General features: G+C 36.5%; 1 long non-coding RNA gene across 1 annotated transcript; it reads right to left on the bottom strand.

Moving 5' to 3' along the window:
• Positions 1-59,567: 59,567 nt before the first annotated feature.
• Positions 59,568-69,483, bottom strand: LOC141568572 (uncharacterized). The gene is made up of 3 exons (XR_012491733.1): positions 69,234-69,483; positions 64,673-64,740; positions 59,568-60,258 (listed from the first exon to the last, which is right to left on the bottom strand). It is a non-coding gene; the product is annotated as an uncharacterized LOC141568572 (long non-coding RNA).
• Between the last annotated feature and the right edge of the window lie 2,606 nt (positions 69,484-72,089).

Genomic DNA, 72,089 nt, shown 5'->3' with positions numbered 1-72,089 from the left:
TAAATTTAATAACATAAGCACTGAAGGTAGAATTGATAAAGACTAATTTTTCTAACTATTAAAGTAAGATTTTCTTCTCTCTAAAAATGAATTTACTAACAATGTTATAAGACAAGAGTATCACTTTCTCAAAAATAAATCCTACAAACTGCCCACATGAAATATATACTCAAAAGTATATCTCCAAATCATATTACTTCACTTGGAAAATTTGGAATTAATAATTCAAGTATTGATATTAATTTATTTCTTGACTGTATAATAGATGAATTCCTCAGATTAATTCTGTCTGATCCTTTTAGAGACAGAAATAATAATTTTATTCAGGAATCAATCATTATACTTTCAATCAATATATATCAGGACCAAAGCATAAAATACTGTCCGTGCCCTAAATAGTTTTGTCTAAAATTCCGTAATTCTAATTAGTTACAAAAATACTCACTAAACACGTGGTTTGCTTCCAGATATTTAGTATAGTAGTAAGTTAGCCCACTTTTATGTAAGGTGAAACAGTTTTTAAGTTTAGGTTTCAAATCTTGCTCAGTTCACTAATCAGAGTTATTTTTATGTCACTTCCCCATTAAGAACTTTCAGTGACCTCCACCCCCTCCACCCCCCACTGCACTCAAAGTAAAACCAGATTTCTTTAGCTTAATATCAAGGGCCTCACTAATCTACCCCATCTTCTTTTTTAGCCTAATTCTTATTCTTCTTGAGCTTTCCAGTCTAAAGCCACCACATCAGAACGTTTACTGTTCACGAGGCTACCTGAACTCTACACCTCCAAGATGTCTGTCTGTGCACCATGAAGGGGACACAGAACGTTCTCCTTTCTCACCACTAACTCCTCCTATTCCTGAAGGCTACACCAAGCCCTCTGTGTCACAAAATGTTCCCCTCTCTCCCTTACCTGTCCACTCACTTCACAATTTGTACTTCTTTGCCACCTTTTATTAGCGTTTCTTAAAAATCTGTCTGCCTTGCTTGCCAAGGCTGTGAGACTGTGATGAGGAGGGCTCTTGTCTTATTCATATGTACGACTAGCATATAAATAGATAAGTACCCCATTAATAGCTATGAGTTGAATTTACTAAACTGAATTGAAATGAACTAAATTTAATTGAATCAAATTTAATTGAAACTGGGAGCCAAGGTAGTAGTGGGGATGGGAATATGATATCAGGCCAAGTTCTCCATTGCAGCCACAAATCAATTAGCAATTACATTTCTGGGCCCAACTGAGATCTGAGATCTCCATTACTCACTGTAGGAAGTACATAAAATGGAAAACATCTTCAAGAATCTTCATAATAATGCCTTAAATTATCTCATTGAAGGAAGAGGGAGGAAAGCTCAGCTCGACCAGATAATTTATATACAGCGCCATTTAATTTTCAAAACAACCATGTAAAGGGGGTATAACGTTTACAGATAAAAAACTGAGGCCCAAAGTCATACAGCAAGTGAGTAGCTGAGTAAGAGTGCAAATTCACATCTGTCAGGCCTCAGGGTTTGTGTTCTCTCAACCACATCAAATTCTTAAAATGTCATTCCAATTTTTATAATAAAAAATAAGTACATTGTGACTGCAGAATTGACCCATAATCCCAGATATAGCTAAGTAATACATATGTTTTTTGTTTTCAACCTTTTTCTATGAGAATAAATAACATTTTATATGTATGTACATATATATGTATATACATATATATTTATATTCAAAGTAAAAACTGATTTCCTTAGCTCAATATCAAGGAGCTCACTAATCTAACCCATCTTCTTCTCTCATATATATATATATATATATATATATATATATATATATATATATGTATATATATATAAAAATATATTATACATATTACATATATGTATAATATATAGTACCAAAAAATGTATACACATTTTAAGAAAGGAAAATTATATTAAAATTGTAATACTCAATATATACCGACAACAAAAGATGAATACAAGTCCCGTTTGACTTCTGCAATTACAAGAAGTGCTCAAAGTGGTTACCATCAGTGTCCAGACACTTCTGATTACAGTGAACTACTGCTTGAGCAACGTTGACCAAAGTGTCCACTTGTGTACATTTTTTTGCAGGTGTGTAGGTATGTGTATGTGTGTATATATAATTTTTTATATTACTGTCCTTAGCTCACTCGGTGTATGTCACATGGTATAACAATGTTTCACTTTATGCACTCAACATTTTCCATATTATTCCAACATTCACCTACAGTGTTTTTATGCTATTATATTCCAATAACATATTAACTGTAATTAATTCAATAAATTTTGCATTCTTAGACATTTAGGTTGTTTTCTACCATTTACCTTTATAAATAAAATTTGGTAAGCATCCTTGTGCTTAGGTATGTTTGTGCATCTCTGATGGTTTATTTGGTGTTTAAATTTCAACTTTCATGGAAAAAGGAAGCAAAGACACAGAGAACTTAAGCTGTATCTGATTTCACAGTTATGAAAAGTAGTAGACTCTAGACTTCAGTATAAATAATCTAATACAGGATTTCAACCTTAAGCACTATTAACATTTTGGACCAGAAAATTCTTTGTTGTGGGGGATTTCCCTGTACATTGTAAGAGGTTTAACAGCATCCCTGACCTTTATCCTTAGATGCCAGCAGCAACCTGTCCTTGTCCATGAACTCATGACAACCAAAAATGTCTCTAGATAACATTAAATGTCCTGGGTGGGTGTTGAGAGTGGAGTGTAACAAGTCTCCTTCATTGAAAGTCATTGCTAACTCCCATTATATCAATCAACATTTATACACACCTTAGAGGAGGAAAAATTGACATGTAAACACACCTAATTTTCAAAAACTGACAGAAGTCCATAAAAGAATGCAACAAATGTTTTCCATTTTTTATACGACCATCAAAATACTCAACTTCAAGGATATATAACAAGCATTCCTGAACACCCAAACAATACCCAAAAACGTGTAGAAAACAAATACCAGTTTTGTGCCTAGACAAAACTTCGTATATAAAAGACAGTCTTTTAATAGCCTGCAATGTAAGACACTTCTCAGTAACCAGTTGAAAAATGAAGATAACACCTTGAATAGAGACAGATTGATATGTAAAGAAAAAGAAGGAGTAGAGGTTAATGAATTATTTCTAAATCAATATAATGTAATAAAATTCTATCTTCTGTGAAAATGTGAAATTTGCATTTATGCCCTGTGAAATATAGATGAACAGTGATTGTGCTTATTACACCTGTCACAGAGAAAAAAAATCAGGGCACATTATCTACTAGTTACATTTCTTCAAAACTGATTAACCTTAATACATTTTTCCATTCAGTGATCTTACAGAGTTTACTGAATATAGCATGTCTTGATTAAAATTGCCCACATCTTAATTCAGGTCACCCCTTTCTCTAACTCATATATCTCTGATCATTTCTTTAAATTAACTGTTTAATGGGAATAGTGCAATCTCTTAGTCATGGTGTACTGAAAAACTCAAATAAGGAGTCCCCAAAATAAAATTTGCAAGAGAACTAACCTTTCGGGAAAAGAACCTAGTAAAATAATGTTTTTGCCCATCTGTATCTATTTAGGATAGAAATTCTTTGAGGGTACGATAGAAGTGTTTACAAAGACTCAGACACAAATTTTGTGGTGTTCAAAGTTGCTATGTGCTTGCAGTTTGAGACTATTCTATCCTGCTTTCTCTAACTCAGGCATTTTTGAAGTTCCATTATCTGATAGAGAATCTTTGAATGGATACTTTTGCTGTTAATTAAGTGTAGGGCTGTGTTTTTGTTATTTGCCTACTTAGCAACTGATTGTGTCTCCCTAACCGTTGATCTGATTTTAGCGTTAAGAAAACTAACACCTAATTATGCATTTGTCAGTCCACAGTGTATGAAGAAAATTGACAGCTCTGTTTCATTTGGGTCAAACCTACTATTATTGTGGCCAACCTGCACAACTGAAATATTTGGGGATTCATTTTTATTACAAATCTACAAGGTAATATGAAGAGTAGAAACATGGAGCCAACGGAGGTATTTCAAGGGCTACATGATGAGACCAGGGAATCTCTCATCAGATTAGCTCACTAGAATAGTGAGCTCTAAACACACATCTTTGCAAATGCAGCCTTTCTGATCATTAAACTTAAAACATATTTGTCTCAATTAAATTTTTTTGAAAAATGCTCCGTCAGAACTATTCTTTGCAGCTTATAAAACAAGTACTTATGCTTTTAATAAATAATCTCCTGGACCTACACTTTGTAATAATTTTACAGGGTACATTATTTGCCTGTTTGTATACACATAAAGTGTAACATAAAAATAAAACTGTCCCCCTGTCATCTTACGTGAGACTGGTTGACTCATATCCACTCTACAGTATGGACCTGTACACATAATCCTGACTCTCCACCGTGAGCTCACACCCACCCAGAGTCTAGTCCCAGGTTTAGGCTACTTTTTGCTATGGCTCTCTGAGAGGAAAGCATGTGGGACCCCTCAGAGAAGAAAAAAGTTAATAGGATGAAATATGCCTGAAGTTGTAAATATTCTGTTTGGATGAACAGACAATAATTTGTCCATGTTAGGTCTATAGAATGTAATACAACTGATTAAAGATAATATACATATACTTTTTTTAGAAGAAAACTACTTCTGCCCACTTTCTTTTAATATATAGTAAAAAGAATGCTCACTAGGTTCACACACACACACACACACACACACACACACACAACCAACAGGGCTTTAAAGCATGCCAGATATCCCCATCTTTAAAGCACACTGAGTTCGGAAAATATATTTAGAAGTTTCTTTAATTAATTTTTAACATGGAGACCGTATGGAGGAATGCACATTATAAAGTGATAAATGCCTGTGTCTGTTGTAAGAGAAATTCTACCAGGAATAAGTAAGAATAAGCACAAATCTAGTTGTTTTTAGAAGCTGCTGAGATTCAGTTCCTCTGCTGCAGATCCAAAAAAGTGTGAGACAGAATAAATGTCCTATTTTCTTTCTTGGGCCTGGAGATTATTTTAGTTGAATAGGTGACTTCATCATTTTCTCGCACTTTTCATAATTCTAGGACAATTGCCAATGACACGTTTCTCTCAACTATTCTAAGACATCAATTCAAAACTTGTTTACACAAAAATTTCCAGGAAAAATATTTAACTGAAATTTGGACACCTCTCTCTCTCTCTCTCTCTCTCTCTCTCTCTCTTTCTTCCCTCCTCCCCCACCTCTCTCTCTCTGGTCAGTGCTCCCAATCAAAAGATATTAAGATATTTTTCCTGTGGCAATTAATATGAAATTGCCAACATCCATCATTTGTAATGCACGTAATATTCAAACCCATCAGGGAAATACATGAAAGGCAAACACCCAGATTGTTTAAGGTTGGTCTCAAGGTCAATCTTAATGATCCATCAGAAACATTTACAAGCAACCAAAATTGCTTATAATTTTTCAATAATCTGTTCGAGCACTCTTCAGTAGATAAGTTGTATCTGTCATTTGAAGTGGCCAACACAAGTTTTGACCCAAAGAGACAAATGGGTTACATGACAGAGGACATATCAATGGCGAGGGAAGATCAATGGGGTCATCTCCCCCAATGCGCTATCTAGCAATACACCATGTACTTACCTATTGTTTATGGAGGAAATAAAAGCATGCTATTTGAAAAATATTTCACCTCTGAATTTTTTTTATGGAAGAGTCATGAATTGAACAAATCTCGAAGACAAATTCCAGCAAATTTCTAAATTGAATATCCATCCAATTTTACAACAGATTTTGAACATGTCGGTATGATTCTTACATGAGATGGTGATCCCTAAGTAGAGAAGCCTTGAGTAAAAACTAAAATGAAATTTGAGACCAGGACAAAATATCATCCTCTTATGAGAAAGCAGTGAAAAATGCTGACAATTTAGCAGCAAAGATATTAGAAGAAAAATAAATGGGTTTTTTTGTTTTTTTTCCTGGGGGCTCAGGCTAAAACAAAAAGGGAACCTATGGATTAAATCTCCAAAGAAGTCAATTGAAAGGAAAGGGCAGGCATCAATGCTGTCATACAATTTTTAAATAGTACCACATTAAAAGGAACCACCGGGTGTTTTCATGCTTATTTTTTCCATGAAGAAAAGTTGTATCAGCTCTGGTGGCGCAGATCAGATGATTTAGAAACCACATCCTCATTACTCAGAACCAGATTCCACCTTTCAGTACTTCAGTATTATTAGTTCTGTCCCCAATTTCTCCCCTTGAAACCACTGCATATGTTCTCTGTGGTCCAGTGACCACTACTGATGTTAATCAGGTCCCTCATTTTCATAACCATAGTGATATTTAACACGAAGTAGGTCAGGCAAAAGAGGGAATAGTTAGAACTGGGGAGTGGGTCAATGTGTGCTTGCAATAGTTAAGCGCACGTGCACACACACACACGCTAACATTTCTATTTTTAATTATTCTAAATTAGAGTTAAAATAATAGTCTGATTTCCCTTTTCTGATTATTTAATGGTACATGCCCACTATTGGTGAACACTTAGTGTTCATATACCTAGAAGTAAACACTTCTTGCCTTCTGTTTTGCTTCTGCACTCACTCCTCTCCTTGGTAGAAGCGACTTATTGAAAAGAGCTTGCATTCTACTTACACATTAATAGTTCGGGCATAATAATTAAACATATCACTCCATGGAAACAAGTACACTTCCCCTCTGCCTCTCCTGTTCCCCTCAAACATAGGATAATCTCCTTTTTTATTCATAAGATGGCCAAGTGATTTAGAGCCTCTCTGTATCTTGTTCTCCCTGAACTTAAGAGTTTGACTTGTTAATTCAGAGGGCAGTCAACAGGCTCTCCTTTGTCTATTCTAGGTTTACCAATGCATTGGTTAACTATAGCCACATAACAAATCAGCTCCCCAGAAAACACAATCATCATTTCTAATCCTTCAAAGTTTCTGTGAGTTAGAAAGTCTGACAGGGCACAGTAAGTTCAGCCCATCTCTGTTGCATGATGTCTGGGGCCTCAGATGGAACTTGAAGCTTGTGGCTCTAATCAACTCAAGGCTTCTTCACTCATGTGCCTTGCAGTTGATCCAGGCTGAGACTGTAGCTGGGCTGTTGACTAGAGCATCTACATATGGTTATTAATGGGGCCTGGGCTTTCTTGTAACATGGGGACTGGCTTCCAAAGGCAAGTGTCCTGAAACAGAGGTAGAGAGATACAGACAGAGACTGAGAGATCTAGACACACAGAAAGACAAAGAGACAGAGATGGGGAAGAGGGCTATATCCTTTTATTACCTAGCCTGTGAAGGGACATAGCATCACTTCCACTATACTCTCTTGGTCCAAAACTCACAAAAGGGAGGAACACAGACCATCTTCCAGTGGGAGGAGTGTCAACCACATTATAAGAATAGCATGTCGGATGAGATAAATGTATTGGAAGGGACGTCTTTCAAAAACATAATCTGCCACCACCATCAATAAAATGAAATTGTGTGTTTAACCTCAGTTGATTTCTGGACAAAGGATGAATTGTTAGGCCTTCTTAACCTCCAACTATTTTTAACAATTATTTTAGTTTCATGAGTATGAATTTTCTCCATATGGAGGCAATGCTAACAGATGTTACAAGAATATTTTTATACTAATATAATATAGACTCTATCTTCATAGACCTGATAATTTTTAATGTTGTACATTTCCATACTGCTTTGTTTTCCAAAACTTACACATATTAACTATCTTACTATATCCCTTAGATATTCTTATGATTGATTATATCTAATTTGTATATGAGTAAACTGAAATTAGGGAGTGTCCAGGGACTTACCCAAAATCATACAAATAACATGTAATCGAAACAAGATTTACATCACAGAGAAAACTTTCTATTATTTATTGTCTAGTGAAGGCCTTTTCTACTTTTATTCTCTCCCACTAGACATTAGAGGTATAATGTAATTCAAAAAAGTAATTTCATTACATAAAAATACTAGTTAAAATAAAACTATTCTAATGTTGTGTTTAGTACCCCTCAATACACCCTCTCCTCCCCACATTAAAATCACAAAGAAGACTAATTTGGATAATTAAGGGTAGAAACTGCCAAAGCAGAGATGGACAATAAGGACAGCTAAGTCAGATAGCTACCAGGCTTTTCTCTGTCCTTGGTTGGAATTGACTATGTACAAATCAAAGTAACAGATATTTCACTTCCCTTTATGCTTTGTAGACACACCATGAAGGATAAAGCAGATATTTTACTAGTGTAGATTTAAAGAATGCTTGAAGTATCTACATAGGCAAAAATAAAGACTCAACATGGTAATATAAATGAAAAGACATCTAATATTTGTCTGGAGTTGGTATTCATTATCTAGGATTGCTATAACAAAATACCACAGAGTGAGTGGCTTAAACAAAAAAGATTTATCGTCTCACAGTTCTAGAGGCTAAAAGTTTAAGACCAAGATATCAGTAGGGTTGGTTCCGCCTGAGACCTCTCTATTTGGCTTATTGATGGCTTATTTTACTGTGTCTTCACGTTGTCTTCCCTCTGTGTTTGTCTCTTTCTCTCACATGGCACTCTTTTTATAAGGACACTAGTCATATTGCATTAGGGTCCACCCTAATGACCTCATCTTAACTAATTATATCTGTAATGACTCTATTTCCAAATAAAGTCACATTTTTAGGTACTGGATTAGGACTTCAAAATATAAATTTGGAGGGAGGGCACATAATTTAACTCCTAACAGAATTCCATCAATTCTACCACATAAAAATAAATAGAAAAGCCTTACTAATAACATTTAAGACAGATGGTCATTCAGTGGTACACTGATTAGTATGAAGTCACGTTCCACTGTACAGAGCAGAGGAGCTAGAGAAACAAAAGGCAAGAGTGGGGCCATGACAATCCATCAGTATGCTTGGGTGTTTTGAGTTATTGTAAAGGCAGGTAGTATTTGTATTTTCATCCTGGGGCAAGAGCCAACACAGAAGCATCTTTCTATTACATTTTAGCTCATCTATCTACCACAATCTATTTACTTAGGTTGTCTCTATAACACCCTTTATGTCTGGGTCTCTATGAATGATTCCAATATAGGAAACGGCAGGATCTACTCAGAAAGCTAGTTTCATAATGGTCTTGCTGCCAAATGTGCAAGTAGAACCCAAAGATTTATGAATAAATAAAGGCAAACCTTCAGATACCTTGCCAAATGAATTCAAAAAATATTCTGAAAGCACTGAGAGAAAGGAAAATAAATTTTGATTCAAGACTAATCCCGAGACTATGGACTTAATAACAATTCAGATTTGACTTTAAAATGTTAGAAGATAACTTTAAAATTGATCTAGATTGTATCTATTTTCAGTACCTTTATCGTTTTATTGTTTAAGTCTCTTCTTATTAAAAATATAGAAGGAAAATAAGCATCCTACGACATCATTCTTTTCGTTTTTGCAAAGGCATTCAAGCGGAGAAGTAAGTACCTAAACACATTAAATTTTAACAGCAACTTGGCAAATCCCATTTTAAAATGCTTTCTTATGAAAATTTTAAAACATGAAAGATAGAATAAGATAATGAATTTATTTTATACTTCTCACAATATTCAGTAACTATCAAGAATTTGTCACGTTAACTTCATCTATTGCTGTCTCTCTCTTCCCCCCCTGTTGTCTCTTACCTTTTCTCCCCTCATTCTCTCTCCCTGAATTATTCATTGGAGCCCCAGCCATCATTTTACCCCTACGTACTTCTGAACAGAGCTCTAAAAAGCATAAACATTTTCTTACAATCCTCAGTACTGTTACCAAACTTAACAGAATAACAAGACTTCCTAAGGCCATCGCATACCCGGCACACATTCAAATTTTCCAGGTTGTCTCCAAGTGTGTTTATAGTCGTGTTGTTTAAATCAGGATCTAAATAAGGTGCTCACTTCATAGCCACGTGTTGCATTCATTAAAGTGTTTTGAAAACTGAGTCAAAGGTTTGAAGCAATGAGCTCGTGAAGTTTACGTGAGGCTTTTCCTTATTTATCCTGCTTAGAGACCTTCCCCATCCAGAATTGTCTTGACTTGGTCCCAACATACATGCTGACCCCAAGTCAGCACCTCAAGTTGCCCAACTAAGAAAATCTCAAACAACTGAAGAAGGACGGAGAGAGAGGAATCACACAGAGAGAAATCACAGCAGGACAGGAGAAGGGAAGGGATATTCTGGGGCAGGATTTATAAATTTTACTTTTGGGGAGGAATTAGAACTTTTTTTTAATTAGAATTTTTTTAAAAGCAAATAGGCAAAGAAGAGATATCGACAACTGTACCTCTACTACACCTACAAAGACTTTATTTCTGAAATCTAAGTTCAATTTGTAGCATTTATCTATTACTAGCAATCTGTTGTAGAAAATCGCTTTAAATATTTCTGTGCTCATGGAGTGCATGGGCTTATTGTAAAAGGACACGTGCTCTGTACTGAAGGCAGAGAAAAGAAAGTCTCCTTCCCAGTAAATCTGCACAGGCATGAACCATCCTATAATACTCATAAAACACGTATGTATTCTGGCAGGCAGGATTCTAAGATGGCCACGCCCTGGTGTACACACCTCGCCTCATCTTCCTCCCTTGAGTGGAGGTGGAACCTGTGTGTGTGATGTACAGTTGCTCTCTTGATTAGGTTACATTACGTAAAACTCCCTTGTCACAGCCTGGAGAGCATTGGAAATCAGAAGCATTGTTGGCCTGGAAAAAGCACACGTCCATGTTGTAAACTGTCTATGGGGGCCACAGAGTGAGGAACTGCCACATCCTCTAAGAGCTGGGAGCCATTCTGAGCTAACAGCCAGCAAGAAAGTGGGCACCTCATTACTGGACCCACAAGAAACTGAATTCTGCTAACAATTTGTATCAAGGAGGACCCTGAGTTCCAGATAAGAATTGCAGTATGGCCAACCCTTGAATGCAGCCTTGAGAGACCGTGAGCTTGACCCAGACAAGATCCAGCTTGCCTGGACTCCTGACCCATGGAAACCTGAGACAATAAATATGTGTGGTTTTCAGAAGCTAAATTTGTGGTAATTTCTTGTGCAGCAATACAACATTAATATGAGATGACTATTTATATGTGATAGCTGCATATGTTTACACATAAGAATAACAGATTCCAGTGAGTCTAAGTTCAAGAGGTAATTGCAGTATAATTGTAACAAGTATATTAGGAACAACTATTTAAATATCTTCCTGAACAATTTCTTCCATGATAATAAAGCCCTGATTTTCTTCAACACGTTGCTGTGTCCTTCAGGGAAGGAGGCAGCAGCCTCAGAGGGTGAATCCAATTTGGTCTGAGCCAGTCGTGGTGGCTCATTGCCCTGGCAGTAATTGGTTTTGTTGTGGATGTGGGGTGAAGTTCTCAATAGTGAGACTTAAGGAGAAGTCATTGTGAAAAGTTCTCCTCAATGTTAAAAAGACCCACATACGAGGTCTGACAATTAAATTTGCGAACTTGCCACCATTCGCTTACATTGGCAGCACTGTACAAACAACTCGGAAAGAGTCCATAACCTTGGTATATCAGTGTCTCACAGCTGTGTTCGTGTCCATGTGTGGTGGTGTTTTGCTGAGTGGAGTTCATTATTGTTGTGTGTTTTTGTGTGCCGTCGTGAGAATGTCTGAGTTTGAATTAGAGCAACAAACAAACATTAAATTTCTTGTTAAACTTGGCAAGAGTGGAAGTGAAATCAGGGACATGTTAGTCCAAGTTTATGGTGCTAATACCATGAAGAAAACAGCAGTGTACAAGTGGATTAAACATTTTTCTGAGGGGAGAGAATGCGTCACTGATGAAGAGAGGTCAGGGCAGCACTAATGAGCAGAACTGATGAAAACATTGCAAAAATTTGTCAAATTTTGTGTCCAAATCATCGGCTGACTGTGAGAAGCATAGCAGACCAAGTAAACATCGATAGAGAAACAGTCAGGAAAATCATAACTGAAAATCTTGGCATGAGAAAGGTGTGTGCAAAAATGGTCCTGAAGGAGCTCACTGATGAACAAAAGCAAAGGAAAGTCAAAGTTTGCCAAGATCTTTTGGAGTAGCAAGATGATGTTTTGGGCCGTGTTATCACAGTGATGAAACATAGGTTTACCAATATGACCCTAAAAAAAGCATCAAAGTGTACAATAGAAAGCAGCCAATTCTCCATGACCAAAAAATTCCGTCAGTCCAAATCAAGAGTCAAAATAATGTTGCTAACCTTTTTGATATCCAAAGGATTATCCATTATGAATTTGTACCAACTGGACAACAGTTAACAAAGTTTACTATTTGGAAGTTCTGAAAAGGCTACAGGAAAAAGTTAGACGAAAATGACCTGAACTTTTCACCAACAAGTCATGGCTCTTGCATCACGACAATGCACCAGCTCACACAGCACTCTCTGTGAGGGAGTTTTTAGCCAGTAAACAAATAACTGTTTGGAACACCCTCCCTACTCACCTGACCTGGCCCCCAGTGACTTCTTTCTTTACCCAAAGATAAAGAAAATACTGAAAGGAAGGTATTTTGATAACATTCAGGACATCAAGGGTAATGCAATGACAGCTCTGATGGCCATTCCAGACAAAGAGTTCCAACATTGCTTTGAAGGGTGGGCTAGGCACTGGTGTCAGTGTATAGCTTCCCAAGGGGAGTACTTCGAAGGTGGCCATAGTGATATTCAGCAATGAGGTATGTAGCACTTTTTCTAGGTTGAGTTTGCAAATCTAATTGAAGGAAATATTTATTTTTATTCTTCTAGATTACCTGCATGTGCTGGCTGCAGCTGCATAAGCTATCTTGAGTTAGTAAAGAGAGTCAGCATAAGAAAACAATCCAAAATGCTGAAGGTGACAGAATAGAAAAATTTTAAATATGAAGCTATGACCTTGATGATATCATTGACCCCTTAATTAAAAAAACATGAAATCACCCTACCATAAGACCTTTCATTGTTTGAGTTAATAAATAATAAATTAAGCCATTTAGCTGTATTTTCTGTTATTTGCTGCCAAAGTCATTTTAATGTATGCTTCTGTGAAGTATTTTACACAGTGCATGTGTGTAGAAAGAGTACATACTTGATTAGCGCTATTATCAAGACATACAAACTGCCAAAATTTTCCTTCTTTCTTGATACATTTTAGACCCTTCCTAAAAACTATGAAGGTGATATTTTACTACAGTGAAGGGACTCTAACATTTAACAAGGTACTATGTTTGACGCTATCATATGCATTTTCTTACTTATTTCCAACAATAGCTTTTCAGTGTAGACATCACACGTAAACTTGCACAGTGTTTCCTGGAATTTATGGTTCATCACAAAAATACCACATATCCTCAAACTTTTCCCTGAAGAGTTCTTTTTCTTGCATTAACTGAAATCTGATTCGCCCCTGTAGGTCGTGCTCCCCCTTCAGCTTTCTCAAGTGATGCAAGTAGCTTCTCTTTCAGCCCCTACCGATAGACCTACACATGACGTGCCTATCCAGCTTGACCTTATGGATGCTTCCAGACTATTCTTCCTGCTTAAAATCCCATGAAATTATACCAATCACTATTCATTATTCCCATTACCTACCAACCAGCAGGTTCCTTCTCCTTATTTCTCTTTTCATTTCTTCTTCTCACTTCTCATGACTCACTATCACCCCAAAATGACCCCGTCTTAATTTTTAGCCATTTCAGTATGCCCGTAGACAATCCTTCCAATAGTCTAGCTGTCAGTCCTTCATCTCTTCTCTTGCAATTTGACCTCCACCTTATCTCAGTGACTTTGTCATCAATAATACCTGTAACCTCTCCACAATCTCAATACCATGAATTCCTCACTCTGAGCTCCACCTCTTTCCATCTCTCTTCTTTTAGTACCCCAATGCCAACAATGTTTCTGTTTCATTAGGACTTTCAATCCATTGAGCCCATCACTATTCAATGTTTCTTACCTCCACGATCTCCTCTTTTCCTTCTTTACCTGAATTAAACTCTATAGTCAATCATTTTCATCACTTCGTAGCATAGACACTCAATTTTCTTTCTCTTTACAGTCTTTGTTGGACTCTGGCAAAACCACTTGGTTTTAAGCTAGTTAAAACCATGATCTGTGCCCTGTGCAGCTGTATAGCAAAACAAAAGCACAACAATACTTCCTGGTATCATTTTGAAAAATAATCATAAACCCCAAGTGTGCTCTTAATAATACCCAGCAATCATACTATGATTCCTTAGTCCATTTACTCTCATTGTGGTAATTGAGTCTTTCACATCTTCTTTTTGTTCCTCAAATCTCCAACATTTCCTCTCTCCTCCTCATGCACAACTGATGGCTTAGCTTCCTACCAGGCTAAAAAAAAAAAAAGTAATAAGTAATTTCATTTCCAGTGAAAGGGAACTAGACAATTCCCACATTAAAAACAAACCTTGAAAGCTGGAAAAAATATGTATGAAAGTTTTCTGAAGGCAAGATAGAACTAATAACATAATGAAGAATTGTGGCATATGATCCAAGAGGAGAAGAAAACCCAGATAACTGAGCCTGCCATTTTATCCCAAGGATATCTGCTAATTCAGGATGAGGAATGTGAGAGGTTGAGAAACTAAATAGCACTTTTAATATCCTCTTAGTCTAGGGAGACAAGCGTTGGAAAATAAGTCTAGCCAAGAAGGAGGGATCCTGGCAAACTATACATACTTTGGATTGGGATATTGAAAAACAGCTATACCATAAAAATAAAGCAAAGTTTAAAATAGATAAGGTTTGAACTACTTCAGTCCCCAAAATTGAATTGCATGATTTAGATTGCTGGTGCCCACAGATGCACCCAAAAGCAAAAGCATATTTTTCCTAAAGGAAGATATCACCCTCAGCAATTTTTTAAAAAAATAGTTTTGCATGATGCAATGTCCAACACTTAATCAAAACAGTGTGCCTGAAAGGAGACAATGTCATGTGAATAATAATAATAATAATAATAATAGGAAAGTAAATAAGTACACAGAAGCCCTACAAATCAGTGTTATCAGGCTTGAGGCATTAAATAACTAAGCCTAATTGTGCTTAATAAAATAAAAGACAAAATTGAGAATTTTAAAAGTACACTGAAAAGTGTAAAATAAAATAAGAACATTTTAGACCTGAAAAATGTAATGACCAAAATTAAGAATCCAATGGATAACTTTATCCGCAGATTAAACAGAGCTTAAAAGAAATAGAAATGTTATTGAACCAGAAGGCAGGCAAAAGAAAATATTCTAAACAAAACAACTAATATATGCATAGAAAATTTAAAACGAGAGGAAAAAATAAAGAAGCTATCTAAAATACCTCTAATTAAAGTCCCAGAAGGAAAGCAAAATAGAGCAGGAGTAATATTTGAAAAAGTAATAATTGAAAAATTTCCAAAATCGATGACCATTTTGAAACTCTGATTCAAGAAGCACTGTGAGCCACAAGCATTATATATATATATATATATATATATATATATACACACACACATATATATACATCATTCTAAAATGTTGAAAACCAAAAATGGAGAAAATCTTACAAACACATAGGGGCAAAATAAATTAATCTGAAAGGACCATGAATTAAACTGCAGGAGACATTTCAAACAGAAACAAGCCAGAAGACACAGAGTTAATGTTTTTAAAGTGTAGACACAGAATGACAACACAAAATGCTATACCCAAAGAACATATTTTTCAAAAGTGAAGGTGCATGACATCAAACTACACTACAAGGTTATAGCAATCAAAACAGCATGGTACTTGTGTAAAAATAGACACAATGGAAGAGAATAAAGAGCCCGGAAACAAACCCAGGCCTATATGGTCCTTTTAGCTATGACAAAGGAGGTAAGAACAAACAGTGGAGTAAAGACAGTCTATTCAATAAATGGTACTGGGAAATCTAGACAGATACATGCCAAAAAATAAAATTGGGCCACCTTGTTACACCATATACAAGAATAAACTCAAAATGTATTAAAGCCTTAAACGTAAGACCTGAAACCATAAAACCCCTAGTAGAAAATACAGGAAATAAACTCTCAGATAGTACCCTTAGTAATACTTTTCTGATATATCTTCTTGGGAAACAAAAGAAAAAATAAACTAACAGACAACATGGAACTAAAAGGTTTTGCACAAACAAAAGACAGCCTACTACTGAATGGGAGAAGATACTCACCAATGATATATGAGGTCTGACAATTAAGTTCATGAACTTGTTGCAATGATGTTGCTAACATTTTTTGATATCCAAGGGATTATTCATTATGAATTTGTACCAACTGGACAGTTAACCAAGTTTGCCATTTGGAAGTACTGAAAAGGCTGCATGAAAAATTTAAACAAAATGACCTGAACTTTTCGGCAACAATTCATGGCTCTTGCATCACAACAATGCACCAGCTCACACAGCACTGTCTGAGAGAATTTTTAGCCAGTAAACAAATAATCACATTGGAACACCCTCCCTACTCACCTGATCTGGCCCCCAATAACTTCTTTCTTTACCCGAAGATAAAGGAAATATTGAAAGGAAGACATTGTGATGACATTCAGGACATCAAGGGTAATGTGATAGCCATTCCAGACAGCTCTGATAGCCATTCCAGAAAAAGAGTTCCAAAATTGCTTTGAAGGGTGGACTAGGTGCTGGTGTCAGTGCAGAGCTTCCCAATGGGAGTACTTCCAAGGTGACTATAGTGATATTCAGCAATGAGGTATGTAGCACTTTTTCTAGGGTGAGTTTGCGAACTTAATTGACCAACCTCATATCTGATAAAGAGTTAATATCCAAAGTGTATAAAGAACTCATACAACTCAACACCAAGGGAAAAAAAATCCAATTAAAAAATGGGCAGAGGACCTGAATAGACATTTCTCCAGAGTATACACAGATAGCCAATAGACATACGAAAAGATGCTCAACCTCACTAATCATCAGAGAAATGCAAATTAAAACTACAATGCGATATCACCCCACACCTGTCAGGATGGCTATCACCAACAAATCAAGAAACAACAACTGTTGGCGAGGATGCGGAGAAAAGGGGAACACTCATGCACTGTTGGTGGGATTGCAAATTGGTGCAGCCACTATGGAAAACAATTTGAAGAGCCCTCAAAAAATTAAAAGTAGAACTACTTTATGAGCCAGCAATTCCACTTCTGGATACTTGTCTGAAAAAATCCAAAACATTAATTCAAAGAAATATGTGCACCCCCATGTTCACTGCAGCACTATTTACAATAGCCAAGATATGGAAGCAACCTAAGTGCCCATTAATAGACGCTTGGATAAAGAAATTGTGATACATATATGCAATGGAGTATTATTCAGCCATAAAAAAGAATGGGGAGTGGCTGATTAGCTCAGTTGGTTAGAGCATGGTGCTAATAACACCATGGTTAATGGTTCGATCCCCACATGGGCCACTGTGAGCTGTGCCCTCCTTTAAAAAGATAAATAAAATAAAACTAACTTTAAAAAAAAAGCTTTAAAAAAAAAAGTATGACATCTAAATGAAATAAGTCAGACTGAGAAAGACAAATACCATAAGATCTTACTTGCATGTGGAATCTAAAGAGCAGAATAAATTAACAAAATAGAAACAGACTCATAGACACAGAAAACATTTTGATGATTACCAGCTGGGAGGGAGGTTGAGGGGTCATGAAAATGTGAAGGGATTAAGAAGTACAAATTGGTAGTTACAAAATACTCACAAGGGTATAAAGTATAGCACAGAGAATATAGTCAATAATGTTGCAACAACTACGTATAGTGCCAGGTAAGCACTAGACTAATGGGGGGGAATCACTGCATAAATTATATAAATATGTGTATAAACACTATGCAGAAAAAAGGGAAGGGGGAAGGCACAACAAAGATATTTTCTGACAAAGGAAAACTGGGAAAATTTAGCTCTAGCCGACTTGCACTAAAGGAAATACTAAATAGTGTTTTTCAGACAGAAGGAAATGAAACCAGATGGAAGCTCAGAAATCCACGAAGTGACAAGTAATAACAATGATAAACATGTGTAAAGATTTGAATGGATATTACTTCTAAAACATAATAAAAGTAGAGTATAGTGATATTTAACAAATATATGTGTGTATATAGGTGCATGTATATATGTGTGTGTGTGTGTCTGTGTGTATGTGTATTTGTTAAGAAAATGTGTGTGTGTGTTTGTGTACATGTAAAGACCAATATACCCAAGTAAGCCAGGAGGGGAGAAAATAAAATTAAAGTGCTATAAGCTCTCACACTGCTTGGGAAGAGTATAAATGTACAAAGTACTCTTTTCTTAAATTCTTTTTTATTATTATTATTATTAATAGTTTCAGGTGTACAAAGCAATGTAATAGTTAGACATTTACACCCTTCACAAAGTGATAACCCAACCTATCTACTACCCCTCTGACATTGTACAGCACAGCCTCAAATGAGACAAAGTACAAATTGGCAGAACTACAAGGACAAATAGAAAAATCTGTAATCACAATCGGAGATACTTTTGCTAACCTTTCTATGTCTTTATATTAAAAATATTTTCCCTCTTAGTAGCATAGAGTTGGGCCTGAAATTTTTTAATAGGGACATTTAGTAAATAATGTATTACTGATATACTGGGGTTCAAATTCACCATCTTATTACTTCCTTTCTCTTAACTCTGACTATTGTATGTTCCCCTTTTATCTCTTTTTTGCCTCCTTTGGATTATTATTTTTATCATTTTTGTCCTTGATTAATCTTATTTAGTATAGTGTTATACTCCTCTTTTAGTGGTTATCCTAGAAATTACATCAGGCATCTTTGGCATATAAGGTACATTGGTAGTCACAATATAGTCACAGGAATATGAAATACAGTCTGGGGAATATAATCAATAATGTTATAAAGATTATGCAGGGTGCCAGTTGGGTACTGGACTTATCAGGGGAATCACTTCATAGACTGTGTAGATGCCTGACCAATATGCTCTACACTTGAAACTGAAGTAGTATAATATTGAATGTCAAGTATAGCTAAATATATGTACAGAGGGTGCCAAAAAATGTATACACATTTTAAGAAAGGAAAAAAACTGTTGAAATTGTAATACTCAATATATACCCATAACAAAAGATGAACACAAGTCACGTTTGACTTCTGCAATTACAAGAGGAGCTCAAAGTGGTTACCATCAGTGTCCAGACATTTCTGATTATGGCGGACAACTGCTTAAGTATGGATAACACCTCTTAAAATGTGTATACATTTATTGGCACCCCCAGATGTGTATGTATGTGTACATGTGTGTGTAGGTGTATGTGTATATACATATACATATATGTAGTCACAGGATGTAATGTACAGCATAGGGAATACAGTCAATGGTATTGTATCGTATATTACAGGGAATCAACAGTAGGTTAGATGAAACAGAGGATCAAACCAGCGATGTAGAAAAAAAGGTAGCAGAAAACACCCAACCAGAACAGCAAAAAGAAAAATAATCCAAAAAACTGAGGATAGTTTACGGGGCCTCTGAGATAATATCAAGAGTACCAACATTCGCATTATTGAGGTACCAGAAGGAGAAGAGAGAGAGCAAGGAATTGAAAACCTATTTGAAAAAATTATGACAGAAAACTTTCCTAACCTGGCAGAGGAAATAGATATACAAGCCCAGGAAGTGCAGAGAGTCCCAAATAAGATGAACCTAAAGAGTCCAGCACCAAGACACATCATAGTTAAAATACCAAAGGTTAAAGACAAAGGGAGAATCTTAAAAGCAGCAAGAGAAAAGCAGTTAGTTACCTACAAGGGAGCCCCCATAAGAATATCAGCTGTATTCTCAACAGGAACTTTGCAGGCCAGAAGGGACTAGCAGGATATATTCAAAGTGATAAAAGAAAGGTAAGTACCTACAACCAAGACTACTCTACTCAGCGCAGCTGTCATTAAGAATTGAAGGACAGTAAAGAGCTGCACAGACAAGAAAAAGTTACAGGAGTTCATCACCACCAAACCAATATTACAAGGAATGTTAGAGGGACTTCTTTAAGATAGGAGGGGGTTAGGGATGGGTGAAAGTGGAAGGGATTAAGAAGTACAAATTGGTTGTTACACAGTAGCCATAGGGATGTAGGGTACAGCATAAGGAATATAGTCAATAATATTGTAATAACTAGGTATGGTGCCAAATAGATACTAGATCTATCAGGGTGATATTTGGCAATGGGATTAGGGATAGAGTGAAAAAGGTGAAGGTATTAAGAAATACAAATTGGTAATTACAAAATAGTCATGGGAATGTAAAGTGTAGGGAATATAATCAATAATATGGTAAAAACTATGTACAGTGCCAGGTGGTACTAGTTAGGGGAATCAGTTCCTAAATTATACAAATGTCTAACCATTATACTGTACACTTGAAACTAATATAAAATAATATTGAATGTCAACTCTAATTGAAAATTTTCAAAAGGGGGAAAGATCAATAATATTGTGATAGCTGGTACAGTGTCATATGGTTGCGGGACTTATCATGTGGTCACTTCTTTAGCATAGGGAACAAAATCAATAATGTAATAATAGCACTGCATAAATATAGGTGGGTACTGCTGAATAACTATGATGTAACCTGAAACTAATATCATATTGTATGGTAGCTGTATTTTAATTTTAAAAATCTTAAAAAAAAAAAAAAGATTAAGACTCTCAGCAAACTAAGACTACCAGGACATTTCCCAAGAAAAACCTAGAGAAAACATCATAACCATTGGTGAAATGTTGAAAAACTTTCCTCTAATAAATGGCATAAAAATAGACTCCATTATCACTACTAATATTCAATATAGAATTACTGAAAATTCTAGCCAGTGCAAGAATAAGACAAGAAAAAAATTAAGATAATCATTGGAAAGAAATAAAAATGTCATTATTGATCACAATATATGATGTATATGCAAAAAATCTACACATCATTTACTCAATTTATTACTAGAATATATTATTTATATAAATATATTTCTATAAACCATTAGAAAATTAAAACCATGAAAAATGTGACTGATAATAAAAAATTTTTAAAAACCACATGCCTAGGAATAAATATAATGAAAGATGTGCAAGACCATTAATATAAAAAATCAGGAAACATTTTGAGTGAAATTAAAGAAAACCAAATTAATGAAGCAATAAACCAGGTTAACAGTTTGGATGACACAATTTTGTAAAGATGTCAATCTTTTTCAAAAATGACCCATAAATTCAATATAATCCTCATTAAAATCCCATGTTTTTGAAATTTAAAAGCTGTTTTTAAATTTATAATTAAATGAATAGGACCATGTATGGCCACTTTAAAGAACAAGTGGCAGTTCTAGGAGGACTTACTCTACTATAATTTAAAACAGATTATAACTAATGAGACAGTGTGGTATTGACTAAAATGGAAATGCATAGACTAATAACATGGAATATAGACCAAGAAACCTGCTCAATCATATACAAATACTCTGTTTTAAGACTAATGTGACACTTCGGAGATGTGAAAAAGAAACGATCTTTTTAGTAAGTGGTGCTAAGAAAATTAAATTTCCTTATGAAAAATAATTATTTTTGACCCTATTTCACACCATAATTCCAGGTCAGTTATAAATCTACATGTGAGAAACCATCAATACAACTTTTAGAATATAATATTTTTTAATCAGGCATAGTAAAAGTTTTCTTATACGTAGTATGTATAAAGTACTTAGCATAGAGGCAAAAATTGATAAATTGGACTACAATAGTTCCCAATTAATCACCGTGGTTTCAGTTACCCATCCTCAACTACAATCCAAAAATATTAAGTGGAAAATTCCAGAAATAAACAATTCATAACTTTTAAATTGTACACCATTCTGAGTATCATGATGAAATCTCATGTCACCCAGCTCCATCCAGCCCAGGATGTAAATCATCCCGTTTACAATTTCACCCCTAGATATATATATTCAACAAGAACGCCCCACACACGTATGATAAATTTCATAGCAGGCTAAAAGCTCAAAACTAGACACAATTCAAATGCCCATCAACTATACAATGAAAAATCAAATTATATAATCTTACAATGGAGTAGTTTATAGAAATAAATGTACTATAGCTATGTGCAACAAAGTGGTTGAATTCTACAAACACATTAACACAAATGCAAAACATTACATATTAGTTTTTAAAGTTCAAAACTAAACCATAGGGTTATAATTCTGGATAGTGGTGACTTTGGGGGAGGGACAGTGCATGAGGATTATGAAGGTACATGTGAGAGTTTCTGGGTTGCCTACAATTTTTCATTGTTTGACCAAGATGACAGCTACACAGTCTTCTTATAGTAATAACTCATTGCGCTGTACATTGATAGTTGGTACATTTTCTGCGGGTTAATTCTTAATAATAAAAAATATTTTAAAATATTAAGCAATCAGAAGACAATTTTCAGATTTACCAACATCAAAACAATTCACCGACCAGCGACTTCACTCATATACAGTTGACCCGTGAACAGCATGGGTTTGAACTGCCGGGTTCACGTATAAGTGGATTTTTTTTTTTTCAGTAAATACAGTAGGCCCTTCACACCCTCTGGTTTTGAGTCCTCAGGTTTTACATCCCCTGGTTTTGCATCCACAGATTCAACCAACTGCAAATAGAAACAGTATTTTCACATTCCCAACCACGGATTCACAACCGCGGATTGAAAACTGTTTTCCATCTAAGGTTGGCTGAATCTGCATTTGCAAAATACTGACTATAGAGTCAAAAGTTATACATGGATTTTCCAATGTGTGGGGGTCAGTGCCATTAACCCCCACATTGTTCAACAGTCAACTGAACTGTATTCTCACTCAATACTGTTGATAAGACCAGCCCCCTAACCTGTGCTCTAAATTTCATCTCTGCCTGCCTCCTCAAAAACATCACTCTAAAAATTCTCTCCTGTCTATCCCACATCATTAATATTTTCCTCTCTGATGAATCATTTTCATCAACAGAATTCAAAGAGACATTATTTGTTCTACTATTGAAAAAAGAATACATTAAGTTGATGCTGTTTTCCCCACCAGCTAATGCCCTATTTGTCCAACTGCTCTTTGCAGTACAATTCCTGGGAAAAGGTGTCTATATGTGTTGCCTCTTCTTTCTTCTCCTTTTATGCTCCCTTAAATACCCTCTCAACCAACCTTTTTACTCACAACTCCATGAAAATTAATCTTGTCGAGGTCACTAACAACCTCCCTATTGACCTTGAATGACCTTCATCCTCAACTTGTTTGAGTCATCTGCAGGACCGGATAAAATTGATCCGTCTCTCCTTGATAGTCTTTCTTCTGTTGGCTTCCAGTGAGCCCCACCCTGGTTTTCGTTCTGCTTCACAATAGGTTTCCCTTCTTAGTTTCCTTTTTTCTGTTTTCTCTTTTTCTAGATCACTTATGTTCAAACTGAGTCTCAGTTCTCTAGTCTACATTCCCATATTCTCTTTATGACCTCATTCAGTCTCATGGCTTCAAATCCCCTCTATATGTTGACACTAATTCTCAATTTTAAATCTCCAACCCAAACCCATCTTTTGAACTACAGATTCATCAATCCAACTACTGACTTGATATCTTCACCTAGGTTTTGTCATTTCCAAAGCTAAACTTTGATTTTCTTCCCTGACCTGCTCCACTGAATTTCCTCCTATCTCAAAGGCAATTCCATCCTTCCAGTTACTCAGAATAAAAATTGTAGAATCATCCTTGATTCCTCTCTCTCTCTGAAACTCCACATTTAATCTAGGAAATCCTATTAGGCTCGCTTTTAAAACATAATCTAGAGCTTGACAAATTCTCCTTCTCCCCACATGTGTCGTCCTGTTCCAAACTGCCATTGTCTCCCACCTGGATTATTGCATTGGCTTCCTAAAGGTCTCCCTGCCTCTATTTCATCTTCCTCACAGTACTCCAAAAATGGCATCCAGTGTGATATTTTTAAACTATTTATCAGACTAAACCACACATCTGTTTAAACCCTTTCAATGGCTTTTCATCCCATTTAGAATAAACGCCCAAGTCCTTAGATCCTGGTGATTTGCCTCCTGTTACTTCTCCGTCCTCGTCAGCTTGATACTCCCCCATCCCGCCTGCTCCTCCTCACCTTCCCCGGCTCCCTGCTGCTGCCCACACCTGCTGCACACCCCAATATTCCAGGGCCATTGAGCTTGCTGTTCTCTCTGCCCGGAATGCAAATTTCCAGATATCTGGAATTATTTCCCTCACCTACTTCTGTCTTTGCCTGTATTTAACCTTCTCAATTACTCTTACTCTAAGCCTTCTATTTCAAATTGCACCTTCTTCCTTCCACCTCACAGTCTGATTTCTTTAGTCCTAATGTATTTTTATAGCACTGATTAGCTTTATAATACGAAAGAATCCATATTTATGTATTGTATTTGTTATATGTTGCCTACCTCCCTCACTAAAATGTAAGGTCGCAGGGCAACACTTTTGTCTGTTTTGTTGATGTATTTAAGGGACCGACACATGGTAGGTATATAGTAAATACTTGTTAGATAAATGAATAAATTTATATATTCTGGATATGAACCTCAAAGCTCTTTTACATGCTTTGTGAATACATTCAAGGATGACAAAAGCCACTGGAAGATTATGAGCAGGTGGATATTTTGTTAAAGCAAAAAATGAGAAAAATAAAATTGATATTGATTTTTAAGAAGATTGAAATGAACGAGGTATGGCCATTCAGAGAAATAAAAAGGTCCATTAGTTGAGCATGGATAAGAAATCTTTTTGTTTTCCCCAGAAAACATTGCTCTAGACTCTATCAAGGGGAGGAGACAGAGAATATTAAGTTGAAAATTGGAAGGAGAAAAAAGGAAAAAAATAAAAGAACACCACACAATCAGGGATAATTAAATAGGGAATAGAGAATAGAGAAATTAGATGGTTAATACAGAGAAATTGCCATCATCCTTCACTTTATAAAGAAAGGAAAGCCTCCACTCCTAATTTCATGTACTAGCCTCACCTGTGATGTTCTGACTGGTTATAACAATATAACGCATGGTTAGCACATTTGTAAACATCATTTCTCTTAACTACAGAATGTTATATTTTATCTAAAACTCTAAATCTAGGCTATTTCCCTTCATGATCGCTAGCATTCACACATAAACACAAGCTATTTTATAAAAAATACGTTCTCCCTAACACTAGATATTTGGAAATAAATGACAGGAAACAAGCAAGCATCCTACAACCTCAGAAGTCTCCGACCTCAGGCAGTCTGAGGACATCTCATAAACTAGACTTGCTGTAATACAATCTTTAATTTACCAAATAATGAGAATTCCTGTGTGGCTGATTTTCTCAAAATATTTGCCTAAGCCCTCTGTCATCAAGGGCATACTTTGCAGTGGTATGTGTAATACTGTTAGTGAGAGAAATCAATGTCCTCTATGAAAAGAAAATATATACATATATAGGCATATGAAATGTTTAATTCTTCCAACATATTTCTTGGAAAGAAAAGAGCCTTCTGTTATAACATTTAGAAGAAACCTAAGATGATTCCACAGGGGTTTTAAAAGAACAGATTCAGATCCATTCATTCAGTCATTCGATAACACTCTATGTTGATTAAATCCCTACCATGTGGCAGGAACAAAGACAAACACTCCTCAACAAATTAACAATCTATTTCTAAGACGAGTAATTTTACCAATACTTTGAGTGAAGTATTATAAATATTACGTTAAAAGTATATAAGGAATAATTCCTGGATCATGGGAACAAAGAAGAGAAAAATGATCTAGTTCATATTAGAGAAGAGATCGGGCTAACCAGTAACAAATTCAAAGGAACTTGCAGAAAATAATAAAAAGGGAGAACAACAGTCACAAGGGAGGAAAGAACAAAGGTGCATATACCCAAATTGTCACACCCAAGTGCCTTAAATGGATAGCAGTCTATACTTCAAGTTGCCTGTGGTGAGGCTTGCATACGGGAATGAATGGTCAAGCTAGAAAGGAAAGCATGGACCTGATCCTGAAATGTTTTGTTTGCCAAGGTCTGCAGTTTAGACTGTCCTGAAGGCTATGACAACCCACTGACAGAATTTAATCGTGAGAACACCGTAATTTGATTTTAATTTAACACCATCTCTGTAAGTCCTGTGAAAGATGAATTGCAGAAGAAAAATCTGAAGGCAGGGAGAACATTCAGGAAGTTATACAGTAATCACAGCCAGAAACAAGGTAAACTAAAGCCGTAAAAAGTAGGAGAGTAGAGGATGTGTTCCAAATAAAATATAGGAAGTAAACACAAAAGGATCTGGTGACTAAGGGATGGTGAGGAAAGGGTTGGAGGAAAGGGCGCTTAGACTGATTCCATGTTTCTGGTTTAGGTGACCAGATGTGGTGGTACCACAAATAAAATGAGGGAAAGAATCATATTGGAAGGGAAGGTATGGAGTCCAATTTTTGACACATTTGTTTTGACATGTGTGTAGAACAGTCAAATGGGAAAGATCTGTTAGTGGCTGTGTTTATGATTTTGCAGTTAAGAAAAGAAATCTGGGCAGTGGGTATAAATTTGGGGATCCCCAGGTTTAGGCAAGTTTACTCATAGAGAATATTCAGATAAGGAAAACCAAAGAACAAGGATTGGCCGGACGCTGGGAAAGACTAATAATTCCAGGTCAGGTCAAGAAGATAAGTCATCAAAGGAGACTAAGAATGAAATAGGAGGATTGGAGAAATATGGAAGTCAGGGGAGCAGAAAACTCAGAGGAGAGAATGGTCCACAAAGTCAAATACCATAGAGCAATCCTGTAAGATAGGCATGGAAGAAAATTTTGCGTTATTTGGCAATTAGAAAGTTAATGACTTTGATCAGAGCAGTTTCCATTGAGCATTAAGAAAAGATTGAGGTGCATTGGGTTGAGGGGTGAATATGTGATTAGGTGAAAATGAGTTTTAAGAAGTTTGTCTTTGAGTGGGAAGAGAGAGATGGAGTAGCTAGAGGGACAAATATAATTTTAAAAAGTAGTTTTGTAATGGTAAGGAGATTTTAATATAATGGGAAGGGCAGATAGAAAAAGTTTTGATGTTACAGGGGGACAAAAGAAATGATGAAACAAAGTTTCTAAGAAGGTACAAGGGGATGGATCCAGGGCATACGAGGAGGTGGTGATTTTGAAGATGAACATACTGAAAGCTCAGACATGTATCCCTTATAAAAGAGGGACTCTACTTAATTAATTATTGAAAGAATAGATTAAATGAATAAAAGACAATGGCCTTCATCTTCCAGAGTCTCCATTTCCTCCCTTAAAATATAGGGATAGAAATACTTATCTTACTGGGACAATGCAATAATTATTAAGTAAGATTGCAGATGTAAAGCAGTTAGCAGAGTGCTTGGCCCCTGATAGGTTCTTTTGATTGCTAAGTGTTAATATTGTTCTTGTGAGTGGAGCATTCTAGTAGCTTTCAACCCATTGGTAATGATTATTGCCAACAGCACCCTATTGCATTTTTCTTCAAGCCCCAGTCTGTAACTCATGTGCTTGAGCAAAAGCAACAGCAGAAACAGAACGCTGTCATCAGGATTTGCCCTAGGGGACAGTAAAGAATAACTAAAATTTTGTTTTGTCATTTGTCTTTGTTGGCTTTTAATTATCCCTATTTGTTACTCTTGGGGCTCCAAAAAGCAAAAATCCCAAATCATTCCTGAAAATTGGCAGTCATTTCCATTTCACCTCCAACAGGGCTCTCCCTTGGCAGCCTTAAGAGCTGGGTATTGGGGTGCAGCCAAATCAAGTTGGGGCTTCCTTTCAGCACCTTAACTCTGCTGAGCAAAGGCCCCACCGAGCCCTTCAAACCTGGCAGCACAGATGCCAACGTCTCAGACTTACTCTTCTTTTCATTCCCAGTTTAGGGAAGGAAGCAGTTATTCACTTTGAAAGACACACATTTGTGTCTCCATTTTCATGTACATTTTTCTCTCCTTTATCATTAAAGAAAAAACTTTCCCTCCTAGGTGTTCTTGCTAAGTCTTGTATATATTCTACATGTCAAATATTATGTATATTCTACTTGTTTCATGTATGAGGTCAGACAGTTAAGTTCTCAAACTCATCCTAGAAAAAGTGCTACATACGTCATTGATGAATATCACTAAGGTTACCTTTGAAGTACTCCCCCTGGGAAGCTATGTAGTGACGTCAGTGCCTAGTCTACCCTTCAAAGCAATTTTGGGACTCTTTTTCTGGAGTGGCCATCAGAGTTGTTGTCGTATTATTCTTGATGTACTGAATGTCATCAAAATGTCTTCCTTCCAATATTTCCTTTATTTCTGGTAAAGAAAGAAATCATTGGGGGCTAGATAAGGTGACTGGGGAGAGTATTCAAATACAGTTATTTGTTTACTGGCTAAAAACTCCCTCATAGACAGTGAGTGCCATGTGAGCTGGTGCATTGTCGTGATGAAAAAGCCATGAATTGTTGGTAAAAATTTCAGGTTGTCAAACTTTTTCATGCAGCCTTTTCAGCACTTCCAAGTAGTAAACTTGGTTAACTGTCCAGTTGGTACAAATTCATAATGAATAATCCCTCTGATATTAAAAAAGGTTAGCAACATCATTGCAACAAGTTCACAAACTTAATTGTCAGAATTCATATTGTAAGTAATTCCTCAACAATACACTAAATGTTGTAAGATAAAGAACTACTAAACTGAAAAGGTATCCTTTTCAAACACAAATTAAATAGTGCTATTATGATTAATCACTAAAATATAAAGTTGTCCATTTATAGCTTGCAGATATTTAATTTTTCTGACTCACTATTGTCATTGGTTTTGCAATTTTTATTCTGTTCTGATAAAATCTCAAAATACAATAAAATTATTCAAATCTCTTAATTTTATACTAACAATATAATGAGCTTATTTCTGTCTCAAAATATTTTTTTAAAACCCTTTTGCTCACTCTTCCAACCATTCATTTAGCTATTGACAACAGGAATCCCAGAAAATATAGCATTGCAATTCAATTAAAAACAAAAGGTTGCTATTTTAAAACTACCTTTTCCTTTTCTTATTTCCTTCCTTTCTTTGTTTTTTTCTTCTTATCTGACTGTTGACCAGGGCCTATACTAGTCACCAAGGCAGATGTGAAATATGTTGAGACGCTGCCATGCCTTGGGGAAGTTCACAATTGAGAGAAGGGATAGTCACATTAAAAACCCAGGCAGAGTGAAGTGAGCATAATGGGAAGGAGAGTAGCGGGAGGTGAGTGACTTTGTGAAAGATCAAGGAAGATTGCACAGACGAATTATCATTTGGGTTGGGTCTTGAAAGACAACTGGATTTTAAACAGATATAAAAAGAAAAGACATACATTATAGCATTATTCAAAATAGCCCCAAATTGGAAACAACCCAAATGTTCATTAAATAACAAATGGATAAATGCAAAATGTAGTATATCCATACAATGGAATACTATTCAGCCACACAGAGGAATAAAGCACATGATACAACATGGAGGAACTATGAAAACCTTATGTTAAATGATAAAAGCTAGTCACAAAACAACACATAGTGTATGATCCCATTTTCATGAAATGCCCGGAATAGAAAGATCTATAGAGACAGAAAGTAGATTAGTCGTTGCCTAGGTCTTGCGAGTATTAGTGGGTACAGATTTCTTTATAGGGAAATAAAAATGTTCTCAAAATAGATCATGGTGGTATTTGCACACCCTGTGAATTTCCTAAAAACACTATAAACAGGTAAGTTAAATGGTGTATGAATTATATCTCAATAAGGTATTATTGTTTAAAGAGTGACAAAACAATGCATTTTAAACAAAAGGAAAAGACTGTGCTCAAACCTGGTGGCATAAAAGACCCCAGTGAAAAGTTCAATTTGGCAGAAGAACAAGGCGTATGGTGCAAGGATGGAAGAGGGAAGAGGGCCACCCCTGGCCTCACCACTGGACTGACGCCATTTATGGACAATGTGGAGACATCACACATTTTTACACAGAGTGTGTTATGTGTGTGGGTTTGGGAATGAAAAATTCAGGAGCAAATTGAAGGAGAACCTCAGGAGAAGGGATCAACAAGAGAGAAATCAGCGAGTCTGCTTGTATGTGCCATCCTTAGGGAACTGTGACTGATGTAAAAGTGGGGCTTCACACAAAACTTGGGCATTCTAAAATCTGCACCTCTGTGAAAAGGGACACATAAATTATGAGCCACATGTAGCACTCCTGTGTACATTTATTAACAATACACAAACCTCCCCTTGTGCATACATGACAAGCCTTTGTTAATATAAACAATGATATTATTTCTTAAAATTTTTATTAAAATATAGCAAACATACAAATATTATATTAGTTTCAGGTGTACATCTGAATGACCATAGCTATTCAACATTTATATACCTAAAGAAGTGATCACCATGATAAGTCCAGCAACCATCTGACACCATACTACGCTATCACAATATTATTGACTATATTCCCTATGCTATGCATTACATCCCCATGACTTACTTGTTTTATACCTGGAAATTTGAACAGCTTATTCCCCTTCACCTTTTCCCCCCTTTTTTGAATTTTTTCAATCACGGTTGACAATTAATATTATTTTATATTAATTTCAGGTGTACAGAAGAGTGGTTAGACATTTATATAATTAAAAGTGATCCCTCTAGTCTAGTATCCACCTGGCACTATACATAGTTATTACCATATTATTAACTATATGTCCTATGCGTTACTTTACATCCCCATGACTCTTTTGTGACTACCAATTTGTACTTTTAATCCCATCACATTTTTCACCCTGCCTCCCAACCCCCTCCCATTTATCACCCCAATACATCTAGTCTGGTTTGTGGACCATTTGCATCCTAGTCTGTGCATATTTAAAACTCAGACTTCTGGGCCCCTATTGAGGTGCAATGAACTAGGGTTTCTGGAGATGAGGCTGGGTATTTGCACTTCAGTCAGTTGCTCAAATGGTTGCTGTGCACCTCAAGTTTCAACGACTCAAGAAAGATTTAGAAAGAAGGTTGATCAAGATGGCAATTATTTAGAGAAGTTCATTTCTTCTGAATATTTCTACAAAGATAGTCCTGAGGCAAACCTCTCTTGCGCCTCAACTATGAAAAATTATAGAAATTCTTTTATATACAGGCTTTCTTTCCATTTAGAGAAAATTGACACAAGGTTCTCATGTAATAGGTCATATAGTGCTCCTATTTTGCTTGAAAGTGGGTACATTGCCTCTAAGAAAAGACAATGAGGAAACAAGGCTCTCTTTATTCTGCTAAAATCAATGTGCAGCTCTTGTTTTACAGCCTGACTGCATCTGTCCTTTCACAAAAATAAAAGCAAGCATGCTCACAAAGAAAGGGCAGCCCATTAGGGAAGAAATTGTATTTTCATAACCAAGAACAGTATTTCCTTTTGGAAGTGCAAGTGCAAATAAATAAGGTTGTAGTTGGTTTGAGTTTGTAGGAATTACAATTTGAAATCTCTAGAAACTTCCAAGGAGTTAGATGAAATTTATGATTTTTAAAATCAAATAGGCCAAAGCTTCTATTGTGACCTCCAGCTGACCTTCCATTGCATAGATTTTCCAGTGCAATTTTTCCCAGGTAGCTCAGCACCAACTCTAATATTCCCGAGGGACCAAATATGCTTTTCAGATTCTATAAAGTCATTTCTGTAGTTGCTTCTTGCTTATAGGGGCAGACTGACAAATCAAAGGTAAATGACTAAGAATGTATTTTATTAATATCATGTGAAAATGTGTATTTTATTTCAAGAGAGGATTTTCTCACCTGTCCCATAGTACTGTCAAGAGTAAATACCCACCCTACTCCTACGTAGGCAATAAAAGTAGACTCAAAAAAACAAACAAAAATAATGTAAATACCATCAGGTTTCAGTATGTAAAACTCACATAATGTCAACCACATACAATTAAATTCTTAACTAATGATTTAAAGTGAAATAATAAAAAATAATTAGTTATTTCTTTCCACTCCAACCTGCTCCACATCCCATAGTGTCTATCTCAAGTAACTGAATCCTCATTTTTAATTTCTCCCTTACCCCCAACATTTAAGCAGTCATCAGGTCCCGTCTATTGTATCCTCTAGCTGTTTCTCAGATCTGTCTATTTCTTTCCAACTCTTCTGTCATTTACCTAGTTTAGGCCACTACTCTGTCTTATCTAAATTACCACAAACACCCTGTCCCTGATAACCCTGCCTCTAATCTTTCTGTCGTCCTATCCATTCTCTGCTCTGCAGTTCACTTCTTATCATCTCCTAAGATATTCTGTGTATCAGGACTGTATATCCATCCTGTTCTGTCAGCCCACTCTTTAGCAAACTCTGGCTTATCACTCCAGACCCAACAGAAAAAGTGACCTATCTAAACCACAAATGTGAAAATGTTCCACTCCCACTACTGCTTAAACTCTACAAGAATTTCCTCCACCTTTTGGACAAGGTCTGAGTTCTTTTTCAAGGGTTAAAAGGCCCTTTGTGAGCAAACTCTCAGTTACTTGTAAAGGCGGAGTTCTCTTGACCTCTGTAGTTCAACACCAAGTGCTCAGCTTTGCTGGATGCAGAAAGTTCTCTTTCCTCCCTGAAGATATTTGTGTATGTTGTTTCCTCTGCCTGAACCCTTAAAAATGACTTTCCCCACAAAGTTTTATCCTGAAATTTGGTTGGGTGTCTATGGTAGATTTTATTTTCCAAAGATGGCCACAACAATATCTTCCATGAAATATGATTTTTCTGCAATGCAATTTTGACACTCCTCTCAACTGACTCGCTTAGAACTGATACAACGTGGCAGAGTGAGTATGCACCACTTCTGAGGCCAGGTCAGAAAAGTCAATGCCACTTTTCTCATTGCATGTCGTTCTTGAAGCCTTGAGCTTCCAAGTAAGAAGTCCAAGTCCTCAGAGGTTTCTTTGCAGTGAGCAAGTCGAGGCACTAATGGAGGACATCCGTAGGTAGTCTTTGGGTCCTCCCAGGCCAGGGGCCAGATAGATGAGTGAATAAGCTTTTGTATAATTGCAGCCCACAGCCAACGGGTCATCCACCTTTACATCTTCACGTCTTCCCAGCTGAGGGCCCTGATATCACAAAGAAGAGATCAAATTCTGAATTCCTGACTCAGAGAATCCATGAACACAATGAAACTGTTGTTGTTTCACACAGCTGCATGTAGGGTAGTTTGTTAGGCAACAATAGTAACCATAGTGTCCCTGACACTCTGTATTAACCCCTAATGCAGCACATGTCACACGGTGTTGTCATTTCCTGTGTAAACAAATACATGGCCTCACGACTGGAAACTCCACTACGCCCCTACGTCTAGCATTGTACCTGGCTTAGAACAAATCCTCAATAATTATTTTCTCAATAAATACACTTCCACACTAGAAAGTTTGACATCATCTTCAACTCTTTTATTCTTACATTTCCTTTTTCTTTTTTGTTTTGTTTTTTTCTTTTTTTGCTTCCCAAATGTCTTTCAAATTTATCCATTCCCCTTCTTGTCAATCCTTCATTGAGCTCATCATCATTTCTTGATAGGAATCTTGACATTATTCTATCTGGTCTCACTGTCACAATTCTTCTTAAACTATATTCTAGAGAAAAATAAAGGAGGACTCTGTCACTTTCCATTGCTAGCTAACAGCAGGCACGTTTTCTCCCCTGACACAAGAGAACCACCCCAGTCTTGCCCTGTTCTGCATCCCTGACCTCATCTTCTGTCTTCCATCCCACATGTCCTGGGTCTGGGTACATTACATATATTCCCACCACGCCCAATACAACACTGTCTGTATTTCTCCTGCACAGTATGGCCTCTTTTAATTTCTAATCCCTTCACCTCTGCCTCAGGAATCTTTGAATCTGCCAATTCAAATAACTTCTCAACCTTCCCAAGAAAGTTAGTCACTCATCATGTATCCTCCCAATAATCCTCTGTCCGTCCCTTCACCTTTGTTATTTTCATAATGTGTCCTTATTTATTAGTGTATGTATTAGTCTTGTACTAATATGTAGTATTAGTGAGGGAAATATAATCCTACAAAGTGAGAGAAATATACTTACTCATCCTTTTATCACCCAACATCTACCAATGTGTGGGATGTAATCGATTTTCAGTTACTGTTTGTTGAATAAACAAGTAAATGAATGAAAATTTGAATATAGAAATTATCAAATAGCTTAAGCATGTAAGCCCAAAGCTGATCAATATTTTGAGGGAAGGGGTGAATGAGGGGACATATGGAAAATTCACTAGTGAGCCGCCTATAAATTCTACATTCTCCAGAGTATTGATTTATTTTTCATTAAGATGATTGACTTAGTTAACCATCTGGACTCATTAGAATAACATTTTGAAGATTTTATAGATGTGTTGAGTTTTACATAATTTGCATTTCCTTTTCAAGAAAAATAACAGGTCTCATTACTAAGATGGGGCCCTCCTTATCATTAAGGAAGACTAAACAAGCTATGGGGGAATAGGGTTTGCACTGATACATGTTGGGAAGTCTTTCCCTGGCCTATCAAGTCTTTCTTCATAAAAAGTCAAATTGTGAGCTTTACTACTCTTAAGTGGTAAAATGCAGAATATTGAAGGAAATAGGTTCAAATGGAGGCAGCAGGAAATAGAAAGGTAAATGGTGAGGGGGGCAGAGAGAAAGAGCACTGTGTTTGCAGCACCTTTGAGGTGAGTGGTTATGGCTCCCTTCCTAAAGAATCATTCCAGAGTCTGTCTGTGGACCGGAAAGGCTGTGAATGGGGAGACAGGGGGCACTTGATGGACTCAAGCACCAAGTGTGATGACTTTTCTGAGCTCCAAGGTCTCTCCTGCCAAATTTTTTGGGCTCCATATGAGAAAGCTTCCCCACAACATCCCAGGATACACTGGCTCCATAGGACCACTAGACCAGAGCTTTCCAGCATGTAGCACAAAAGGGTTACAGGGGTACCTAAAACATGGATCCCCTCAGCCCTTGGAGAGGCTGGCGGAGGCTCAGGGTTGCTGGGCTGGTCTTCTTTGGTCCTGAGGATTCACAGCCACAGTGAGTGTCAGGGATGCCAGCAGCACTGGCCTTGACCATGAGCTAGCCAGTTAATGCCACTTGAGCACTGACTTCAGGAGTCTGCAAGGCACACTGATGCCCATGTTGGGCAACTTTCCAGAAAGACTTAGGGGCTCATAAATTATCATCTCATGTGATTTCTCAGGATTATAACCTTCACACTTATAAAGAGAGAATTACACGGTGCCTGATTTCCCGGACTCTACAGGCCTTGTAAACCCAGGCAGTCCCAATAGCCAGCTAACCAGCCAGGCTCACCCCAGGTCTCCACTAGGCTCCAAATATCAGAAATCATGAGGCGATAACAATAATGGCACAATTAGCATTTACTGAATGCTTACTACCTATCAGGTGGTATGTTAAGTTCTTAACATGTATTCACATCCAGTTCTTAACAAAAGCTCCTGAGATTGGTAGTATGAATACACCATTTTACAGATCAGGAAACTAAGAGACAGAGTTGTTCAGTTTTTTTGCCCAAGGTGACTCAATAAAAGGAACGCCAAGGCAACATGGCCCCAGACTCATTCTCTTAACCACACGCTGTACCTTCTTGGGATCCTCCAGTCAAATTAAAAATATGGCTCAGTGGGAAGAATTTCTCCATCTTTAGATCTCAGAGCAGGTTTTTACATCCTCTGAGAGGAGGACCGCCATTATGACCCCATTGAAAATAGCCCAGTACTGCCCCATGCCAGTCTCTCCCTGTCACATCCACCAGTTACGTTCCATCACTCTACACATCCTTGCAGGAAAAAATCTTATATATCAGGTACCTCTCTCTCCCATTAGCATATAAGTTCTGTGGAGACAGGAACTACCTGTGCTTGGTTTAACTCTGTAGCCAACAAACTTAGAATAGAGGCAAGCACATATTTTATTGAAAGGAAGATGGAAGGACAGGTGGACAAGTGGATTGATAGCATTGGAGTACAACGACTGAATTTGATCTTTTTCTCATTACTTACTAGTTTCACTTTGGAAAGTAATTTAGGCTCTGTGAGTACTTCACTGGGTAGATTTGAGAGATAAAAGGGATATGCAATTTTTTTCTTTTTAAAAAAGCATGTCTCAAACTGTTTTTCTCAAGAGTGCTCCTTAAGACATCAGAAGGTGGAATAAATAATTGAGAAATGCTGGGTTAAATGAAATTCAATATGGTTCTTCATTGCACTATTTCCCTGTGACTGCTATAGACCAGATATTTGTGTCCCCCCTAACTTCATAAGTTGAAACCTAACCCAGGCAGAGAGACACCGCAGGGCTGTCCTGCTGAACTATAGGGGTGACAACGCCACCCCAGTGGGCCTGGAAGGCAGAGAGTTCAGCTGAAGTGGATTATTCTTGAGCCGTTGGGTCTAACAGAATTTACCCCTTAGGGTTGGGACTTACTTGGGGCCTGGTCACTCCTTCTTTTTTTTTTTTTCTTTCTATTTCTTCCTTTTGAATTGGGAATGCTATCTTATGTCTGTCCTATGGAAGCACATAACATATTTGGTTTCACAGGTTCATAGCTGGAAAGGAATTGGCCTCAGGATGAATCAGACTTTGAGTCTCAGACCATATCTGATTTAGATGATATTTAGATGAGACATTGGACTTTAAAGTTGATGCTGAAATAAGTTAAGACTTTAGGGGCTACTGGGATGGAATGAATGTATTTTTCATGTGAGAAGGACATGACTTTTGGGGGCCGAAGGGTGGAATACTATAGACTGAATCTTTGTGTTCCCCGAGATTCGTATGTTGAAGCCTAAGCCCCAATGTGATGGTGTGAAGAAGTAGGACCTTTGGGGAAGTGATCAAGTCATGAAGATGGAGCCCTCATGAATGGGGTTAGTGTCCCTATAACAGACACCCCAGAGAGCTCCTTCACCCCTTCTATCATGTGGGGACACAACAAGAAGACCGCCATCTATGAAGTAGGAAGCAGGGCCTCACCAGACTCTGAACCCCCCAGCACCTTGATCTTGGATTTCCCAGTGTCCAGAACTATGAGAAATAAATGCATGTTGTTTATACGCACTCTCAGTCAAGAGTGTTCTGCTATAGCAGCCCTAAATGCTGAAGACAGACTCATTTGCTAAATGGACATGATGTCACTGCAACACTGTAAAATATTTCTCAAACTTTTTTGACATAAAATCTTTTTTGTCCTCCGCAGATCACTCTGTGATATATTAGATCTCCATGAGAAATGTTTTGGAGCACAAGGCATCTTAAAATTGTTAGGCATTTTTATTATTGTTCTACAATTACCTAAATGGATCATTAAGTTGGCATTGCCTAAAGCAGAACAAATGAAGCCATATTAGGCCCCCAAAATTGTACTGAACATTATGGCTGGCTTAGATTAAGGTGCAAAGCTTTCCTCTAACCTGGATAAATTTTAATAAATCTCCTATGTAGAATTCCATGATCACCAAGGAATACACTGCAACCTTTCGATAGCAAACAATTCATCATGACAAGAAACGCTTGCAGAGGAAACTCCCAGTTTACTGTCACTTATGGAGGATAGTAAATTAACGTTGTACTCTAATAAGGTGTCCCAAAAAATTCTGACTCATTAAAACATTCAAAGCATCAGGAACACGAGCAGCATAACTAGTGGCCATATCCTTCTGGTGTTTCAAACGGGAAATAGAATTGACTGTTAAAGGTAGTGATATCTTCTAAACTTTAACTATTTCAGAGTGCCTACTATGTGCAAGGTCCTCTGCTAACCAAAGTAGTTTACTCTTGGTGAACTACTGCTTGACCCAGAGGCTGGTTCCTCTCTATGCCTCCTTTCCAACTTGATGGTAGAGTTTCTCTGGGAATTACATAGTTCAATGGCAGCACCTGTTTCAGTGGGAACAGTACTGTCACCACATATATATATATGCCCCAAGATCATAGAGTTTTGTTTGTTTTAACCTGCATCTGCACAGAAACCCTCTATTTAAGGGGGGAAATCAAGCTGCAGAGGAACACCAGAAAATATTATAACATTCGCATATTTATAATTTTGTACCAAGGTACATATTTTAATGAAGAAATTAAATATGAGGCCAAGAGTCTTTGGATATTTGCATTTAAATGAATGTCTGGATTAGGTTTTTTTTTTTTCCTTCACCCAAATATTGTGCCATTATGTGGCCAAAGCCTGTAGAGAAATCCTTAGGAATCTGGACTCTGAAAATTGTAACTCAGATCCAATAGTCAATTAAATGAATGGTAACTGCAAGAAATAAACATGCAATTCTTTGTGCAAAGCTGGCCAGTTTTAATCAACAACTGACTGAAGATTATATTTCATGGGATCATGTGTTTTCATTTTTTCAGAGGTTAGTATCTATTCGTATTCATATTTTATATATGTGATAATTGACTAACTCTCAATAGGTTGCCTAATTAATATTTATGTTCTCTTCTGTGCCTTAGTACAAATTCAATTCTTCAGTCAACGCTATTGAGGTATAATTAATAGTATAATATAATAAAATACTCATATTTTATTTTAAAGGTACTGTTCAGTGAGGTTTAATAAATGTACACATCCATACAGCCACCAACCCAATCAATATATAAGTTTCTATCACTCTAGAAAGTTCTCTTGTGCCTGTTTTAGTTGTCTCGCCCTACCTCTTGCCACAGGCAATCACAGATCTGATTTTAATAGCCATAGGCTAACTTTGCCTGTTTTAACACTTCATATTAATGGAATCATTCTTTAAGTTTATCTTGCCCCACATTCCACCTCTGTGGTTAGAATAAGGATTTTTCATGACATGGAAGCTGTTAAATACAGATATATTTGATAATTCTTTCCTTTGATTTTTTACCTAAGAATCTAGTCCATTTGCTGCAAATGCCTTACTAAGAGAACATCATCTACCGAATTGAGCATGTGGCCAAGTTATTTATAGGCTTTAAATCATCTAAACATTTTTTATCTCCCTTCCTTTCTGAAATTTGATTAAAAAAATTCCACTTCTCAGCCAGAAGAGATATTTACAGTAAGCATTTGCAATCTGTCTAAATATGTAATAATAGTGCTATGGTGGGTTTTTTTTTTAATTATAATAGGTTTTTTTTAGTCTGACTTAACCCAAAAGCACATGAAAACACTCATACCATTTCCATTTTCATATTTATAATAATCCCTTATTTAAACTTTGAAATTTTTTCCCCTTTTGACTCATCCTATTAGCCTATTTTTCTCATTTAGCTGTGTTTTTTCTTTCTCAGCTTTACCAGTGGAAACAATAATGTGTTTCCCTTAAGATAGAAGATTCTGACACATCATCATCAAACCTGATACACACCTCAGTGATTTACCTACAAATATGAATAAGGAGCAAGTTGTGTTTGAAGAGGAAAGAAAAAAAAGAAAGAAAGAAAGAGAAAGATGCTTATTGCAATGTAGACAGAATCTCCCAGGCTTGAATTGTTTTAGAACTAGGGAGAAAAAGACACAAACAGCAATGTAAACACGACAGTTAACAGTACCATCCAAAATCGGTCCCATATGGCCAATGTGTGTCAACAAAGCAATCCCTGTTTAAGCAACACAACGTAAAATTACTAAGAGATCCTGCCAAAATCTTGCAGAATGCAGTCAGCCTCCACACTTCAGGAATCAGAGAGACTCCCTGAACACGTGAGAGGAAGGTTGGGCGCTGTGCCCCTGGTGACCTGCCTGGGCGCCAGACCACACTTGAGGCACAAACAAAAAGCTACTGTTCAGCAGCATACCGTTTCAAAGGTGCATCTCTGCCAGAAGGCAGAGATAAGAGTGTCAGAAAAGACAAGTGACAATATTCATTATGCCACAATGACCATATCTGCATATATTAATCATATTCTAGGCACTACCTAAGCAGCAATTCAGACAAATGAGTAGTGTTATAAAGTTAATGGATCAGCAAACTAAGGCTCAGAAAAATTAACTCACTTGCTCAGGATCAGTGGGATAGTGGACGACTAAGTTGGGATTCAACGTGTATCATCCCTTCTTTCAAACCAGTTATCATTTGTGAATGTTAATCATCTACCAAGCTCGGCACTAAGTGCTTTATATACATTAAACCACTAGCCACTCATAAGAGTAGATGCTATTGTCATTGTTCCACGTAGGAGGAAGTGGAAGCTTGGGGAAGTGAAATGATACTTGTGAAAATGGCAGAACAAGGATTCAGGTCCACACCTATCCGGCAATAAAGCCCTTTGTTCTTTCAGAAATGTATGTTGTCACATAAAATGTGGGTCCACTCTTAAAATGGAGGATGAGTGATTATATCCCAATCTTCACCTGCATCATACCGTAAATCTATAGATGAATTTACTCTACTAGTTTGTGACTACATGATTTATGTTCTACAGAAAAAGGGAAAATGATAGACGATTGTTGAGAAAGTTCTCTAACCTAGACTACAAACATCTGCTGCTACGTATTAAAAAAAAAAAAAGGAAGTAGATAGATGTAATAATATGTCTCTAAGGAATTGCTCTTACACAACAGGAAATGCTCTCCAATTATGAACATAGTTAAGAAAACAAAGTTTTGCTTTTTCAAAATGAAGGCCTTTGAATCAAAATATTTAACTGACTTTCAAAGGAAAAATAGGAGAAAGTCATTCTCATTAGTGAACTATTCTTAAGTACTCGAGTACAGATTAGTTTGCTAATGTAACATTTTTATAACAACAATAAACAATAACCACTTTATGAAACGCTGGACTGGTTTCAGGATATATTGCAATTATGTAGAGAATTTCAGAGGCCCTTAACTAATAAGAAAGGTAACTCAAGAAGTAGAACTTGAGCCTAATACCATAAATCTAAGTCCCTTGATGACATTGCTTTCATCAAAATAAAATGTTAAATATACATACAATTTCCTTAACAATATCCACTCTGGAGTGAGCTATGGAAAGAAAGCAATTGACCATGCTGAGAATTTGCAGTTGTACTGCATATCTTTGCATATGTTCAAAATCGCAGCCCTGAGCAGGGTCCATGCTCCCGTGTGATTTTTTGCAAGCCACCTTAGCTCAAGTTATCAAAAACAGATGACAAATGGCTAAAAATATTTCTAAATAATGCTAAACCAGCAACAGTCCAGCTGAAGACCAGCTGACTCATCAAATTTGGTAAATTCTGCCGAGAAATGCTAAAATAGTCTCACCTGCGGATCAACTGTCTTGTAATGCTGCTTCATCAGAAGCAACCTGTCCAAATAGGAGACAGAAGGACAACTCTTAGTATTGGAGAAGCTCAAGGACACGAGTTCATATCGACAGAGCTCAGGCTCTTTCTGTTTTGCAGGCACTAAGAAGGATGAAATGAGACCATTGAATAACCATCTCTTCATAAACAATACCATTTAAGTTTAGAATTTTAATTTTTTTTTTACATTGTTCCTAGCTAAATTAGTCTCACATATTTTCAGGAAAACTAAACAAGAGACAAAAGGGTCGTAGACTCCTGTGCATTCCTTCTGAAACTTTTGGCCTTGTTGTAAAAAGCATTAGCCCTACAATGAGCTCATTCCATCACTCCAAAATAGTGTTTAGTAGAAGATTGGAATAGGTCTTTCTTTTATTGCTCATCAGGTACTGAGAGATGGGAAGATAGTGCTGATCACAGATAGACAACAGCAAAGGACTGCAAGATATCAGACCAGATTCATAGTTGTACCAGTGGACTAGGCCAAGCAAAAGGACCGTGTCCAAATAAACAAAGCGAAGTGAGAACTCCACTGAAAACTGGGGGAACGGAAAGGGCGAGAGAGGCAACTTCACTCCTTAATAATTTTCTCTAGCTGACAAGCCAGATTCCATGCTGTGTGCTAGCCTTTTGTAGACTGAGGTCTCCACTTGCTGCTGCTAATATTGATACCTACAAGAAAGAAGCACAGAATCTTCCACCTTATCAAACCACAAATCTGAAACTGTCATGAAAAAGTGCTGAGCTAATAATATTTATTCTGGGTACTTTCAACAGTAATCACATGTGAATGTAGACACAACTTTACAAGGGAAAAAAAACTGCTTATATTAACATTTTAAACCAGCTGCAAATACTTGGTTTTTTAAATCAGTTTTAATCTTGTCTAAACCAACCTCTGGCCCTTCTGAGATTTACAGATTATTAATTTAATTTGGGTCACATCTAATGTTCTCTGAGAAATTTTCTTTCTGACCTTATGCAAAGGACAATATTTTTTACTTATAGTCTCCCAATTTTTAATGATTAAATAATTCATTTTTATGTATCGATTTTACTGTTGATATCATTATTATCTTTGTAAAAATTGTCAGATTTTACTTTGTCTCACACATTTGCCAAATTTAACTATTTTTTTTTTCCTATTCTACAACTAACCTGTTCAATTTGAATGAAATAAGTGTGATATTAGGTCTTGTGGATTCTCTCCACGTAAGACGAAATCTCCTATGAGAACAAAATGTTCTCCAATAAAATCTAACCTGAAAGATTTTTCTCATATCCAGATCACTGCTGGCTTCTATTGAGGCCTAAGCAATGATTTTCCTTTAGCTAACAAATCCAAACTTATTAAAAAAAAAAAAAAAAAAAAAAAAAGTAAAGATCCTTAAATCAAACAATAGCAGTGTCTCTTGATTCTGTCTTTTGTTGTAATGTACACTAAAGACTATGGGCTATAGGCTGGAACTTGTAGCATGTTTGTCAATAAAAAGATTCTCTTGTCCAGAATAAATTAGCAACTGGGAAACAAAATCTCGCATTTACCCATTTGAACACCTCAGATTCAGTAGATACTTAAAAATAAATAGAAAGCAATTTATAAACCACATGCTAGTGTTCCTCAATAGTCAGGAGCATTACCTGAGAAACTAAAGAAACAAAACACCATTGAGCTTAGTTTGCATGACACAGGGGTGGCACAGGGAGTACACAGTATGAATGGGTCATGGCCTCTACACCAAGATACAACGTCCAAAACTTGGCTCTCCTATTTGATTGCTGTGTGACCTTGGGTAGGCTACTTAATCTCTCTGAGTATCAACTTCTTCACTTATAAGCAGGAAGTACTTATTCCCACTCTTTGTGAGTCTATTATAAGGGACATGGTCGGTGTCTAGTAAGTGTCCTTTCTCTATCCTCCCACAAGAATCTAATGTATTTACCATGAGCTAAAATGAAGTGAACAGAACACAATCACCATGGATAAAAAACTTCATCTTCTACCACTCATTCTTCTCCCTCTACTTTAATCACCTTGTTTTTCCCACAGCTTTAGGCTGGGTCTTCCTCTTTCAGGAATGTGTTTTCCCCCCAGACATCCCAGACATAGCACCTCTTATAGGCCTTGGCTAAAATTCATCATCTCAGTGATGTAAATTTGTGTAAAATTGCAACCCACACTCTGATCCTCCCCTGGCATACACTCTTGATCTCTATCATCTAGCTCTGTTTTTTGTTTTTTTGTTTTTCTATATCACTTACCATGTTCTAACTTCTTTCTTTCTCCTTTCCTTCTTTCTTTCCTTCCTTCCTTCCTTCCTTCCTTCCTTCCTTCCTTCCTTCCTTCCTTCCTTCCTTCTCTTTATTGTCAAAGGCAACATGCTACACTAATACAAGTGCCAAAAAGGCAAGGGTATTTGTGTGTTTTGTTTACTGATGTATCCCAAATACTTAGAACAGCACATTATAGGTGTTCAATAAATATTTTTCCTTGCTTTGTATTTTATAAGATTGCATAAAGCTATAAAAAAAAGGTTAAAACTAGATATCTCACTTTAACTGTGAATATTTTTATGTTTTCTTAAATATTTTTAAGTTTCTTGAATAATTTTAGGCCCCCAAAAAGTTACAAAAATAATACAGTTTCCCCTAACAATAGCATTTTAAATAACCATAGTACATTGGTCAATGTAAGAAATGATGTTCTATCAATAATTTTTTAAACAAATGAATTTTTATAAAGAACCAACACATCTATAAACTTTATGGTCTTACGTTCACGTTATTAATACAGAATAGATAGTGACAAGAACAGAGTGTCCTAAAATTATTACACTTCCTCTGTTTTCTTTCATATTTTGTCATCTTGGAAATCCTTTCTATGCGAACAACATGTATAGTTAAGGACTCTGGTTACTTGATTTGCAAAAGAATTTACCACCGGAGATCTCTAGAATACCCCTAGAAATCCCTGGTAGGAAAGCCTTTAAAACACTGGTAAAAAATATACCCTGTGGTGGTCTACTAAGTTACCAGCTGAAAAGAAAAGCTCCTTCATTTCTAAAATAGCAAGATAAAAGCACACAGAGAACGTGTAACATTATTCTTAATAAGAAGCTTGTTGTGTCGCTAACATGTAAATGTTTACTCGGTGCCCTGGGAAATGGTTCTAGAATGCTGAGGTGTTGACAAACTGCTAAGGACTGTGCTAAACATCCTCATTAGGTTGAGCTTAGATAACGAATTCACAAAGCATCCCCTATGCTTCACAGTTTGTCAGCAGGGGATCTGTGTACAACAGCCATCACGTTTCCCAGGCCCTCACAAAAGCAGCTGGGGAGAAGCAAATGCATGATGGCGCTTGATCTGTAGCTAAATTAAGCTTGATGGTACAGCTGGGACTTTTACAATTGCAAGACATTCAGCCTTTGCAATTGCTGGGACTCTTCTGTGAACCTCTAAGAATGTTTCTAATCATGCTTGGCTCTGGTCTACCTTACCGTGCCCCTCTTCACCCACCATCTTATATTGCATAGCCTCTAATCTTGTTTTGGTTCCACTCATTTTATTCACTATTTCAACAAACATTTAGACACCATTTGCCAAAGAGATTTACTCATGTTATTTCGCTTAATTCTCACCACGATCCTAGGACACATTACTATTCATTGAATAAATGAAAAAAACTGAATTTCTAAGACGGGAAGAAACTTGTCCACATAAATAACATTTGATAATTAACCGTGTGGTTCCAAAGTCATTATCCTTTCTTTCTATGATGCTTTCCTGTATTTCAAGAAAAATTAAAATTATAAAGGAGTTTCTTTCTTTTGAAATGATCTCATGAAATCAAATAAATTTGATAATTGGACAAGGGAATCTTATGATTGATGTTAAGCCAAATTATTGGATTGTTGACATCATGAATTTGTCATTATGTCATAACAAGATGTGGCGGTGAGAAGGGGGAGAGCTAAAGAGAGACATTGGCTGTTTTTTCAGTGGAGAAGATACATGGAGAAAGTGGAATGAAAATATGGGCCCTGAATTTGAATTTCTACCTCACAAAGATGTTCTCTGTATCCCAGTTGCATAGAAAACCGTATGCCCACACCCACTGTGGACTTTCCCATCTCAAAGCCTTTGTACATGAGCTTCCTGCCCTTACATCTTCCCCACACCCTGGGCTTTGATTGGTGTTTCTCTGCTCTATGAGACTGTATTATTCCATGAGGGCATCTACCATGATGCCTGCATGTGCAATAAATTTTTAATTGAAAGAACGAGCTTCCCAATGGATGTCCTAAGAACAAGTTAGAAAAACATTAGATAAAGTGAGGATGTGTTGAGAGAGAAGTAGTGCCATTTGAAAACAAAGAAGCACTTTCCTACTTTCTTGAATTATTTCTAATCACAGCAATTATTTATTCTGAATTTTAAATATTATAAAGGAGGTCATGAAATTTATACTTGCTTTATCAAACTGGGGTATGGAAATTACTTTACCTCTCTGTGCCTCAATTTTTTCACCTACAAAAAAGGAAAAATAATCTTACCTGTAAGGACTGAATAAAATTACCTATCAACACACGTGTGACATTACCCGGCCCATAGTAATCACCCAAAAGAAGTAATTATTAGCATTGTTATTAATATTGTAATATTGTTACTTTCTAAATTTTGACTACCTTGAACAGAACTCCAGATCTCAGTTTCTCACCTGTATGTAACAAGCATAACCTTTAATATGCCTTCCAGATATTAACTTTGAAGATTTTAAGCTTCTCAATATTTATATATTTCAGATTAATGTAGCATTATATAAGAATTTTAGGCCCTTAATATTTTCTTCCATTACAACTTGTATATTTACATGGTAATTTTATGTACACGTGAGTGGTGCATAATAGAGTTTGAGCCAACTAAAACTTATATTTTTACAACATTCTTAAGCAATAATCCAAAACTGAAATATTAAAAATATTTTTGTATGGTTTTAAACTGACAGTGCATTAAGTTTGAGAGAAATTAGTTATTTCAGAGAAATTTAAGTAAGGTATGTTCTCACCAATATTTATTGCCTTCCTGAGATATTTTGAAGTTCTAACTTGTTATGATTCTTTAAAGTAAACAACAATAAATTTAACCCAAAATCCAATATTTTGATATGAAAAAGTAATTTTTGCTATACCATCACTTTTCTCTTCTTCTTAAAATAAGATATTTTCAGCTTATCTATTTTCAATAGTTCCTAAATAATAGTTTGCTTTGGATGATTGACTATAGGAATTTTGCTCATACAATACCTCCAAAGCATGACATTTTAAATCACATACTCCTTTCACTTGTAATGTTTAAAGTGAATTTCATATTGCTACACAATTTATCATTTGGAGATGGAACAAGATATTTACATGGATTCCATCTATACCTCCACAACTGAAAAAGTATGGCCACATCTTATTAAAACCGTGCATGCTTGGTTATCGCAGCTGAATAGCAATAGGGAGGAATAGTCCTGAATGTACATATTCAAGGACAAACACGTGGAAATCAAGACCCATGACACAGGGTGACATACAGAGCACTGATCTTCCTTACATATGACTCTTCAGAGATCTCTGTAAGAAAACACGCTATGAACTCCCCACTGAAACACAGCCCCACTCTCTTCTGCTTCTACCTCCCTGCCCACCTGCCTTCTCAGTCACCTTTACCGGCCCCTCTTCCTCCAGCTTCCCTAGAAACCTCTCAGTGATCCCCAACATCTAGTCCTTGTCCCTTTTTAAATTCTGAATATTCTCTGGGCCCTCTCAACTGCTCTCCTGGCTTCTCCTGCTAATTCTACAGTAATGGACTCCAAAACAATATCTCTTGTCTACACATTTCTCACGAGCTTCAGATCTGTACAGAACCTACGACACATCTCAACTTAGGTTGCCCACAGTGAGCCAAGCTCCACCTGTCCAAAACCAACTCAGTGTCTTTCCTTCAAAGTTCTGCATTGCTACTGTTTGCCTCACCTTGTTAGTGACACTAAATTCCTTGGTACTCAGTTCCTCACGTTTAAAAATTAAAAATCTGAATTTACTCTTCTGTAAACCTATTAATCTGTGAAGTAGGAATCAAAGAATAAAACGTTACTAGGAAACTCAGCAGGTCAATGAGCTGATGAATGAAGTAGAAGGTATCTAAAAACAAGCAAGCAAATCCTTGTCAGTTGAGGAATACGTGCGTGAATTAAACTCAGATGAGCAGAAGTATGTTTGGAGGACAAAGAGACAGACATCCTCAAGATGCATGCCGTGAAGGAAAGGAGCATGAAAGCTTCAGTTAGGTGTTCAGGCTCGAGGAAACAGAGGCTGCCCATTGGGAAGATTTAGGAAATAAATATTGATTATGTGGGAACAAACTGTGAAGGGTCTTAAAAATTCTGCACAGAAACTTGAACTTAATGGGATAGGCGGCCAGGTGATATTGCAACGTATCATGAGGTTTCACTGTGAATAAGGTGTAAGATGGCTGAGAAGGGAAGAAAACAGACAGGACATTTGGTAAAAGGGTTGGCTCTGCAGGCAGATGGTGCAGGCTTGAGTCCCAGGTCAGCCATTTACTACAGGTATGCCCTATAGTCCTCAATTCCTTCTCTGTGAAATGGAGCATAATGAGGAGGGGGAGTGAAGCCTGTGGCGGTGAGTGTCAGCTCTTGTTGTGGTTTCTGATGCTATGACATGTGTGTTGTAGCCCCAAAATTGGTAGCAACGTGACTGAAAAGAAATCATATCAAAGAGGTGCTTTGAAGGAGACAATATCAAGCCAGAGTGAAGGAAGAAAAATGTAAATCTCATGTTAATAGCTTGGACATTTGAAGAGTTACTGAACCTCAGAGAAAAACTGCAATAATTGGGAAGGGAGGTCTATCGAATGAAAGTTGCATGATCACTCTGTTGGTCACCCTAGTTTGCTAGGTCATTATATCATGGGTCATTTTATCATGTTTTGCAAACAGAGATATTTGGGAGAATGGAATACACCTATATAATCCTAAAATGAAGGAGAAAAGTGGAGAAAATGAATTATCTGCAAGTTTGCTAGCAATTTGGCATTTAATATTTCATTGACTACATATAACTCTAGATATGTCATGTCAAAAACTCTACACTTGACATGTATCACAAGTGAGAAACCTGAAGCTCAGATCATTTGAGTAGCATCAAAATCTTTCTTAGTAAGACAGAGGCATACTCAAGACCAGAATCCAAATCTTCTACAATCTATTATTCTATCAAAGACACCATTGTCATTTAACATGAAAACCAATTAGAAGTCAGTCAACCCCTGACCCAAGCAATCTGTCCCCAAGGCCTCTATATTCAACCTCCAACTCCTTATACCCACCTTTTTCACATTTCCACCACTTTCACCTTATCCACCTCACCATGGTAGGTGTCTACATCACTGCCTCTTAACTGAATGTTTGTCATCTAATCTGTCCCCCCACCCACAGATAAATTTCTCTATAATGCAATCCGAGTGATCTTTCCAAAAAGAATATTCAGATTATGTCACATACCCATCTCTCATTCCCATGACTAAAACAATATAACACCTGCACTGGGCTTTTAAGATAGAGACCCAACTTTTTCATACACTCAACAGGGCCTTCTGCCTCTCCTGGTCTGTCTTGTACATGCTTCCTTCCCCATTCCACAGCTGCTACGGTGACCTTCTAGCAGTTTCTCAGCATACCATTCTCACTTTCATTGAAGATTTTCGTTCTTTCGTCTCTTCCAGCAGCTCTTCTTCCATGTCTTCCTTCATTTTTGTAACTACTCCTTTGCTAGTTAGCAGCTCAAATATTACTCCCTTAGGGGACCCTTCCCTGATCTCCTAAACAAAGTCAAATCTTCTAGCATTCATTTATCATAGTTTTAATTTTATATATGTATGTGTGATTATTAATATCCATGCCCCTTGCAGGCTATGGAATGTTTGAATGTGGATATATCATGGGTAGCTAGAATGTTGCCTGGCATATAATAGAAATTCAATGATTTGAATCAAATTCAAAGGACTGTCTCTGTCTTTCCTCACTATTATGTCCCAGTGCCCCACACTCAGTACAAAATTTTTAAGTAAATAACTACATTTGACAAATACCGTTTGTAAGCATGGTAAGCAAGAAAAATATGTCTCCTGCCCGTTTCACTTGATCTTAGCCAAAGGCCGGGAAGCGATCTCTCCTGCCCATTTACATTTATAGAAATAGAAAATAACAATAGTCTATTTTATATGAAAATAAAAGCATTGTAAAAAACATATATGGCATGAAGCCATTATCTTTTAGAGCTCTGTATATGTCTGTATGAGATTAGAAACTATAGAAAGATATACTCCATCACACAGGAGACTTAGAGACATTTTGTATCTTTTCTTTTTAATTTTTTGGCATTGTTTGAAATTTTTAAAATTATAATGTATTAATTTTATATTCAGATGAAACAGTAACTATTTCTAGTTTTATAAGAAAAATAGAAATCAAATTTAAATGACAACAGAATATGAAAATACGTTCAGACATAATTATTCATTGGCAGATACTCAAAAAGAATTACTTACAGATATTCTTCAGCATAAAAGAAAAAAAATGGACTCGGAAGCACAATAAGCAAAACTATTGGTTATTTATAAATGCAAATGTATTTGGTCTGTGAAAATATGTGAATAATTCTAGACAATTCTAACATGAAAATTATAAGATGAAGGCAAGAAGGAGGGCTAAAGTATATTAAGTTTTTATTTGAAAAAGAAATTCTGATAGACTTTAAACTTTGAGAAGCATAAGTTTCTGTGTGTGTACTAAAAATGTTATGTGTATACTGTAACAGCAGCTCTAAAACTATGGTCTGGAGACTTGTAAGCGTCCCTGAAATCATTTCCAGAAGTCCAGATTGTCCTGCCTTTTCCAGCCATAGATCTGCATGAGACTTGATTTTATCAATTGAATCAACATATTGGAACAGATTAAATGTAGAAACAGATATGAGAATCCACCTATCTTCTATTGAGTCAGATATTAAAGACATTTGTCAAAATGTAAAACAATGCTACCCTTCTCACTAAATGTTTTTGTTTGGGACAACATAGTTATTTTTTAAAAGAAATTCGTTACTTGTGTTTATGTAATAGGTTAAATTTTGTTTTTAACAAATTAATAAATATGTCTTTATGTAGTAAATGTTGAAAGATATAACCCACACTTGAATGAATATTAAGAATGTAAAGGGTTTCCAAAACCAAAATGCTTGAGAACTGCTGCGCTAATATAACAGCTTTATAATGTGTAACTTCCAATAAGCTAAGAAAAAAACAGAAGAAAAAATTCAATTTTTTCGTGAAAGGATTTTCATCATCTAATTAATTAACACATCCATCACCTTACATATTTATCTTTTTTAATGAGAATATTAAATTTCTACTTTCTTAGCAAATTTTAACTATATAATACAATGTTATCAACTATAGTAATCATGTTTTCCATTAGATTCTCAAACTTTATTCATCTTATAGATGAAAGTTTGTTCAATCAACCCTTTAGAAAGCAAAAAAGGGTAAAAACCTGCCCTCTCCAAAAAACATGGTGAAAGAAAACAAAATAAAATGGCAAAAATATATCCAAATGTATTAATTAAAATATAAGTATTCAAGGGTTAAACTTATAAAAATACAAAGTATGTTTACTAAAGTTCCACAAAAATAAAATTACCCAGAAAAGTTAAAAATAAAGGCAAAGAATGAAAGTCCAGGTTGACACAATAGAATTTAAGCCAAAAAAAAAAAAAAAAAAACTAAGAGGGACAATTTATGTTGAGAAAAAGGAAAAGTCCACCAAAACAATCATGAATTTTGGCTACAATTTACAAAATAAATAGAATACAAAATAACAGAATAGCATGGAAAAACCGATACCATAGTAATAGTGGGAAATTTTTAGCTTAATTCTCAAACTTATATATAAAGGAGATATAAATAACAAAGGAATTTTGAATAACAACTTTATCAAGCAAATATCAAGAAAGAGATAAATTCCAAACAGTTGGAATTAATTTTTACACTGTCTCTAACCATAAAGCAGTGAAATTAGGAATCAAACCCTAAAATATAGCTTCCTCCATCCCCATTCAAAAATATTGTATAAAAACTTTTTTTAAAAGCTTCTAAATGATTCATTAGGTACAAATAATAATAAAGAGCATATAATAATCAGAATGCTAAAATACTACATATGTAAAAGTGAATAATATGAATAAACATTTAGAAGCAAGTTTATACTTTTAAATTCCCATATTAGAATGTAATAACAATTGAAAATAAATAAGCCAAACATTGAACTCAAAAAGTAGAAAATAACAATGAGCAAACTCAAACAAAAAAAAGAAAACAAAAATTAAACCAAAATTGTGTCAAATAGAAAACACAAACATACACACATATGTACATCAAACAGAGGATATAAACAACAAAGAGCTAGATATTTGAACAAATAGAAGAGACAAACTTCTGGCAATACTCATCATGAAAAAAAATAATAACATTTGGAATGGAAAAGGGGATAACTACAGACTGATTTAATATTTTTATTCAAAGTACAATACAATGAATAAGAAGTAAATAAATATGAAGACAATTGAAAATGATAATTTCTTAGAAATTAAAAAAAATCAAAAATTTAATCAAGAAATAATAAAACCCCCAAATACCTGAATAATCATTAAAGAAAAATATCCCTCTAAGAGAGTCACCGTGCCCAGGTGATTTTAAAATGTACTTATCTTTGAGTAACTCAAAACTTCTAACTATACAAAATATTTCAGAGAATAGAAATAGAAGGAAGGGATACAAGAAGGAAAAGAATTTTGTAAATCCCATCCAACAATTTATCAAAATATAAGATATTGCAACAAAGTAGCATATATCCCAGGAATTCAAGAATAGTTTAGCATCTGACAATTTCTTTGTGTTAACTGCCACATTGCCAGATTAAAAAAGAAAAAAACAAAAACAAAAGAGTCATTCAATAAAAATTAATATCCATGCATGATTAAAAAAATAAAAACTCTTAGGAAATAAGTATTAGAAAGGAATTTCAATGGCTCCATAAAGAGGATTCACTTTACATCTAGCATCATGTTTAAAGGTAAAATTTTAGAAGCAGAAACATTAAAGTCAAGAATAGGACCAGGATACCCCCTACCATTTGTAACATTCAATGTTACATCAGAGGTACTAACCATTGTAATAAGACAAGACAAAAATAAAGAGGTAGAAAATTGAAAAGGAAAGGTCAAACTGCCATTATTTGCATATAATATGGTTGCACAAAACCCCCAAAAATTAACAGGCAACTCTTAAAACTAGTTTGAGAGTCCAGTAAGATTGGAGACACAAGTCAATGTACAAAAATTAATAACATTTCTATATGCCAGCTGTATTCAAATAAGAAATATAATAAGATATGTCATCTAAAATAGCAATAAAATCTATAGCGCACCAAGGAAGCCATAAATTGCCTTTACATAACGATTAAAATTCATGGAGTCAGAGCAATTGGGTTTCAATGCAGCTACTTTAATTACTATCCTCATGGCATTGGTAAAGTTACTCAATCTCTCTAGACTTTGATTTTCAGATTTGAAAAATAAGAATAATAATTGGCATTTTTCTCAGAGGGTTAATGAGAAGATTAAATGAAATAATACATGCATATTACTTAAAATGATATCTAGCTCAATTTGTGTAGCAGTAGTAGTATTTGTAATACACATATGGATTTGTAATCCATATATGCAAAACCTATACGGAAAAATTGTAAAATTTTTCCCTGGACATGGAAGAATTGACAAAATAGAAAAATATTTGGGTAGACATGGCCATTATCTTAAAGATACTGAGTTTCCCTGTTTTAGTCTATCAATTCAATACATTTCCAATCAAAATGCCAATAAGACTTCATGAAATTTGAAATACTAAACCTAAAATTGGTAAGGAAGTAAAAAGGCACAAGAATAACCAGTACAATTTTGGAATATAACAAGGAGGGCACTAGGAATTAAAATATATTCCAGAACTATAGCAATAATACACAGAGCACTGGACTGTGAAGATCAAAAGTAACTAGTTCCCGGTGTATATGTGAACTTGGAATATGATAACATTAAATAAGTGGGGATTATATCTTCAATATTAATGGTTTTCCTGTGAAACATTACAAAGGTAGATCTTTATTTCACACCAAACACATTTAAAATCTCAAGAACAAACGACAGATGAAAACATTAACATAATTAAAGGGAAAATATATCTTTATATTATCATGGTGAAGATTAAAAATATTTTGAATGAATTGATCTATTTGAAGAAAAATCTTTACAAAATAAAATTTATGCAGATTTTTGAAACACAAAAATCAATAGTACTTTCTATTTTTACATATTTGTACACAAATATGCTAAAATGAATATTAAGAGTACACATCAAATTCATAATTATGGATTCCAAACAAAAGATAGAGAGGTAGAAGTTAAAGGGAAATTTAGCTTTACATTTAGGTTATTTTTTAATAATGCCATCAGAAAAAGAATGAGAATCAAAACATATTTTTAAATGTTCACAATATTCAACAACAGAATCTCCAATGGTTGGAATCTGCCAGACAAACCTCAGATGGGAAGGGGCAGACAGACCGTGCAGCCCAGCTTTGCTCCCTAGAAATGTATTTTTCTTTTCAAGTTTACTTCAACCCCCACCCTGCTAGCCTCAGTGGAGGAGAGGAAGGATGTCATTTCTGCTTCACACTGGCTCAAACAAGCACACATGTTCTTTTCTTGACTCCCTGCGTCACAACTAATTTTTTAAATATTGGAGAAATCTTTGTTCTCAGAGATAGCAAAGAGGAAATAAGCCCAGTACGATGACTTTGAGCAAGCTGGCTCAGATCTCAGATGCCCTCGCAATCCCAACTACCAAACTGCCTACTCACTCTTTCTGCCTTCCCTCTGGTACAACGGGGGAAAGAGTCACTGCCACAACAGTACCCATCCACCTGGGTTTGAATCCTACTTCCTCTCACTTTCCCAAAGATTTTCTTCTGCAGAAGAGTTAACCTTACTGTGTGGTTTGCTGTATTGGGAGGAAGGTGGTAGAGAGGGGGGACTGCTCTGTTCCTTATAGGATGACAACACATTACCTCCTTCAACATGTGCCACATGTACACAAGTAACTCCAGAGGACCAGGACCAGATTTTGTTGCTATTTCATTGTCACTAAAAAATGGAGTGAAATAATGTCTGTTTGTTTTTTAAACTTACATGATGAAAATTATTTTTCAAATCACCTCTTACTGGATAATGAAGGCAGGATCCTTCTAGAAAGCATACTTATTTCAAATTGATCTGTAAATATTGCTAACATAAACATATCCACTTGTAAGGATTAACAGCATCTTCTTTACTTGCGGGCCAGGTGCCACAAATAAAAGAATATGGATAGGCAGCAAACCTATTCTGTCTGAGCAAAGCACAAAGCATCCTTTAAACAACAAGTCACTGTACTTTAAAAAAAAGCTTTTCCTTTTTTATTCTGAAAGAGAAAACTAGTAGCATTTCTTACAGTTAATTATCCTTTTTTAAATTGGAAAGAGAATTTCAAACAATTCATAACAAAAATTCGACCTCAGTAAGAACAGAAAGCTTGGGCAATTGTTAAACAGTGAGGGTTTTTTGAACAGTTAATACTATTTTCATCCTCATAAAATTCCAATTCTGTCAAACAAGGAAGGTAGCACAAGCCAAGAAATACATATCCTACCACTTCTACATTTATGATTTTGGAAACCATTAAAAAATGGAAAAAAAATTGAAATGCAGCCAAGTAGGAAAGAAAATGGGACTCTGTGTCTTTAAGCTAGGGAGAAAAATAAAGCCCAATCATTCCAAATGTATCGCTTCAGTCATCTGGTTTCATTCTATTAATGACCTTTAACATCTGCAAAAATATTGTGAAAAGCTAATTTTGTTTGTACTGAGGTGGTGCAGAACAGTTTCTGGCTGTCACTCTAGGATATGCTATAAAATAAAATTGTCTTTCTGGGAGTCTGACAAAAACCTACTGTACAGATCCAGTTTATTTACAACATCTAAGAATGAAAAGAAAACAGAATTTTACAACATGCCAACATGTGAAAAATGAATAGTACTTATACATTTGTGTATGTGTTAGCAATACCACATACAGATATCTCCCAAGATTAAAGATTTTTAATAATATTTTATGGCATTCAACAAAAATTCTAACCAGCAAAATTATTTTTCAATAAATGTTATGCTGCTAAAATATGAGAAAGCGTTATTCAATGGAGTATGTTTTGATTTACTGCAGGAGCTCTTTAGAAAGGCAAAATGGCCTCATTTCCTCATTTTGACAAGCTTTATGTTTCTATTAATTAAATAAGACTCTTTGGGAAAGAGGTAGGGACACTGGGGTTAATGTATTGACTTTACATCCTTAGAGGCCAAGGTTAAAAATATACCAAATAGCCATCAAAAAGAGTAAGTCTAGTCACGCTGGCCTTGTTCTTACATTCACTCATTCTCAACTGCACTATCCAGTTTTGTGAATGATTTGCGGCCCCTGCCATAGAAGTGCCTGGGCCTCAAGAACGCAGGCATTTCACAGTTCAGGAGTTTGATGAGCCCGATAGGCCCAGCTCGGAGATCATGGAATTGTGGATATCAAAGCTGGAAGAGGCCTTGCAGACAGGTAGTCAAGGTTCCCATCTGATAACTAAGTCCTCCTGACAACATACCTGCCATGAGGCCAAACACTGATGCTTGATAACTTCTAAAGAAAGGCAATTCACTACCATCTAAGGCAGCATGCTGTTCTGAGAAAGTTTTGAAGCCTTTTGAGAAAGCCTTACAGAAAGTTTTCCAAATATTGAGCTGAGACATTTCTTCCCTTGTGGGACCTCTGCATCATCATCCCTTCTATATATAAAAGCAGGTAAAATTCGTCTTATACCATAAGCACATGGCTTATGGCATGACTTAAGATCCACTCATTATCAGGGGTTTTCAGTTATTTATACATCGATAGCAAAAATGAGGATGGACAAATAGATAGATGATCGATAAATAGGTGCATTTCTGCAAACATCCTGAAAAATGACCACTGAATCACCTAAGTGATTACTTCCCTTGTCTAGATATCAAGGTTTTGGTAACAGACAGTATCATTCGGCAGTTATATCACAATGTTTACCCATACTGAGCTCACCAGCTTAGCCCAAATTGCTAAGCCTTTCACAATAGTTCCTCCTAAACTTGTTTTCTGAATCTGCAAGGAAGGTTTTAAGGCCCTAACTCAGAAATTCACATCACACGTTTGAAGTTTGATGTCACCCAATATGTTATGTCTTCAACAGACCTGCAAAGAAAAGTACCCAGCCTTTCCAGCCCACCGTCAAAATCACCAAAGGGCGGGTGAGGAAACAAAACCTTCCCATTTGTACTTACATAAGAGTTTTACCCTCTTGTCTTTAACCAGTTTCATTTTGGCCTCCTAAACTATAGTTGTAATGGAGGAAATTTCAAATTTGCATTAAAAGGTGCCAAGTAAATATTGTATGGGATAGAATCCTCTATCTGGGCGGGGAGAGACAGAGATCTATAAGCAGTCTTCAAGTCAATTGACAGGCTTTCAAGGTGGATGAAGTTTTGTTTTAACCATTCTTTTCTGGTTGCCCATTCACACCCCTCACCTGGTTATTCCCGCTCTTTTGCAAGAGCACAGTGACTGGACTTCAGAGTGATACAGTTTCTTTCCATCTCCAAATATGTAGAGTTTCATAATGAGCCATCTGTCATTTTGTGATTCCATGTAGACAACAATGCCCTAAAGTTTTGTTGTCATAGCAACCACACCAGAGTTTCCAAAGCAAACTCTGTAGTGATTCCTACTTTCAGATTCTATCCAAGATGGGCTGGGGTTGGAGGCTAGCATTTCAGAAAATTCAAGTTCCTAAGAGTTGCTATCTATTCACAATTAATGCTTAACATAGAACACCTCAAATTTCAATGAACAAGATTACAATTATAATATTATTTAAAATAAAGAGGAGTGAAAATGTCTTCGGTAAGCTGTGATTTATTTTATTTTAGATTAGTGTTATTATAGGGCAGTTATGTCTTGGTTTGAATTCTGGAGACAGACTCCAATGTAGCAATCATGACTTCCTTTTCAGTTTGCTGTAGACCAATTATAGAAGAGGCAAGAAAAAATTCAGCTCATTGTTCATATTCTTGCCTCCTATCTCATAGTATTTTAAAGCATCATGCCACATTATAGCAGAACAAAGGAACCAAGAGTGCATTCTGTGAGAAGAGGGAAAAAGCACGTGTTTTTTTTTATCTTGACATTATTTCTTTTCTCAGAGACTATCTGTTACTTATCTTTAACTTTCCTGTTCTATAGGTATGGGAATGATTTATTTTCTTTCCCTTTTATTTGCAATCTTTAAATAATAGTTTTCATAGAAAGTATGAGGTGTGATCAAAAAATATGGTGAATGTTTACATTTAAAAACATGTATTACAGTAAAAGACACATTGCCATTCATCTCCTTCAAAATACTCCCCCTCACTTCAAACACACTTATCCCATCATTCTTGCCACTTTCTGAAGCAGTTCTGGAAGTCCCCTTTCGTGAGTGTCTTTAGTTGAGCTGTCATGGCTGCCTTGATGTCCTGAATCGATTCAAAACGTTTACCTTTCTTGGTCATTTTGACTTTGGGAAAGAGCCAGAAGTCACACAGTGCCAGATCTGGTGAATAAGGTAGATGAGGATACATCGTAATGGTACCAGAGGTGATGTGTGACACAGAGCATTGTCATGATGGAGGACGAAGGGAAAGAGGAATTCCAGAACTGTTTCAGAAAGTGGCAAGAACGATGGGAAAAGTGTGTTCAAGGGTAGGGGGAGTATTTTGAGGGGGATTAATAGCAATGTGTCTTTTTACTGTAACACATTTTTTTTATTTAAACATTCACCATGTCTTTTGACCACACCTCGTATGTACGAGTGAGCATGACCTGAGTGATATTGTTTCACAGAGATATAGTCAAATCTCTTTGCTGTCCCTTCGACTGCCTTATGTCTTTCAAGTACCTTTATAACTTTTATGTTTTTGTTAAAAATTTTAGAAACTAACATTTGATTAATTTCAGTTACTTATTGAGGAAACAATGACAGTTGCCTGAGTAGGAGGAGGAAATAAAACAAGTTGTGAAAATATTAGTCAAGGGGCATTGCAAAAATCTGGTCAAGGAGCAGAAGTAGGTCAAGGGCAGTTGGAATGAAAAGAAAGATATTGTTTGCAGAAAACATCTTAGAGTATTCATTCATTCATTCAACAATATGGTGGGCACTGTCTAGTTTGGTGTAGGAAAAGAAATGCAAAAATTAGTGAAATATCCCTACAACTGAAGGTGTGGAAGATGGGCTCTCTCACACACATTTGGCAGGAATAAGATAGATACAACTATTTGATATGGTAATTTAGCAGCATATATTTTTGAAGTACAAATAATTTCATTGCATTTTTATTATACTTATACTACATGCTCATTATTCGCAATATTAAAAAATGCAATATTTAAAAAATATTCAGTCTTATCACCTGAAGATAATCATTCCTAAATTTTGACATATATTTTTCTAGCTCTTCTCATGCTATTTTTACACAACTGTATTTTATATATATATAAAGCATATATATAGAGAGATTTCTCTATACGTGTATAACAGCTATGTTAAAGAATATATATTTACTTACTTATAAGTTTACATATTAATATATAATTATATACTTTACACATAATTTTATATGTAATTCTATATTAATTATATATTTATATAAATTTTATATATAAAACCAAAAATATGTAATATATACATTTTTTTAATTCTGGATTGCCTCCCTTAATATAGCAGCATAAGCACTTTGTACATTAACATAAATATTGTATGATCGTCATTTTTTAAGATTGTGTAATTGTTCATAATGTAGTTATACCCTAATTTTACTAAACCAAATGCTAAACACTAGAGAAATGGTACATGCTAGCTTTTCCATTTTTGAATTATTTTCTTAACATATATTCACCAAGTAGAGTTAATATTTCTAGGACATAAAAATTGTATCAAAAGCGGTAGGTACCAGTTGACATTTCAAACAAGCCTTTTATGATACTTTGGCATTCTTTGTTTCCATTCTCCTGTGGCCGATGTATGATTTACTGAGTATTAGAACCACGTGCCAACTAAATTCTTCTGGGGTCTTATGGGGTCTGCGTTTCCTTGTACTCTTTGTCATCAATCACATATACCTTAATTTTGTTCTTTCCTTACAATTTTCTCAATCAGCTCACTGAAAGAATGAAATTGTCTCAGTATTTCATCTTCTAGAGACTTCAGACATCCTGTGAAAGTTTCAAGCTTGGCTGAATAGGGTGGCTTTTCTGGTGAACTGATGGAGTTCCAAGTAGTATAAGTCCTATATTATTTTAGATCATTTTAATCTTCATACTTTCAACGTTCATTTCCAATCCATTTCCCTTGATGGTATGCTATATAACAATCCAATCTTAATAAAAAATATATCCTCTGCAGTAAGCCTGTGTTTAATAAAAAATAAAAATGATGTTATGGACAGAATATATCAACCCAAAATCCATATGTTGAAGCCCTAACTATATTTGTAACTATATTTGGAGATAGGATCTCTAAGGAGGTAATTAGGTTAAAGGAGGCCTTAATCCAATAGGATTGACATCCTTATAAGGAGAGGAAGATATACCAGGAGTGCACATGCATGGAGGAAAGGTCATGTGAGGACACAGTGGGAGGCACCTGTCCATAAACCAGGAATGAAGTCCTCAACAGATACCAACCCTGCCAGCACCTTGGTCTTGGACATCCAGCCTCCAGAACTGTGAAAAAATACGTTTCTACTGTTTAAACTACTAAGTCTGTGGCATTCTATTATGGGAATTCAGGTAGATTAATACAGATTTGGGTACCAAGAAGTGTTCCATGTTACTTAAAAACATGGAAGCAGCTTGGGAACTGGATAATGGGTAAGACCTGGAAGAGTTTTGAGGTGTATGTTGGAGAAAGCCTAAATTGCTTTAAAGAGACTGTTGATAGAAAAATTGACATTGAAGGTGCTTCTGGTGAGGTTTCAGAAGGAAATGAGACACCTGTTATTGGAAACTGGAGGGAAGGTGATCCTTGTCATAAACTGGCAAAGAACTTGGCTGAATTGTATGTACTTCAGTGTTTTGTGGAAAGTTGAATTTGTGACTAATACCTTGGATATTTAGCAAAGGAGATTTCTAAGCAAAGTACTGCAGCCTAGTTCCTCCTTATGGTTTATAGAAAAATGCAAGAGGAGAGAAATTAAATTGAAGAAATTGTTAAGCGAAAAGGAACCAAAAGAGAAATTTGGAAAATTCTCAGCCTATCTGTATTGCAAAAAATGAGAAAGTGTGCTCTGGAGAAAACACCAAGGGTGTAGCTAGACAATCACTACATAAAGAGATCACTCATTGATTTAATCAGCTATCTCAGCAGAAGCCAGGAATAGAGATGGAATTATCCCAGATTAGACATTGCCAGTTTGGACAAAGGGCACAGGAAGGCTTTGGGACTTCTGGGATTCTAGAGGATGGACAATAGCGCTATCTAGCTGCAAACATGACTTATCGTTCTGAAAAGGGAATAATGACCCCAAGGGTGATTCTGAGATTAGCAGGGCTGCTATTGCCACCACAGGCCCAGAGTACACAGGCCTAGGGGGGTCAAAACCATCTCAGTTTCAGAGGATGGGGCCACTTCTTCGCTTTCAGTGAACAGCACTACCCCCGCTCAGAGCCTCATGGGCAAAGCTGCTGCTATCCATGGCCAAAGGGGCAAGGCCACCACCCCGATGGGTCTGGAGGGCAAAGTCACCACCCTGGTGGGTCTGGAGGTAGAACATCAAGCCAAAGAAGATTATTCTTGAGCCTTAAGATATAACGAAATTTGCCTTGCTAGATTTTGGACTTGCTTGAGATTCATCCCCCCTTTCTTCTGTCCAATTTCTCCCTTTTGGAATGGGAATGTCTACCCTCTACCTGTCCCACCATGGTATTGTGGAAGCACCTAACTTGTCCACTGTCACAGGTTCATAGCTGGAGAGAAATTTTCCCTCAAGATGAATACATCTCAAGTCTCATTCAGACTTAATTTAGATGATATTTAGATAAGACTTTAAACTTTAAAATTAATGCTGGAACATGTTAAAACTTTGGGGGCTGTTGGGGTAGGTGAGTGCGTCATTAATGTGAGAAAGACATGAATTTTGGCAGACCAGAGGGCAGAATGCTATGGACTGAATTGTTACCCTCCCCCTCCCAATGTATATGTTGAAGCCCAAACCCCAAATGTGACTGTAATTGAAGATACATCCTTTAAGGTGATAATTAAGGTTAAATGAGGTCATAAGGATGGAGGCCTAATCCAATAGGACTGGCGTCCTTATAGGAAGAGAGACACGAGGAATGCATGAGCGCAGGGGAAAGGCAGTGTGAGCACACTGTGAGAAGGAGGCCATCTGCGAGCCTCAAAGAGAGATCTCACCCAAAACCAACCCTGCTGGCACCTTGCTCAGATTTCCAGCCTCCAGAACTGTGAGAAATAATCTTGTGTTTTTAAGTCATCCAACCTCCATCTGAGCAGACTCATGCAGATGGGTAAGGCTCTGCCCTCAAAGGATTTACAACCTAATTGTGAGGAAAATATTTAATTCCAGTTGTTTCACACTCATAAATTCTGGCCGTATAATAGCACCACAATAATAGTCCTTTACCAGATGAACTTTCTTCTGCAGAATATGGCAATCTCATACTACTTAAACTCATCCAACTACCTAAGGAAATCCTCAGGTTCTGCTATCATATCAAAATGTGCTAGAAAATCTATTTCTTCTGGATACCATGTGGTATGCTTCTCATTTGTACCCTATTGTGGCCATGTGAGTTCCATTCAATTCTCTAATGTTTGCTGATTCAACAGCATAAGAAGCGAGGTCCAGCACCCAGGTCCCTCGGTCCCAGAGATCACTGTGACCTTCCGCTTTTCTTATGGCTGACTATACGCCTTGGCACCATATGCCACTCTTCCCTCTACTTGTGCCATGAAAAATTCAATAGTCACTTCACTAAAATAGATGGAAAAAACATTCTCACCCCAATAATATCAGAGTCTGCAGCTTAAGGCACAAAATTATGTTGACATTTGCCTTCAGTATATTTCAGAGATTGTCTTGACACACCCTTATTATTTTTATAAGCTATTCATTGGAACCCATTTATCTCAGGACTTAGATTAAACCCCTGAGGATCTGGACTGACAGATCATTTGGAAAAAGCCATACATAATATTGCCTCTTTCACCAAGTTTTCTCCCTTGACTTTCACCACCCATAGGTACATTCCTTCCCTTGAATCTCCTAGAATCCTCATGAAATTAAATGCTTGAGGTTTTGGCCCTACACCTTTCTAAATAATCCTGGTCATGTCTGACTCCAAAACGTCCACATTTGGGGTCCTGCTTGAGAACACCCATTATATAAAGCATATGTACATATGGAAAACTATGCAATACAGAAGTGCAATATATGTGTGGTAAAATTAAAGCTAATTTTTATGGAATACTTTCCATGTATCCTGACTTGAATGCTTCACCTGCATTTAATCACTAATCCTCACAACTTCCCTACATGAAAGATGATACGATTTCTCTGATGCAGCTTAGACGTGTTACACAACCTGTCCAAAGGGAATGGCAAAACTCAGATTCAAACTCAGGGCTGTTGACTACAGAGGTTATGCTATCAAACTCCACACTGTGCTTGACATGTGTTAAAGAAGAATTACTATGAGACGCTCAAAGGAAGGAGAAATTGGTAATTCTCAGGGTAATGGTCTGTTGAGGAGGTACAAATTAAAATGGCCCTTGAAGCAGTAATAGAGTGCTAAGGTATGGAGACTTTAGTGGGTGTGGAGGCTTAGAGAGGATTCAGATTAAAATCTTGAAGAAGAAGAGGGATTCTAAGGCATTTTATAAAGGATGTTAAAGGAACTGAGAACTTTAGGTTTTGTGAACAGGAAGTTGAGGGAATCATATTGTAAAGTTCTTTCTTGACGTGTGCAAAACAACAAAAGGCATAAGCTAACACCTTACAGATTTCCAGCTTTCATAATGATGAAACAGAGTGATGAAGTAACAAAAGGTTTCATCAATGAAGATGACCATGTTGTCTTCAAAGGCTTAAGGGGAACAGACATTCTCTAATCCCTGTGGACACCTGGAAAAGTTCTTCATTATGGGGTTGTCCAGGCCCATTTTTCACCTCCGTGAGTGCAGTGCAAGTCTCCTTCTGTCCACATAGATCATGATTCCTCTCTACAGGTAGAGGTGTAAAACAGGAGAGTCTGTTCTGAAAGGGGCTGTTTGAAGTTTCCCGCAGCTGAAGTTCATGCACCTGATGATGACTCAAATGACAAAAATGGTATGTGTTTGTGTGTATATAGTAAGTATGTCTATGTTTCTCACACAAACACATACACACACACGTATTTATGTATATGTGGGTACATGTGAACAATCATAAATGACTCTTTTTACATTCCTTTCCATTAATAGCGTGGTTTCAACATGATAGAAACCATGTAGGCATTCATCAGTCATTGGAAAATGTGTCTCTCCTTGGAAATCTATGACTGAAGTAGGGAGTGATGAGCTATAGAAGACACGAGTTAACCTTTATACCTAGCTCTGCATTCTAAAAGAGAAAAATAGAGGTTGCTGAACACATTCATCTTACTGCCTCAATTACTTGAAGTGGATAATCAGCTTAACACTATAAGAACGACGTTGAATATGTGTTGATTTTTCTTTGGTATTGATTGCTGTGCTTTGACGCACTGTTCTCATTATTATGCACCAAGGCACCACCTGGCGTCATTGTCCAGCTTAACTACTCACACATCAGGTGATCGTCCTTTTTGCAGTTTCTCTTCCTTGTATGTAGTTGCCAATGCATATGCCTAGAACTGAAGACATGGGTTATTAGTTTAAGTAACATAGTTTATATTTTTAAATACCGTGTTTTGAAAACGACACACTTTTAGACAGAAATCGCCGAAATTCAATGGCAGATTTTTCTAGAGCGTATTTTTTTCTCAGGTTTCTCTTAAGAAAGATGCTGTTTCTCATTTGAGGTAACTTCAGTTCCTTAATAGATAATGGTCCAAATGTAAGTTGCAGGCGCACCACAGCACACATCCTTTGCATAAATGTCCTAAATGTGAACAACCAAAATATGTGCCTATGTTTATTGAATAATGATTATAATGAGAATTATTATTGTCAGCTTCCACAAAGAAGCATATGCTTAAATAGGGCACTGTTTCTGCCTACCCACCTGTCTACCTGGCATCAGTCAGGCAACACGCGGCCCCCAGGTAATCAGCAAAGCTTGTTTCCTGCACTTGAGGCACCTGAGACCCAGACATCCCTTTTGTAGCTCCAGCACCTGAATCGCTAATGAAGGAAGCTGCCTACAGACTTTTGAGTTGTCCTCGTGAGCAGTGTTCATCAAGTTACAATCCTGCCAATAATCTGTGCCAACCGATTCCCTGCTTTCAGTGTGTAAGTGGGGAAAACACAACAGCCTTATGTTTCCATAGTTCACATTTCATAAAAGGATCATCTGTGTTGACTGCTCATAGTCTATTCGTCTGAGGAAGTCCATCAGTGCACTTCACTGGGGGCCTGAAGCTTAGTATTCTTCTGACCAAGCGCCAATAAGAGTCAAGCCTCTAAGTGTCCTGAAAGCGCCTAAATCCAGACCCTCACTAAGGGCGAGGGTCTGGAGTTAGTCTGTGCCTCCTCAGCTGCTATATAACGTGCTTAGAACTGAGTTCCTGAAGACCACTATGGGCGCAGAACTTCCATCTCCCCTCTCCAACACATCCGTGCTAATGTGAAGTATCCAGGTTCCTGACCCTTGCAATTCTTTGTCATTTGCCATGTTAGCCCTCCCTGGGCAGCACCACTGCATGGCCCTGGCTTAATGCCCAGACCCCACAATGCCTTCTGTGCAAACTACTTATCCAATTGGCTAATGATAAGTCCCCAGCTGGCCCGAGAGGACTAGCCCTTCAGTTTATGGCAGATGCTCTTATATGGAAATAGGTCCTTAGAAGTTTCTCAGTCAGAAGATGTGGCAATTGCTTCTCCATAGGGAAATTTGAGCTTGCGTCTCTAGAGGGGTGAAATTTATCCAAGGATTGAAGGAATGTCCAATTTACAAACAGAATCTGCAGAGGTGAGTTACAGCTCAGGAAATAATGCTATGCCTTCTACACTAGGAGAAATACATGAGTTGTTGATATATTTTATCTAAAGTGGAGACATTTAAGAAAGGAATCTCACTAGCTGGTGTATACGGAGTACAGTGATGCTTCCTACTGTGTGCTCTCTTGCAACATGAACTGGCCTAATGACTGCTCTAAAAGAGTAAGTTTTCCATGCTAAGGAAGAAGCTAGTTTTAAAGAAAAACATTCATACTGTACATCCCTTCCCCCTAAATACACACACACACACAAACACACACACACACACACACACACATATCTATATGTTTGAATTCTCTTAGGAATTGGCCAGGACAATAAGACTTGGAATTTCAAGTAAACTAATACTGTTGCCTCATTGCTTTATGTTTAAGACCAGTAGAGTCAATGAATTGACTAATTTTTTCCTATAGAAAAAAAATTTTTTGGCACCTTGGGTATTTGCACACATTTATCATTTTGGTTCTCTCAAATAACACAGCAATTGATTTTTTAGTATCTAGGCCTCTTATTTCTTCTACATAATTTATAGGCTTCCAACCAATCTATAATGACTAGACCAGCAATGAGGAGGGTAACTTGTCATTGAAGGCCCCTCTTGAGCAACAGGACCGAGGGACACTCCGAATTATCGGTGTCCATGTGGTGCTTGCAGTGGCCCAAGAGCTAGAGACTTGGCTTGCAAGCTGCATCCCCAGAAAAAAGTATAGACTAGAGGTAGTGAAGATGGCGTTGCAATGGCCTGTCTCTCCTTTGCCTTCTCTCCTCAAAGTACATCATCGTTTTTTCTCTAACAGAAGTAGGTCTTTGGGTTTCCCTGTAGCTCTGACCTAGAATCTGCCTGGCCCTTTTCCATCCAATTACCAAGGCACAAGGGCAGAGATTCACTGAGGTCAGCTTTGGCTTTTGCCCATGGGGGGCAGTGTGTGTTATCACATCAGTACCGTTGGCTGCAGAGAAGGTGCCGGGGATGCAGGAAGCCAGACCTTGATATTTTCTTCAGCTAGAACCTATCATCAGATATCAAGTCACTTATTATCTGGTTAATTTGTACTATTCATATTGCTGCAAACAAAAGCATCTTCAGGTTTTATCATTGTGATCTCTTCCACCAACCTTGCTTCCATGCTCAAATCAGCATCAGCACACAGTCAAACCTGCCCAGCCCCAACTAAAAAAAAAACCTTCTTACACTTAGACTTGGAGCATTGATTTATTTCCCGTTTTCTCCCCAATGCCACATTTTCCTCAAACAGATTCATAGACAAGTTCATTTCCTTGTTATGTCTCTTATTAGCTGTGTGAAATTGTACAAATCACTTATGCTCTCTGAGTTTTGGTTTTCACATGAGAAAAGTGAAGGAAAAGTGTTTGCTTCACAGAATTATTATGGGAATCAAGATATTTCTATCTTAAATCACTTTAATGAAGTATATAGAATGAGTATATACCTCCCACAATTGGGACTGGTTTCTCCAATGTGTACACTTCCTCTTTTCCCATCCTACATCAAAATACTCATAATAAATTGCATCTTTAATAGAATCCGTAGGACCTATATTTGTTTCCCAATAAATGAGCTGTCTATTAATAGGTACAAACAGGGTCCAAGTAGCTATTTTTCCTATGTTTAGATTTTAAAAAAACAAAACAAAACAAAAAAAAACCACCTTTATTTATTTTCATAAAGCAAGTCTCTCTTCTAGAATCAAAATGAACATATTCTAAAGCAGTCATTAGCCTTACACTTTGCTCCCGCAGTCAAAAGAGATCTGGGCTCCATCTTAACTAGCATAGGCCTTCACTTGGATTACTAACAATTCAGTAGGAGATGTAAAAACATTCGAACCCAGGAATTTAAAGAGGAACATTGTTCTTGTGCTATATAAAATGAAAGAATGCATTTGGAGAGTAAAGAGTCAAATCCCTCCCCTGCCTGAGTTATCATGTCAGCCCATCGCTTCCTCTTGCTGCTATTAGCTTCTCATAATATAAAACATTTCTTCATTTCCAGCAGATAATACTTTCCGTGAAAAGGTAATTTTTGAAGTCTATTACTTGCATTCTTAGTGAAGAGCACAATGTAGCATTTTGTTCTAATATGCCATTGAAATTGTTTGAGTAGGTACACCATGGAATCAAATACAAAATGTCAAAATGGTTCCATTAACTATGCACATTTGCACTGCTTCCGTTAATGGCCATGTTTTTGTTCTTTTCCTTCATCTTTGCATCTATAAGATAAAATGATTCAGTTGATGTAACTGAAAAGTGCATTGAAAAGGTAGAGAGCAAATTACAAAAGCATCAAGCCACAATTCCACCCACATGCTTTATTTTATAATGAACTTTAATAATGATAGAAACTGTCACTAGATTTAAACATCTGTCATTTCAGCAATTGTAGTTAATGTGAATATCTCATACCAAGTAATGTTTTATAAAAACATGGCAGGGGTTGTGTATTATATTGAACTGAAATGTCATATTGAAATCTTAACTAGATGCTATTATTGTAATATATATTATGTTAAAAGAAATTTACTTCAACTTTAAAGGCTAAAATAAGCACTGTGTCTCCTTCGATATCATATGTTCAGATAAAATAATTTTACTTGGAGGAAAACTTTATTTTCTTTTCTAGACTTAGCATGAGCACAAATTAATACCCACTACTAATAATAAGAAATGTTGTGCTCATGTATCTTGGTCGTAAATACACAACCAAAATATAATTATTCCTTTTTCTTTGACCAAAAATTAACTCCAGAAAGAAATGTGTGGTTCTTAACAGTAAACATTTACTAATCCCAAAGGTACTTGAGTTGTCCCTTCGATCTACCTTGCAAAAGAAAAGGTATTCCCCATGGCAAAACCCCAGACTCAAACCTAAACAAGCTCAATTACAAGAGGGCAGAGCTCAGGGCAGCAAGAGGAAGCCTGGGCCAGGTGGCCTTGCTGCTGAGTCATTCAGCAGCAGCCTCCTTTGCTTTGCTTCCTGGTAGTTTGGGTTCCTGCTGATGACTGCAAAGCAGGCATGGTAATATCAAATGAAATCAGCACCTGACAACTCTCAGTTTCCACTGCCTACCCACTTTCCACACACTCACAGCAGTCTCTGCCCACATCAAAAAGGCTTAGCAAATCTCTGAGAGAGGTGAGGAACGTTTCTCAACTTCATACTCACATAATGAAGGAAGAAGTGTGAGGTATATTTTCATCTCTGAGTATCAGGTCCTCTCTCCCTTCGTCTAGCAGAGAGGATGAGAAGAAAGGTAGCCGGCTTTCCATAGCCTGCTATTTCCTGGGTGTCCACAGCTGTTCCCCAGTGGTTAGGAGCTTAAGAGCAACCGGGCACAGCATTCTTGTACTGTACATGTATTTGGGGCCGTTTCATCACTTTCACCTCATGAAATATTTTTCCCTGTTAGTTTTGGTTCCCTGGAGTTCTCTGTGCTTATATGTGCCTTTTTATATTTCGTAACAGTTTCACAAACGCTACTGAATAAATTTACCAATTCCACCAAAAATCTAGAACAGCTAGTCTTTGCCACCAGATGGCAGCGTAATACCATTCATGCATGCAACAAGAATAAAATGGGCTTATGGGACTTTGGATAAGTACTACTCACTAAGCTAGGCCCTGAAGTGAGATAACATTTTCTTCAATACTGATACTCGAAGATAAAGGGATCCATAGCGATGGGAAAAGAACCTTTCATTTATGTACTACTGTGCAACACACCCCAACAAAACTTACTGGTGTAAAAAGGTAATGTTTTATTATTTATCACAGTTCTATTGGTTGAATGTGTTTAGCTGGCCTGGCCCATTCTTCTGGATTTACCCTCTGCTTCACGGCATAATGCTGTCTTTCATGTAGCCACTTTCAGCTGGAACCTGGCTGGGACTGAAAAGCCTAAGATGGCCTCTCATCCTCCAGGGCCTCTCCCTACTTGGCTTATCACCAAATCTAGCACAAACTTCCCTAAAGCATGGCAGCTGACTTCCAAACAATAGCTTTCAAAGTGAACACAACCCATTTTATAAGTATATAAGGCTCTGCTCCTAACACACCTGCTACTGTTCTGTTGGCCCAAACAAGTCAAGTGGCCAAGCCCATGGTCAATGTGAGAGGGACCACACATGGGCGTAAACACAAGAAGGCAGGACCAGCAATGAGATGGTCCACCATAGATTCTTAAAAGGACCCACAGCTCAGCAAGCTCGAAGAATCAGAAAACTTTCCAATTCTGATTTACCTTAGAAATGTCATAAATCGCTATCTTCTTTTTTCAGGAAATCATAGATAAGACAAATGGGGCTGACAAGATTTTAAAATGTCAGGAAGATAGACCATCTGGCTGCTCCCCACAGCACTTGACTCTATGGTAGAAGAGCCCAGTTGCAGGATATGGACTTAAGATTGCAGAACCCAAAACTCAACGTTTTGAAAACACCCATTATGGAACGATCTCAAAGGGAAAACTAGGACCAAGTCAACTTAAAGAACACAACCTCATCAACCAAATGTAAATTCCACAGTTTACAAAAACAGACCTCCCTGGCTTATCAATGCTTTACAAAGGCTATTTGCAAACCCAATCCTTGTAGATAACCCCCTCCAGGAAAATACATTATAAAAGCAGAGGTTGCTTTATCAACACAAATTCGGAACAAGGGGAGCTGGATAATATCAAGGAATATTTCCATTAAGGCTGATGAATTGTCCTTCTCCATTCCATGAACATCTCTATTTTAAGAACTGACTCAGTTCCATTGAATTACAGCAACAGTGCATCTTAACAAGACTAGAAAAACACTGATATAACATTTTTTTCATTAGCAAAGATTACTTACAGGATTAAGAATGAAAGTCAAAACTTTTTCTCAGTATTACGTGTTGCATAAAGCCAGTGTTTTTTTTCATCTGAGATAATATTCATACTTATTATGCATGACCCAGAAAGCATTGTTGATGCATAATGTTGATTCAGTAACGAGTGCACTTTGATTTTTAATCTGATAATCCCCATGGCTAACAGGTTGCCATAGCTAAATGATGCTTTTGTAGTTTAGTTAACATCTGCCAATGACTGAACCTAAGGACAGTATCTATCCACAGTTCCAAATTAGCTTTCCAGCATCAAGATTAAAACTAAACAGCAAGGCCTTACATCTTTTAAGGCAGCCCGTTACATTTATTTACATATAAAATTTATATGCTCTGTAAATGTAACTGATATATGCTGTCATTATCTCTGAATTTTTAGTGAATTAGAAACAAAATGGGGGAAGGGGCATTTACTGAAACTCTTCAATAAGAGTTTATGTTTTTGTTTGGGCATTAAGATAACAAATACATAGTCTGACAAATGGAATATGTGAATTATAGAGATAGCGTTTCTTCATGTGAATCCTATAGGCCAAACGCTCAACATTCAGTGTTCATGAGAAAAATGCAATTTTCCTATGATGATGTTTCTTTTCCCATGGCAAAATATTCTTCATTATATTATAGCCTGGGATTAAGTGATTCATTAGGTGAGGATAGAGAAATATTCAACCCATTAACCATATCATTTGTAAAAGAGCTTTGTCTATTTAAATATTCAGTATCTCATGTGTCACTATCAAAATGCCAGTTTCAAAAACATTACTACACAAGGCTCTCTTAAGAAATGTATTTATTTGAGCACTTGCTGAATGTTTTGTTCAATACTTAAAGAGTCAGTAAGTGGCTCTGCATCTGGAATCACATTAACTATTTCAGGCACCCAATTCTTGAATTTACAACTCACAACAAAAGAGCTCACATTGGAACAGTTTGCCATCACCTAAAACTCAACGTGTTGGTTGGAATTGATCAGTAATATTCATGATGTTTTCTGACACATGTCTGCGGTGAGGGTGGTCCTCGCAGCTAATCAAGAAACCATAAAGTAAAAAAGGAATCAGGTAGGACTAGAGATTCTGCCAACTTCTTTCAAGCAGAGAAATTCTTCTTTCATTTGCTGTATATAAAGGTTTCCCCTTCAGATCT

This window comes from Rhinolophus sinicus, linkage group LG14 (assembly GCF_036562045.2).
Source record: "Rhinolophus sinicus isolate RSC01 linkage group LG14, ASM3656204v1, whole genome shotgun sequence".
Classification (NCBI taxonomy): Eukaryota; Metazoa; Chordata; class Mammalia; order Chiroptera; family Rhinolophidae; genus Rhinolophus; species Rhinolophus sinicus.
The sequence above is the reverse complement of the archived record's forward strand: the minus strand, read 5'-3'. Positions and strand labels throughout refer to the sequence as shown.